The sequence below is a fragment of the Anolis carolinensis genome, unplaced genomic scaffold (assembly GCF_035594765.1).
Source record: "Anolis carolinensis isolate JA03-04 unplaced genomic scaffold, rAnoCar3.1.pri scaffold_10, whole genome shotgun sequence".
In the NCBI taxonomy this organism is placed as follows: domain Eukaryota; kingdom Metazoa; phylum Chordata; class Lepidosauria; order Squamata; family Dactyloidae; genus Anolis; species Anolis carolinensis.
Window position 1 is genome coordinate 12,340,212 of NW_026943821.1, and position 69,730 is coordinate 12,409,941.

The 69,730-nt window shown below is 39.8% G+C and overlaps 3 protein-coding genes across 4 annotated transcripts; all 3 read left to right on the forward strand.

Moving 5' to 3' along the window:
- Nucleotides 1-12,478: 12,478 nt before the first annotated feature.
- On the forward strand, nucleotides 12,479-33,373 carry LOC134293731 (protein RoBo-1-like). The gene is made up of 6 exons (XM_062962238.1): nucleotides 12,479-12,639; nucleotides 15,950-16,053; nucleotides 16,659-16,763; nucleotides 24,366-24,524; nucleotides 29,597-29,737; nucleotides 31,547-33,373. Exons 2-6 carry the CDS (start codon nucleotides 15,984-15,986, stop codon nucleotides 31,807-31,809), a joined length of 738 nt encoding a protein of 245 aa, XP_062818308.1. The 5' UTR covers nucleotides 12,479-12,639; nucleotides 15,950-15,983; the 3' UTR covers nucleotides 31,810-33,373.
- Nucleotides 33,374-39,495: 6,122 nt separating this feature from the next.
- Nucleotides 39,496-46,782, forward strand: LOC100561206 (phospholipase A2 inhibitor and Ly6/PLAUR domain-containing protein). Its single transcript, XM_003230101.3, has 5 exons — nucleotides 39,496-39,691; nucleotides 41,541-41,645; nucleotides 43,081-43,227; nucleotides 44,918-45,058; nucleotides 46,250-46,782. Exons 1-5 carry the CDS (start codon nucleotides 39,637-39,639, stop codon nucleotides 46,456-46,458), a joined length of 657 nt encoding a protein of 218 aa, XP_003230149.2. The 5' UTR covers nucleotides 39,496-39,636; the 3' UTR covers nucleotides 46,459-46,782.
- A 9,895-nt stretch (nucleotides 46,783-56,677) lies between these two features.
- LOC134293732 (phospholipase A2 inhibitor and Ly6/PLAUR domain-containing protein-like) lies at nucleotides 56,678-67,336 on the forward strand. Of its 2 annotated transcripts, XM_062962239.1 has the most exons (6): nucleotides 56,678-56,991; nucleotides 58,076-58,121; nucleotides 59,596-59,712; nucleotides 60,325-60,474; nucleotides 62,608-62,748; nucleotides 67,009-67,336. In XM_062962239.1, exons 2-6 carry the CDS (start codon nucleotides 58,079-58,081, stop codon nucleotides 67,152-67,154), a joined length of 597 nt encoding a protein of 198 aa, XP_062818309.1. In that variant the 5' UTR covers nucleotides 56,678-56,991; nucleotides 58,076-58,078; the 3' UTR covers nucleotides 67,155-67,336. The 2 variants fall into 2 exon arrangements, with proteins under 2 accessions (XP_062818309.1, XP_062818310.1); XM_062962240.1 differs by lacking the exon at nucleotides 56,678-56,991 and having other exon boundaries at nucleotides 58,050-58,121.
- The last annotated feature ends 2,394 nt before the right edge of the window (nucleotides 67,337-69,730 follow it).

Consider the following 69,730-nt stretch of genomic DNA (forward strand, 5'->3'; position numbering starts at 1 on the left):
GGAAGGTGGTCATTGACCTTGAGTTTTGGAGTTGTAGTTCACCTACAGCCAGAGAGCACTGTGGACTCAAACAATGAGGGATTTGGATCAAACTTGGCACGAATACTCAATATGCCCAAATGTGAACACTGGTTGAATTTGGGGAAAATATACCTTGACATTTGGGAGTTGTAGTTGCTGGGATTTACAGTTCACCTGCAATCAAAGAACCCCTTGAACCCCTCCAACAATAGAATTGGGCCAAACTTCCCACACAGAACCTCCATGACCAACAGAAAATACTGGTCTTTGGTGACCCCTCTGACACCCACTTGCGTTCAGCAGCCCCCTGAACCTGGGGTTAAACAAAATATGTAAATATTTTGCTTAACCCCAGGTTCAGGGGGCTGCTGAACATGGTGGAAATACCCTCCATCCTGGGAGCATTTTGAAGACAGATTTGGAACATTTTTGCTCATTTTTTTATCTCTCTCCTCTCCGGAAGCTCAAATATGCCCCCAGAAACCACATATCTACTTTTTGTCCACTGTTATCCTGGTTTCTTGAAATCACTATGCAAAACTACAGTGTTGGGTTGTCAACAGAAATAGAAGATTCCTTCTTCAACTCAGTAGTAGAACTTATGCCTTGTATGGTGAAGCTTTCAAGGTCCAATGTTTGGCTAGTATCTTTAGTTAGAAGACCCAGAGGCTCATGCGTATTGAACCACAATGATTCAATCTTATTCATTCTATCGAATTCTGGGATCATCAGTTTCAGGAGGGACATTTAGGATTCTCAGCTCGAGTGCTCCACCAAATTACAAACCTAGGATTCCATAAAATGTAACTATGGCAGTTTAAGTACAACAATCACGATAAATATCTAGTGTGCATTGGTCATTAGTAACATGGAGGAGAGGGAAGATTTTTTTCTGGTTTAGAAAATATGGTGAAACGGGACAACTCTGACTATATCCCTAGCCAGATAAATAATGATATTGGATAGTTTCAGAAAACATTGGGATTTGATTATAGAGATGAAGGATATTACATTCCTCCAAAGTACCAAAGTACCAGAATGGAGACAGGAACCAGTGCCCCAGAAGTGTAGACAAGAGTGCCCCACATATCACAGAACATGCATATCCCGTCTTTATTATGACCGATAGTTACCTGGCAACTTCCTTGTTCTCTTAATTTTTTTATTGCTTCTCCTTTCTTTGGGGTGGTACTCTTATGAACCAGAAAACGTCATGTTTGCCATGAACCAATATTTGCAGAAAATACCAAACGAGTCCAAAGTCTTCTGTCTTCACTAGATGCTAGCTAATCCATTTCATTTTTTTCCTGCCCTTATTTCTGGATTCTCCCCTTTCTTTCAGAAATAGGATTTGAAAAGTAGAAGAAGGGAAAATACAGCATGGTTTTGGAAGTAGGATCAACAGAAGAGGGATAAGAAGGGATGGGAAGCACATCACCCACCAAGGGTGCCATTCTCATGGTCCTAATAGACCACAGGCCCATCGTGCTGTTGATGGAAGTTGCAACCCAGAAATATCTGCATGGTCACAGTTGCCTGTCCAGAATCCAATAGATCGGATGCCTCTTTCCACAGGAACAAGTCCATAATCCAAAGATGTGAAACCTATTATGTGTCCCTTACCCTATGGGGCTAGGCTGATGAGTGCTCATGGCAGAGCTTACTTTGTAGCAGCACCTCAACTGTAAAAAGAAGGTCTGGCTGGCTTCATCCTTATTTTCCACTAAGCAATGAAGGTTGTGATGTTTCACATACACTTCATCTGCACCTTCATCTGCACTTCATGGCAGCTAGGAAACGAATGATCACAAAAGCACACAAAAGAAAGCCCTGGACATCAGTACTCCATGGTCTTTAAAAAAAAAAAAACAACTTTTGAATTGAAATTACTGATATCTCTGATCAGTCTGATATCTTGCAATTCTGGATAAACGTATCTTCAAAACAGGAAAATATAGCTAAAGCAAATTAGAAGTACAGTAGAGTCTCGTTTATTCAATGTTCTATATTATCCAACGCAGTCTGCCTTTTAGTCAATGTTTCTGTAGTCACTATTTTCAATACACTGGGATTTACCAAAAACAAATAATGCCAGACTAATCTGATCTCTTTTTTCGATAGAGTTACAAGCTGGATAGATGCGGGGAATGCCAAGGATGTAGCCTATCTGGATTTCAGTAAGGCCTTCGACAAGGTCCCCCATGACCTTTTGGCAAACAAGTTAGTCAAATGTGGGCTAGGCAAAATTACGGTTAGGTGGATCTGTAATTGGCTAAGTGAATGAAGGGTGCTCCCAATGCGTCTTCTTCAATGCGTTTTCTTCATCTTGGAAAGAAGTCACGAGTGGAGTGCCGCAGGGCTCCGTCCTGGGCCCAGTTCTGTTCAACATCTTTTTAAAGACTTAGACGAAGGGTTAGAAGGCACGATCATCAGGTTTGCAGACGACACCAAACTGGGAGGGATAGCCAACACTCCAGAAGACAGGAGCAGAATTCAAAATGATCTTGAAAGATTAGAGAGATGGGCCAAAACTAACAAAATGAAGTTCAACAGGGACAAATGCAAGATACCCCACTTCGGCAGAAAAAATAGAATACAAAGATACAGAATGGGGGACACCTGGCTCGACAGCAGTATGTGTCAAAAAGACCTTGGAGTCCTCATGGATAACAAATTAAACATGAGCCTACAATGTGATGCGACTACGAAAAAAGACAATGGGATTTTGGCTTGCATAAATAGGGGTATATCCAGGGAAGTCATGCTACCCCTCTATTCTGCCTTGGTCAGACCACACCTGGAATACTGTGTCCAATTCTGGGCACCTCAATTGAAGGGAGATATTGACAAGCTGGAAAGTGTCCAGAGGAGGGCAACTAAAATGATCAAAGGTCTGGAGAACAAGCCCTATCAGGAGAGGCTTAAAGAGCTGGGCATGTTTAGCCTGCAGAAGAGAAGGCTGAGAGGAGACATGATAGCCATGTACAAATATGTGAGGGGAAGTCATAGGGAGGAGGGAGCAAGCTAGTTTTCTGATGCCCTGCAGACTAGGACGCGGAACAATGGCTTCAAACTACAGGAAAGGAGATTCCACCTGAACATCAGGAAGAACTTCCTCACTGTGAGAGCCGTTCGGCAGTGGAACTCTCTCCCCAGAACAGTGGTGGAGGCTCCTTCTTTGAAGGCTTTTAAACAGAGGCTGGATGGCCATCTGTTGGGGGTGCTTTGAATGCGATTTTCCTGCTTCTTGCATGGGGGTTGGACAGGATGGCCCGTGAGGTCTCTTTCAACTCTACGATTCTATGATTCTATGATTCTATGTTTTGGTGCTAAATTTGTAAATACAGCAATTAATACATAACGTTACCATGTATTGAACTGCTTTTTCTGTCAGTTTGTTGTAAAACATGATGTTTTGGTGCTTAATTTGTAAAATCATAATGTAATTTGATGTTTAATAGGCTTTTCCTTAATCCCTCCTTATTATCCAACATTTTTGCTTATCCTACATTCCGCCGGCCCGTTTATGCTGGACGAGTGAGACTCTACTGTACATCAAAACTGTGTGTTCTCTATGTAAAAAACTATTAAAAACATAATCACTATTACATTTGCATGCCAGGGGAAGTATGTCGCCCAAAGGAGCATCGAAACACATTTTAAGATTGTCCACCCGTATGCCCACACTTTAACATCACTGAAATGATAAAGGACAATCCGACGGTTGCTATCACACCCGAAAACACTTGCTTTTGACTGTTTCCATGTGAATTGAGAGCTCAGGAGTTTATTGTTCCTAGACTTCAAAAAATCCAGTTTCAACACACTTTAGAAGCAGAGTCCTATGGTCAACCCACAGAAGTAGTCCTGCATCGTTTGATGGGCTCAGTGGTACTTTAAAGACAAAGTGTTTAGAAAGTGGGAAAGCCAGCCTATGATGAGGCCCTAAGTAATGCTTCCTAGTCTGATACCCACAATCCACCTTTCAAGTCAGCAGCTGCATTGGCTGAAAGGGATCTGTTTTTTCCCTGACCAAGTGTAAAGATGATGATGTTTCCAGCCCTTTCCCACCATAGATCTGTAGTAGGATGGAGAGTTGCTAATTGGGTCCTTTTCCTGTTTGTCACGATTTCTCTCATTGGTTGTAGATGGCTGAAGACATTGTCTTCCTTATGCCCCAGTTGGCAGCTGAACAGATCTTTGTGCAATGAGGCTTTCATAGAATCATAGAATCATAGAATAGTAGAGTTGGAAGAGACCCCATCACCCCATCTTCTCCTTGCAGAGACCCTATTGCCTCCTTGTTCTTCCTTTTTCTACCAATGTAAGCAAAAAAGCCTTTTTTGTTGTTTTTTATGTCCCTGGCAAGCCTGAGCTCATTTTGCGCTTTAGCCTTGCGAACCTTATCCCTACAGGTGTTGGCTATACGTTTGAATTCTTCTTTGGTGATTTCTCCCCTTTTCCACTTCTTGTACATGTCTCTTTTGAGTCTTAGCCCGGTTAGAAGTTCTTTGGACATCCTTTTTACAATACGACTACATACTTATTTATTTTATTTATTTATTTACAGTATTTATATTCCGCCCTTCTCACCCCGAAGGGGACTCAGGGCAGATCACATTATACACACATAGGGCAAACATTCAATGCCCATAAACACATCAAACAGAGACAGAGAGACACACGCAGAGGCAAGTTAACCTTCTTCTGAGGGGATGTTCGATTCTGGCCACAGGGGGGAGCAGCTGCTTCATCATCCACACTGACGGCACTTCCTCACTGAACATAAAGCAGTTATGGATCCATAATTCTAGATCATGAGTCCATAACTACACCACATAATATTTTAATGTCTTAAGGGTATTTTTATCAGCTCTGTATTGCCCTAGGGGTTCTGGTGACTTGAGGAGTGATAAATGAATGTTTTAAATAAAATAGAGACAGCACTACCCAGCATTGTTGTCATTGGTGGTGGTGTGTTGGGGGTGTGGGGTGCGGTTCTGATTCTGAATCACCTCTGGGTTAGAATGTGAGCATGTGCTATCCACATTGCTCCTTTGTGAGAAAAAAAAACTTCCTGCCCTTCCTTGTTGGCAACAGGTGTGTTGTTTTTGGATTTTAATACTAGTATATGCAACAATGATTATTGTCTCCTTGTAAAAAGCAAGGACATATGTGAATCATTAACTAGTTGGGAGAGACAGGCCTTTCTTAAAAATGGCACGCAAAGGCCTACAAATGTGAGTCAGTGTAGCGTGGTCTTAGGGGCAGCATCCACCTAGCTGGTCCAGATTCCTCAGTCTCATAGGATTTCCCTCTCTGGCACTGCTGTTGGCTTCTATTGTAACTCATCATCATTCTACCTATTGGGAGTCACTTATTCAATGTATAAAGAAAAGGTGATTCATAGCAGGCAACAGGAATGCTAAAATATAGAATCATAGAGTTGAAATAAACTACAAGGGCCATTGAGTCCAATCCTTTCAACCAGGAAAATAATAATAATAATAATAATAATAATAATAATAATAATAATAATTGGCATAAATATGCCCAATGGCCAAACAATAAAGTGTCACCAGCCAGAGGCCTATAAATATCTGAGCATATTACAGCTGAACAACATCAAGCATGAACATGTGAAAACTGTGGTCAGCAAAGAATACACACAAAGGGTCAGAAAAATTCTCAAAAGCAAGCTCAATGGAGGCAACACCATCAAGGCCATAAACACCTGGGCCATACCTGTCATAAGATATACTGCTGGCATCATAAACTGGACACAGATGGAACTGGACAATTTGGACAGAAAAACAAGAAAACTCATGACCATTCATCATTCACTGCACCCTCGCAGTGATGTTGACCGGCTCTATCTGCCTAGAAGATCAGGGGGCAGAGGACTCTTACAAGTAAAACAAGCAGTCAAAGAAGAAGAACATGCCCTGGCAGAATATGTAAAGCAAAGTGAAGAACATGCTTTGATTGAAGTCAAAAATCAGAAACTCCTCAAAACACAACAGACAAAAAACCAGTACAAGAAAACTGCACTACAAACTAGAGCTGACAGCTGGCACAACAAAACATTGCATGGAAAGTTCCTTGACAAAATTGAAGGAAAAGCTGATAGGGAGAAGACCTGGCTCTGGCTCACAAATGGGACCCTGAAGAAGGAGACAGAAGGCCTGATCCTTGCAGCCCAGGAGCAAGCCATCAGAACAAATGCAATTAAAGCCAAGATCGAAAAATCAGCTGATGACCCAAAATGCAGACTGTGCAAGGAAACTGACGAAACCATTGATCAGCTGCTGTAAGAAAATTGCACAGACAGACTACAAACAGAGGCACAACTGTGTGGCCCAAATGATCCATTGGAACTTATGCCTCAAGTACCACCTGCCAGCAGCAAAGAACTGGTGGGATCACAAACCAGCAAAGGTCATGGAAAATGAACACGCAAAGATACTGTGGGACTTCCGAATCCAGACTGACAAAGTTCTGGAACACAACACACCAGACATCACAGTTGTGGAAAAGAACAAGGTTTGGATAATTGATGTTGCCATCCCAGGCATTGATGAAAAACAACAGGAAAAACTCAGCCGCTATCAGGACCTCAAGATTGAACTTCAAAGACTCTGGCAGAAACCAGTGCAGGTGGTCCCGGTGGTGATGGGCACATTGGGTGCCGTGCCAAAAGATCTCAGCCAGCATTTGGAAACAATAGACATTGACAAAATTACGATCTGCCAACTGCAAAAGGCCACCCTGCTGGGATCTGCACGCATCATCTGAAAATACATCACACAGTCCTAGACACTTGGGAAGTGTTTGACTTGTAGTTTTGTGAAATGAAATCCAGCATGTCTATCTTGTTTGCTGTGTCATACAACGTAGTTGTGTCAATGATAATAATAATAATAATAATAATAATAATAATAATAATAATAATAAGAAGAAGAAGAAGAAGAAGAAGAAGAAAAAGAAATATTTTGATTCTGTAGAACACTTGTTGATGGATGCCCAGAATCAGCAGCATCTACCACAGTCCTTTTTATCCTGGGCGACGACCGAGCCAGTATAGACTTTGTTTTGGTTTGTTTCTCCATAATACATCACATAGTCCTAAACACTTGGGAAGTGTTCAACTTGTGATTTTGTAATACGAAATCCAGCATATATATCTCATTTGCTGTGTCATACTATGTCTTTGTGTCAATCTATATATATAAAAGAGTGATGGCATCAGGGCAGTGGACAAAACAACAAAACTACAGGCCCCCCAACCTCGAAATTTGACAACACAACCCATCATCCACGCCTCTAGGTTGATACAACAAAAAGAAAAGAAAAATAAAGTCCTAATTAGAGGGAGAGCAATAATTGTTTTTATCCAATTGCTGCCAGTTTAGAGGGCTAATCTCTGCCCACTTCGTTGCCTAGCAACCAAGGGACAGCCAGGTTTCAGTTAGGGGACAGGCAAATTTAGGCCTCACTGAGGCTTCGTCCACAGATTATCTAATTTGCACTGGATTATATGGCAGTGTAGACTCAAGGCCCTTCCACACAGCTATATAACCCATTTATAATCTTATATTATCTGCTTTGCACTGGATTATCTTGACTCCACACTGCCATATAATCCACTTCAGTGTGCATTTTATACAACTGTGAAGAAGGGGCCTCATATAATCCAGTTCTAAACAGAGAATATAAGATTAGAAATATACAGTAGACTCTCACTTATCCAACATAAACAGGCCGGCAGGATAAGTAAATATATTGGATAATAAGAAGGGATTCAGGAAAAGCTGATTAAACATCAAATTAGGTAATCGTTATACAAATTAAGCACCAAAACATCATATTATACAACAAATTTGACAGAAAAGGTAGTTCCATGCGCAGTAATGCTATGTAGTAATTACAGTAGAGTCTCACTTATCCAACACTCGCTTATCCAACGTTCTGGATTATCCAACGCATTTTTGTAGTCAATGTTTTCAATATATCGTGATATTTTGGTGCTAAATTCATAAATACAGTAATTACTACATAGCATTACTGCGTATTGAACTACTTTTTCTGCCAAATTTGTTGTCTAACATGATGTTTTGGTGTTTCATTTGTAAAATCATAACCTAATTTGATATTTAATAGGCTTTTCCTTAACGCCTCCTTATTATCCAACATATTCAGTTATCCAACATTTTGCCAGCCCACTTATGTTGGATAAGTGAGACTCTACTGTACTGTATTTACAAATTTACCAGTAAAATATCACAATGAATTTGAAACACTGACTACAAAAACATTGATTATGAAAAGGCAGACTGTGTTGGATAATCCAGAACATTGTATAAGCGAATGTTGGATAAGTGAGATTCTACTTTGATATGAAATAATTTCTAGGATAGAATAATGCAGAACAATATAATCTCTAAAACCAGGACAGTAATAAAGAAATAAAGAAAGTAAATAAAGCAAGGAAATTGGAAATTCCACAAAGGAAACAATCAGGGCCAGCTAACACCTCCCAAGAAAGGATTCTTCCAGAAAGGAAGCTGAGAAGGCAGTGAAGCACTATGTATTACCAAAGTCATTATTATTACTATCATTACTATCCTTACTATTATTATTATTATTATTGTGTTGCGGTCAACCGTGAAAATGAATACAATCTGGCTCCAAGTATTCAAAAACATTAAAATCAGAATATAAAAAAATTAATGTGGTATAATAAAACAGAACAATACAATCTCTAAAATCAGAACACTAAATAAAGAACAACACTCTGAAAATAGGGGAATTCCACACAGAAAACAATCAGGGCCAGCTAACACCTCCCAACAAAGGATTCCCATAATCAAAGTCTGGCCAATCCTCTGTTTTCTCAGGGCCACAGACAGTAGAAGCATATAAAATATCGCAAACAACACCACTCTGAAAACAAGGTAATTCCAGACAGGAAACAATCAGGGCCAGCTAACACCTCCCAACAAACAAATCACTCAGGGAAGAAACAGCTAGGCTTTAAATCTGCAAGGCCATTACATCCTAATCATTTTTCCTAATTGCAGCATTCATACTTGCCTCCAACAGACAAAAAAAAAATCAGAAATATTGCATATTCACAACCTTTAGGAAATAATGTCCCCTGATGGCACAGCATGTTAAAGCGCTGAGCTGCTGAACTTCTGGACCGAAAGGCCGCAGGTTTGAATTGGGGGAACTGACAGAGCCCCCACTGTTAGCCCCAGCTTCTGCCAACCCAGAAGTTCAAAAACATGTAAATGTGAGTGCATCAATAGGTACTGCTCCGGTGGGAAGGTAACACCGCTCCATGCAGTCATCCCACATGACCTTGGAGGAGTCTACGGACAACGACGGCTCTTCGGCTTAGAAATGGAGATGAGCACCAACCCCCAGAATCATACATGACTGGGCTTAATGTCAGAGGAAAACGTTTACCCTTTACCTTAACTACCACCAATTCCTCAATACTTTATTTCCCATACCACCATTCTTCGCCACAGCAACGCGTGGCCGGGCACAGCTAGTCTATATATATAAAAGAGTGATGGCATCACGGCGACTCACAAAACAACAAAAGTACATGCCCCGCAACCTCGAAATTTGACAACACAACCCATCATCCATGCCTCCAGGTTGATACAACAAAAAGAAAAGAAAAACAAAGTCCTAATTAGAGGGAGAGCAATAATTGTTTTTATCCAATTGCTGCCAGTTTAGAGGGCTAATCTCTGCCCACTTCGTCTCCTAGCAACCAACTCCTAGCAAGCCAAGGGACAGCCAGGGTTCAGTTAGGGGACAGGCAGACTTAGGCTATCTAATTTGCACTGGATTATATGGCAGTGTAGACTCAAGGCCCTTCCACACAGCTATATAACCCATTTAGAATCTTATATTATCTGCTTTGCACTGGATTATCTTGACTCCACACTGCCATATAATCCACTTCAGTGTGCATTTTATACAGCTGTGAAGAAGGATCCAGTTCTAAGCAGATAATATAAGATTATCAATATACAGTAGAGTCTCACTTATCCAACATAAACAGGCCGGCAGGATAAGTGAATATGTTGGATAATAAGAAGGGATTCAGGAAAAGCCGATTAAACATCAAATTAGGTAATCGTTATACAAATTAAGCACCAAAAGATCATATTATACAACAAATTTGACAGAAAAAGTAGTTCCATGCGCAGTAATGCTATGTAGTAATTACAGTAGAGTCTCACTTATCCAACACTCGCTTATCCAATGTTCCGGATTATCCAATGCATTTTTGTAGTCAATGTTTTCAATATATCGTGATATTTTGGTGCTAAATTCATAAATACAGTAATTACTACATAGCATTACTGTGTATTGAACTACTTTTTCTGCCAAATTTGTTGTCTAACATGATATTTTGGTGCTTCATTTGTAAAATCATAACCTAATTTGATGTTTAATAGGCTTTTCCTTAATGCCTCCTTATTATCCAACATATTCGCTTATCCAATATTCTGCCAGCCCGTTTATGTTGGATAAGTGAGACTTTACTGTACTGTATTTACAAATTTACCACTAAAATATCACAATGAATTTAAAACACTGACTACAAAAACATTGATTATGAAAAGGCAGACTGCGTTGGATAATCCAGAACATTTTATAAGTGAATGTTGGATAAGTGAGATTCTACTTTAATATGAAATAATTACTGGGATAGAATAATGCAGAACAATATAATCTCTAAAACCAGGACAGTAAATAAACAGGGGAATTCCACACAGGAAACAATCAGGGCCAGCTAACACCTCCCAACAAAGTATTCCCATCATCAAAGTCTGGCAAATCTTCTGTTTTCTCAGGGCCACTGACAGTAGAAGCACATAAAATATCGCAAACAACACCACTCTGAAAACAAGGGAATTCCAAACAGGAAAGAATCAGGGCCAGCTAACACCTCCCAACAAAAAATTCACTCAGGGAGGAAACAGTCAGGCTTTAAAGCTGCAAGGCCATTACATCCTAATCATTTTTCCTAATTACAGCATTCATACTTGCCTCCAACAGACAAAAAAACCCCAATCAGAAATATTGTATATTCACAACCTTTAGGAAATAATATCCCCTGATGGCGCAGCGTGTTAAAGCGCTGAGCTGCTGAACTTCTGGACCGAAAGTCCACAGGTTTGAATTGGGGGAGCGGAGAGAGCCCCCACTGTTAGCCCCAACTTCTGCCAACCCAGAAGTTCAAAAACATGCAAATGTGAGTGCATCAATAGGTACTGCTCCAGCGGGAAGGTAACGCTGCTCCATGCAGTCATCCCACATGACCTTGGTGGAGTCTACGGACAATGCCGGCTCTTTGGCTTAGAAATGGAGATGAGCACTAACCCCCTGAGTCAGACACTACTGGACTTAATGTCAGGGGAAAACGTTTACCCTTTACCTTAACTACCACCAATTCCTCAATACTTTATTTCCGATACCACCATACTTCGCCACAGCAAGGCGTGGCTGGGCACAGCTAGTAATAATATATAGTATAATATAACTTTATTCCTATATCCCACCCCATCTCCCTGAAGAGGCTCGGGGTTTCTTACATGGGGATTAAGCCCAGTAATGCAACAAAAAAATACAATAACATAAGATACGTTCAATTACAATGAATTAATACATTAAAAACATATAAAAATCATAAAAGCATAAACTCAACAACAACCGATAAGCAATAACCAATAGCCGGGTGAAATGGGCGTGGTCAAAAATTGAAGGCAAGGCAATAAATTATATATGTGCAATATATTGCAAAGTCACTGTTAAGAAGGGTCAGTAATAAAGGCTGGGTATAAGTGGAGATAAAAGGACTCTGTCAAATTGTGCCGAATTAGTCAAAATCACATTGAAATAGCCAGGTTTTTGGGTCTTTCCGGAATGTGGCCAAGGTAGGGGCTAATCTAATTTCTCTCAAGAGGGAGTACCAGAGCCGGGGGGCCACCACCGAGAAGGCCCTCTCCCTCGTCCCCACAAACCATGGTTGACATGGTGGCGGGAGCGAGAGAAGGGCCTTCCCAGCAGATCGTAAAGTTTGTGTAGGTTCATAGCAGAAGATCTGATTGCAAAGATAGGCTCGAACAGGAGTCCCCCAGCACCACATTCTGGGTACAGCCCTGCAGGAAGGACCAGAGCCACTGCAAGACAGTGCTGCCCAGTCCCATCCCAGCGAGACGACCCAGAAGGATACTATGGTCAATGGTATTGAAAGCCGCTGAGAGGTCCAGAATTAACAGGCACACACGTCCCCTGTCAAGCTCTTTGCGTAGGTCATCCACCAAGGTGACCAAAGGTGTCCCTCTTCCATAGCCAGGCCTGAAACCAGGTTGAGATGGATCTAGGCAATCATTACCAAATCGTAAAGATTGGTTAATGAGAAACTCATATGGCACCTGTGATGGGGTTAACATTGTATTCATAAATTGAAAAATTCTACAGAGTTATAGTACCATCGATCCCCTCCCTGTATATAAAGAACAAAAAGCGCTGTGTTTCATCCCTTCTGCGCCAACAGACACCCTTCAATCTAGCAGGAGAGTTTCAGAGGTAAGCTATACTGTCTTGTTGACATACCTTTATCTTGACTTCTTGGTAATTCCAAGGAGAATCCTTGATTTAGTTCAACAAAATCTGATTTGCAACTTGATATATGCAGAAATGTCTAGAAAAAGGAGCTGATACACAAAAGCCAGGAAGCATTCAATAAATTAACCAGTGGATAGAAGCAAATCACTTTTTGAAAAACGAATGAAATTTGAATTCACAATTAGCTATCCTTCAAATTCTGATTCTCCATTTGCATGGCAAAAGCAGCATTTCAATTTGAACTTCAAAACCCTTTTCATGTGATCATATTAGCAGATGAATGGAGGTAGTGACAAAAGAATCAAAAGTAGTATTCAGGGTCCTAAAGAGGTATCAAAGGGGGTGTAGCAACAGCTATTAATTTAGGTAAATACACTGTGTATTATAATTCTCTAACTACTGAATATTTGGAGTAGTAATAGATAAAAGAATAATCTTCTTAGTGACTGCTTGCTCTGTGGATAGTCAATCCACTTTGAATGTTACTTCCAGAGTTGCATTCTGCATTGGATCGGATACTAGAATGTGTGGTCTCCAAGACCTTTTCAATGTATAATTATACAAATGTCAGATAATTATTGGTCATCCAAACTGCTAAACATTAAAAGAGGAAAAGGAATTTGGTACTTTAAGGATGAGAAAGTTTTATTTGGTACTAGCTTATGTACCCGCTGTTGGCCAGGTTAAATGTTTTGAGTTGGCCATGATGGGCATTTGTGCCAGGTTTTGTCCAAATCCATTGTCAGTGGGATTCACAAGGTTCTCCGGGTATGGCTGGACTACAACCCCCACCATCTTTCATTGTTCCTCTACAACTCCCATCATCCTTGGTCATGATGAGTATGTGTGCCAAGTTTGGTCCAGATCCATCACTGGTGGCATTCACATGGTCCTTTTGGATACAGGTGACTACAACTTCCAACATTTCCTGTCAGCCTCTCCTAAAACCCTCAATTGTTTAAAATTGGATCATGATGGGTATGTGTACCAGATCCGTCAAGCCATGTTTGATCCAGATCCATCAAGCCATGTAGGAGCCTTGGTGGATCAAACTTACATATATTTTGACCAACACACACATATATATTATACATACTTTAAACAACTAATAGTCAGGAACAGCAATCAGTCTTGAGCAGCTTAAATAATAACGCATTTTTGCCCAAGCTTTCAGCTTACTTTAGATCTAGCTCATGCCGTGCAAGAGTTTGTGCCAAGAACATGGTTTTCCCAAAAACTCTTTGCTGTTTTGTGGCAACATACTAACAAGACCATGGCTGCCCTCACAGCTACTTTTCCAAACAATTAAACATTCAGAATGGACATGTTCCATTTTATTTGGAAGTGGAAGAAAAATAGCATTTCATTATGTAAAGTTGTTTTCACTAGCCCCTTAATCTTACCATAATTTGCATTGTCTGAATAGTGGGACTGGGATAATGCCCACAAGTTGAATGGATAAGACAGAATGGCAACGGATATTTAATGGAATAATTCCAAGTGCATGAAGTTGCTGCTCTCTTCTGTCATTCATATTCTTTACTGAATCGTCACTGATCTATGTAGTGAGAAGGATGTAGCAGGATTGATGTTTGCTTCTGATTCATGCAAACTACATTTGAATATGTATGATAAAAAGATTGAACATGTAACAAAATGTTTCAGTATGGAATGGTCTTCTTTATGGGGATGTAAAAGGCTGGAATCAAATCACATTATTGGAAGTCCATTTACAATCCAATTGTTGCCGGCTCCTCAAATAGTCAGCCAGCACCCCACAGCTATAGTACTTTTCCTTTGCTCGTTGTGTATTTTTAAGAATTCTGTGCTTTTGTGAATGTTAGAACTTTCCAAAACTATATTAACTCATTAGATCAGCACCCTCCCTCCTGGCCTTCAGAAAGAAAACAAAGACATGTTTGTGAGACCAAGACCTTGGCCAGTGAAGCAATGAAGTACAAGAAATAAATAGGATTATGTGCAATTGACAATTTGGAATAGCTTCGGTTTACAATTTTGGATCATGTAATTTTAATGTTTATATTATGATGTTTTTAATAGTATGTTTGATTGTTGCTTATGTTTTATGCTTAATGGGTTTAGTGATTTTAACTTATAGTAATATGTTATTATTTGATTCTATGATTTGATATTATGATGTTGTTATTTGATACTATGATACTATGTTATTATTTGATACTATGATTTGGTTTTCACACGTATGTTTGGCATTGAATTTTGCCATTCATACGTTGTAAACTGCTTTGAGTCCCGCCAGGGTGAGAAAAACGGTATAAATACAGTAAATAAATACATTTTAAAAAGTGGTAGCAATTGGTTCTCATTCCAGTGGTGCAGCAAATAGTCTCTGAATTGTAGCCTCGACATTAAAGGAGCTATTCTCAAAGGGCTGAATGCTCTCCCCAAAACATGTTCAGTGATTTGGACAGTGCTTTAAAAATTTGGGACCAAAACCCAAAGCAAATTTATTGTTACAGGCAGTCCCCAAATTATAACATAATAGGTTGTATAAATTTGTTCTTAAGTTGGATTTGGAGTTACACCTCAAAATGTACCTGTTCTGACTTACATGCAAGATTATATATAGGTTTAAGGTAAAGGTTTTCCCCTGACATTAAGTCTAGTCATGTCCGACTCTGGGGTTAGTGCTGATCTTCATTTCTAAGCCGAAGAGTTGGCGTTGTCCATAGACACCTCCAAGATCATGTGGCTGGTTTGACTGCATGGAGCGTTGTTACCTTCTCACCGGAGTGGTACCTATGGATCTACACACATTTGCATGTTTTTGAATTGCTAGGTTGGCAGAAGCTGGGGCTAACTGCGGGTGCTCACTCCACTGCTGGATTCGAACCTGTGACCTTTCAGTCCACAAGTTCAGCAGCTCAGCACTTTAACACACTGCACCACCAGGGGCTCCAAGATATTTATCTATCTATCTATCTATCTATCTATCTATCTATCTATCTATCTATCTAGATATCGCATGTAAGTCGGAACAGGTACATGTGATATATATAGTCAAAGGCTTTTACGGCTGGAATCACTGGGGTATTGTGTGGTTTCCGGACTGTATGACTGTATCAGATGTTTGAATCTCGGTGACAGCCTATATTCTGTTGCCATGCGGGTCGCCAGCTATCCTTGCTCCTGGAGAAACTGGAAACAGCCCTAGACATCCTTCTCCCTGTCCTCATCCTATCCAAGCAGATGATCCTGTCTTGGCTTATATGTTTTGTTCCCCCCATTACAGATTTCTTCATCTTCTGTGGAAAAACCCTTGCATCATGTTTGCTTCTTGCGTCTTCTACCTTCTCTTCGCCATTTTCGCTCTGGATAATGCTCAAGATTCTCCTGGTGAGAAAAACTTATTCAAGGCCAAATGACTGTCATAGGTTTTAGGGGTGGATACAATAAAAATCAGATTTTCAGAAAGTTTGAATTAAATATGGCATGCCAACACTAAGAATTTTTCAAATGGTGCTGGTGGTGCTTCTCTATTTATATGGTGAGGAACTATAGTGCCAAATAACGTGATGCCAGTTATGAAAAATGAGATGACAGAGGTTTCTATTTCTCAAAAAAAGTTGCCTTTATTATATCTGCACTAGCCAAAGACAATATTATTTTCCGGAGCTTTTTCAGGTTAATGTGTTGTCTTTCAGGTTATATATTTTCATGGTGTCTTCACTAATGTTGTCTTTATATGGTTGTTTTATATTTTTATTTAAAAGTTGTTGTCGCTGCTGATTGTAGTTCTTAAATTGTATTCTACATAATGTGTCTTGAGCATCCATAGGGGTACTAAATGTATTTGTATGTTTATATATATTAATATGTATGTATGTATAAAAGGCACGTGCATCCACTGACAGGCAAAGAAATTAATCCCGTAATAGCCATTTTACAGATTTAAGGAAATTTTCTGATTGTCATGTTTTTTTCCTTTTTATTTCTTCTAGGGTTAATGACATGCCAAAATTGTACTACTACCTCTTCCTGTGACAAAACTTGTACATTTAAGGAGAATGAAGGCTGTTTCATTCATATAGAAGAAAACTCATTGGGTAAGTTATCTTTAGTGGAACATACGATTTGTAGCCAGGTTGCATGGCCTTGTGGGCAAGTTAACTGGCTGAGTTAAGAAGGAACTAATATGTTTAAAAAAACCTAAAGTCTCTACCTTGGCCAGTATAATGAGCAGTTTTAGTAGTTATCTTCCCATTGCAACAAAGTACCTTTATCAAAGCCTATTTGCAATTTGGAGTTTATTCTCTGCAAAATTTTCATGTGGATGTTTTATGCTGAAAACCTCCATTTCTGTACAACAAATATTTTGTTCTGTGTGGAATTTCCCCCCTCTACACAAAACATTTATAAATGATTTTGGAATAGATCTCAAATGGGAACATTTCTTGTCAAGCTAAGAGGTGCATCTACACTGCAAAACTTAATGCAGTTTGATCCCACTTCAACTAGCATGGCTGGGAGTTGTAGTTTGGTATGGCCTCAGTACACTTTGGCAGAAAAGACTAAGAACAACTTGAAACTTCAAGTCCCACATTTTGTATTAACTTCCTCATTCACCGTTTATTAAAATTGTGTCAGAAGTGACTTGAGAACATACTGCAAGTTGGGGGCGTGGTCTACCATGGCCGGGTAAGCTGCAATTCCGACCCGCCGAGTGCATTTAGCAAGATTTATGGATAAATAATGAGTTTGGAGGTCCATGCACTCCCCCTAAAGAATATCAATCAATCCAAGAAAAGATAAGGAAAATTCCTCCCGGAGATGTGAAGGATTTAAAGCTCCAGTAAAGCCACAAACCGCAAGCTAAGTCAGCGTGAATGCTTCTGGAGAAGGAGAAGAGGCAGCCATTAAACGCTGTACATATCAGTGAGACAACTCTCACCGGCTAATGAATCAAGTAAGTTGGAGCGGGACTAGGATAGAGAAGAAAAAAAAATTGGAGCCGGATTGTAAGTGAATACTTGTTTTGATTTTGATTTGAAACCGAAGGGACGGAGAGCTGGGAGAGAGCTATTGAGATCCTTAAAACAAGCCTCCAAGTTGAGCTCCCTGGTTAAATGAATGAAAAAGTTTGGGTGAGGAGGAAAGAAAAACCTTCAGATAAAACATACCGGCTTCAAAGATTTTCTAAACAAATAGAAGAAGAGGAGGAGGAGGAGATAAAAATGATGAGAAGTCCCCCCAAGAAAGCCCTCTCTGTACAGTATAAAGAACCCCTCACCCCACCAAAGAAAGGAGGGAAAAACATGGAGGACAAAGCAGCTTCAATAGAAGCAGAATCGAGTGGCCATGTAAAGCCTCCTGTGGGGGAGGGAAAGGCAACACATCTAGATATGGAAGAAATGCTGACGAGATGGACACAAATAATGAGGGACGAATTGGGAAAACATTCCCAAAGTCTTAACAAGGTTATGGAAGATAAATTGGAGGAGGCAATTCAGAAAATGGAAGGAAAAATTCAAAAAATCACTGAGAAGATGGAAGAGAAGATAGAGGCAAAATATAAAGCCAATAGCGAAAAAATTGAGGAGGTGAATGGGAAGATCTTGGAAATACAGAAGGAGGTGCAAGCTATACATCTAGAACATGGGACTTATAAAGAGGAACAGGAAGAAAAACAGAAAAATCAAAAAGCTAAATTTACAGAGATTGAAAAAAAATGATATATTTAGAGGACTCACAAAGACGCAATAATATAGTAGTGAAGTATTTTCCAGAGAAAGAAAGAAAAGAACAAAGAGTTAATTTAAAGGAAGAAATACTGAAATGGCTACAGGACATTGCTCCAGCACAACAATGGATAAAAGAAGACCTAGAAAGAGTTCACAGATTAGCAGATGGAGGAGGGAAAATCATACCCAGGGATACAATAATAAAGATAACACAATATGACAAGAAAGAGCAACTGATGTACTTACTGAGGAAAAATCCAAACAAATTGGAATATAGAGGCGTCAAGCTGCAAGTATTTAATGACTTATGCACACAAACAAAGGTATGGAGACAAACAATGAAAGTATGCACTATTCTTCTTCTGAAGAAAGGAATTAGGTATTCCTGGGGATACCCAGTCTGCCTGAGATTTCAGTGGGCTGGAAGAAGATACAAGATCAACTCGGTTGAACAAGGCCTTCAACTACTAAGGGAACTAGGGATCCATGAGGATAGAGAAGAAGGGACCGGACTGAACAATGAAACATCTTAAGGAGGAAAAGAAATATTGGAGGTGGTACAGGGAGAGTAAAAGAAAGAACTATTTGAAGAGGATGAGGCAAAGGATGGGAAAGAAGAAGTAAAGTAGAAGACAGATAGAAGAATCCATAGATCAAGTTAAAGAAGAATTTGACATTTTGTTATATGAGCACTCGGGGGGAGGGAGAACAGCGGGCCTGGGATTACCACTCCACCGCTCTCCACAAGTTGGCCTATGGGGCCAGGGCTGGGACGTAGTGTCTCAGAAGTGGAGAGGAAGAAAGAAGAAAGGGGGAGGGTAAGGGGACAAGGGGGGAAATGGGATGGGGACTTTGGGGGTGGAATGCACATAAGAGAGCCAATAACAGAAATTAATATTGAATATAATGTCTAGTAAACTGAAAATACTGACACTGAATGTTAGAGGTCTGGGAACAATATGTAAAACTAAAAGAATTGGAAATCTATTGAAAAAGGAACAAGCACATATTATTTATTTACAAGAAACTCACCAGAAAAGGGGGGGTTTGAATGAAATAAAGGCAAATTGGATTAAAGATTATGAAAAAGCATATGGGAGTTCCAAGTCAAGGGGGGTAGCAGTAATTATAACAAACAAATGTAATTTTGAAATTAAGAGTGTAAAAAAGGATGATGAGGGGAGATATATTATTATAGAAGGGGAAATTGGGGGAGATAAGTATGTATTGGTCAATGTGTATGCCCCAAATGAAAATCAAGGAGAATTTTATGAAAAAATATTAGGAGAAATAAAGAATTGGCAGCAACATTTTGTGATTGTGGGAGGGGACTTTAATATGCCTATGGATAGGATGAAGGATAAGTCAAACCCAACAGTAAAGGATAAAAATAACAATATAACTGAATTAAATAGAATTATGAATAAATGGGGACTAAAGGATTCATGGAGACTATTAAAGGGAGATGAAAGAAAATATACATACTATTCAGCAGTACATAAAACATATACTAGAATAGATTACCTTTTTATCTCGAAAAATATGGTAGATAAATTATTCAGTTCTGAGATAGGAATAATAAGAATATCAGACCATGCAATAGTAAATTTAGAAATTATAAATAAACAAGATTATGAACAAACAAGAAGATGGAGATTAAATTCCAATATATTAAATTATGAGGAAATTATTAGAAGAATAGGAGCAAATTTGCAAGAAATATGGGATATAAATGACAATAATGTATCAAGAAATATATTATGGGACACTATGAAGGCAGTGGCAAGAGGATTATGCATAAAAGAAACCTATAATCTCAAAAAGAGACAAGAAGAAAGGAAAAACAAATTGGAAAAAGACATAGAAAAATTAGAAAAACAATATATAATAAAAAGAACAACACAAATATATAACGAATTGAGAGCAAAGAAAGAAGAACTAGATAAGATAGAAATAGATGAGGTTCAAAAGAACTTGATATATTTGAAAAGGGAATTCTTCGAATATAGCAATAAAAACTCAAAAATGTTAGCCAGAGCCGCACAAAAGAAAAAAATGAAAAATGAGATAAACGCAGTGAGAGATAAATCTGGAAACATTTGTAGGTTAATGAAAGACAAATTAAAGATATGTGAAGAATTTTATAAAGAACTCTATCAGGCTGGGAAATGCTCAAAGGATAAAATTCACAAATATGTGGAAACAAATTGGACAGTAAAAATAGAAGAAACAGATAGAGAGTTATTAGAAGCACCCATTAAGAAAGAAGAAATAGAACAAGTAATTAGGAAATTAAAAATTGGGAAAGCGCCTGGACCTGATGGGCTGGGCCCAGAATATTATAAAACATTTGAGGCAATGATAACTCCAAAATTATTAGAATTATTCAATGCAATAATGGATGGAGAACGAATACCAGGATCATGGAAACAATCATTAACAATACTATTACCCAAACCAAAAAAAGACTTGACAGACCCTGGTTCTTACAGACCAATATCATTAATTAATCAAGATGCAAAAATTTTAACAGCGATTATTACCAACAGAATGAGCAACTTTATGTATAAATATATAAAACAAGATCAATGTGGGTTTGTTAAAGGGAGACAAATGTCCAACCTGATAGGAAGAGTAATAAATAAAATACAAACAATAGAAGGGGAAAAAAACAAAGCGGGGATACTAGCACTGGATATATTTAAAGCCTTTGATAGTGTGGAATGGCCAACTATTCAAACAATAATGAACAAATTTGGATTAGGAAAAAGGTTCAAAAATATAATGAGCCAATTGTATTCAGATAATTATACAAAGATAATATTAAATGATGGAATCACAGGAGAGATAAAAGTAACACGAGGTACAAGGCAAGGATGTCCTATGTCGCCTATACTATTTGCAATGGTAATGGAATTACTAGCTAATGTAATAAGAAAAGACAAGGAATTAGAAGGCATAGGAACAAAGTTAGGAAAAATTAGCTTATTTGCGGACGACACATTGATAACAATTAAGGAGATAATGAAGAAAATGGAAATAATTAAGAAACATTTAACAGAATTTGAATGGGCAACTGGATTGAAGATAAATTGGAATAAATCAGAAGCAATGTTATTTAATTATACCAAGCAGGAGGAAGAGGAGTTTAAAAAGCAGATGGATATAAAAGACATGAGAATAAGCGTTAAAGAAAATATAAAATACCTTGGAATAATCATAACCAAAGATCTAAAATCCATAGAAAGGAAAAATCTAGAAGAATTAAGAAAACACATGGAGGTGAAGTTAAAGGATTATAATAATCTGCGATTATCATGGTTCGGCAGAATAGCCCTAGTAAAAATGAAAGTCTTACCCAAAATAAATTTCTTGTTCAGAATGATACCATTAATGATTTCAGAAAAGGAAATAAATAACTGGCAACAAATGATAAACAAATATTGCAATAATGGTAAAAAGAACAGATTAAACAAACAAATTTGGTACAAGCCCCAAAAAGAAGGAGGATTGGGCCTTCCGAATATAAAAAAATATTATGAGGCAAACCAATTAAGATATGTAGTAGAGAAGATGATGGATGGAGAAGGTTTGGAATGGATGGAATCAGGGAATAAGGCAATTGAGTGGAGGAAGGATAACATATTCTTTAAGGAAATCTCAAAGAAAGAGATAAAACAAATTGGAAATATATCATTAAGAAATATAATGGAAATATGGAATAAATATAAAGGACAATTAATTAATAAGAATTCAGTTTTAATGCCAATAATAATGGAAAAAGATTTCCCAAAGGAACTAAAAGGAACGCTAGATAAAGAATTAGAAAAAAGGGAACTAAAAAGAGTAGGAAATTGGATAGAACAAAAAATGGAAAAGGTAAAAATGAGAGAAGAATTGAGAGGAATAAATATTTCTTGGATTCATTGGATTCAATTAGAAAAATGGAATGAAAACTGGTGGGCCCGAAATAAAACTGGAAAACAAATAACGGAATTTGAGGAATTAATAATAAAAGCATTAAAAAGAGGAAATAGTGAGCCATTAAAAGGAACAACAAGTAAAATATATAAAATACTAATTAAAGACATAGAAAAAAAGAAAAGACTAACATTAAGAGAATCATGGGAGGAGGAATTAGGAACAAAGATAACGGAAAAAGAATGGGAGGAGATATGGAAAACAAGACAATTAAAAAACATGTCAATTAGAATAAAAGAAAATTATTACAAACTAATTTGGAAGTGGTATTTAACACCAAGAAGGTTAAATATTATGAATAAGAATAATAATGAAAAATGCTGGCGAGGGTGCCAGGAAATTGGAACCTACATGCATATGTGGTGGGATTGTAAACATGTAAAAGGTTTTTGGGAATTGGTCATAAGGGAAATAGAAAATATTATAAATATAAAAATTAGAAGGAATCCAGTGGAAATATTACTTTTAATTAAAAAAGAGGATGAGAAAGATAAGAAGGAAAAAAATTTAATAGACATGCTATTGACAGCAGCTAGATTATTAATTGCAAAATATTGGAAAGGAGAAATGAAAATACAAATTAATGAATGGTATAAAGAAGTTTGGCGAATGGCACTGAATGACAAGCTAACATCAAATTTAAAAGTAAAGAAGGGATTATGGAAAAAAAATGATTTTGAAAGTATTTGGAGAAAATTTCTAGAAAAATTATTGGAAAAAGAAGATGGGAATTTACCTCCAAATGAAGAATTGAACTTTTGGTGGGACTACAGAAGAAGAGATGGCTCTGGGGAAGGGGAGCACAGGGGTGAATGTAAATAAAAGAGGGGGAAATGTATAGAATATGTTTATATAATTGTAACTTTTTCTCAATAATAACAATAAAAAATATTAAAAAAAAAAAAAAGAGAACATACTGCAAGTTGCTTCTGGTGTGAAAGAATTAGCTGTCTACAGAGACGTTGCCCAAGGGACACCCGGATCTTGCTGGGAGGCTTCTCTTATGTCCCCGCAAGCTAGAGCTGACAGACGGGAGCTCACTCTATCTCGCAGATTCCAACCGGCAACTTTTAGTTCAGCAACCCAACCTTCAGGACAGCAGTCCAGCTGGCACAAGGGTTTAACCCATTGTGTCACCACAGCTCCTACAAGTCACTATGAGACCTTTTGATAGAAGGTGGGATAGAAAAACTTGAAGGAAGATGATGTCAATAACAAACAGAACAATAGGAGAAAGACCATAGAATGACTCCGCAGTGATAATCACCTTGGCAGTGATAATGACTAAGTGATAATCACTTAGGAATATATATGGTTGCACACCCCCCCCCCCCCCAACTTCAATAATTTCACACAAAACATGTCTGATAAATATCTAGTTTATCAAGTCAAAGATGTGGGCCTCTTTGTGAGAAAGAGGTTTGACATGTGAAAAAAAATGACAAAAACTATAGAGTTATGTGTGTTTCCAGGCTGTGTGGCCATGTTCCAGAGGTATTCTCTCCTGACGTTTTGCCCACATCTATGGCAGGCATCCTCAGAGGTTGTGAGGTACATGGAGAAACTAAGCAAGGAAGGTTATATATCTGTGGAAGGTCCAGGGTGGGGGAAAGAACTCTTGTCTGTTGAAGGCCAGTGTGAATGTTGTGAATTAATCAGCTCGATTAGCATTAAATGGCCTTGCAAGCTTCATGTCCTGGCCTGGGGGAATCCTTTGTTCAGAGTCATTAGCTGCCCCTGATTGATTCATGTTTGGAATTCCTCTGTTTTCAGAGTGTTGTTCCTTATTTATTGTTCTGATTTTGGAGTTTTTTTAATACTGGTAGCCAGATTTTGTTCATTTAAATTGTTTCCTTCTTTCTGTTGAAATTGTCCATATGCTTGTGGATTACAATGGCTTCTCTGTGTAATCTGACATTATAGTTGTTGAAGTTTAACAATGACAAAAACTATGTTTGCTTAATGCCATTTCTATTTCTTTAACAGGCAGTAATAATGGGACATATTTTTCCAAAGGATGTTCAGCCACCGTAATCACCTCAAACGTGACCACATTCTACTCTGTCACTGTGGGGAAAGGACACTTTCTCAGGTCCAACTTAACATTCTGCAAAGAAAACAATTGCAACTACGGCAATGCTGCAAGTATGCAAACATAAGAAAAATTTAGAGTGTTCTCTTTTCATTTGCTGGCATAGTCAAATTTTGGAGCTCTAGTCTTTTTTAGTGGGAAAATAGGGTCTCCCCCTCTCCCTCCCTCTCCTACTAGCTTTTGTAAAGCCAAAAAGGGTTGCAGTGCAAGTTATCAGCTTATTTAAAGGACTGACAGGGAAGTGAAAAGACATGGCATTGAGGGTTTTTAACACTGTGCTATTGGGCTGTCTTTTCAATGAATTTATCTGGAAAGTTTTAAGTCCATGAAGAGTTTAATTGAATTTCAATGGCAGTCTTTTACCTCCTTATATCTTTGTATAGTAGAGTCTCACTTATCCAAGCCTCTGGATAATCCAAGCCATTTTTGTAGTCAATGTTTTCAATATATTGTGATATTTTGGTAAATACAGAAATTACAACATAACATTACTGTGTATTGAACTACTTTTTCTGTCAAACTTGTTGTATAACATGAAGTTTTGGTGCTTAATTTGTAAAATCATAACCTAATTTGATGTTTAATAGGCTTTTCCTTAATCCCTCCTTATTATCCAAGATATTTGCTTATCCAAGCTTCTGCCGGCCCGTTTAGCTTGGATAAGTGAGACTCTACTGTATATATTAGTATGCGCTTATCTCAATTTGTTTCTTTGTTTGTTTAAATTCTGTAACCTGTCTTGAGTCTTAGTTTTGGAGGATAGCCATGGCCACAACTACAGCAACAATGCATTTGTCAGTTCCAATATTTGCACACTTTTCCAGCCTTCCTCAAAATTCAGTACAATACAGTACAACTGCTCCAGGAGAATGAGAACCGAAAAGAAGGTGATGTGTATTACCCTCCTCCGCCCTCTTTATTACTGTGTGCTTTCAAGTAGTTTCTGATCTATGGTGACCCTATGGTGAAGCTATCGTGAGATTTTTTTGGGAAGATTTATTGAGGAGAGGTGCATCTTTGCCTTCTTCTTAGGCCCTATCTACACTGTCATATAATGTAGTTTTATAATACAGTTAAATTGCATTGAACTACATTATATGAGTCTACATGGCCATATAATGCAGTTAAACTGCATTATAGAACTGCATTATATGGCAGTGTTGATGGGCCCTGAGGTTGAAGTCATGAGTGAGGTTCAAGGACAATTGGAGAGGAAGCAAAGGCTGCCTAGCAAAGCAGGTAGAGCACACTGCATTTCGGCCTCTCTCTCGGTATTTTTTTTTTTCAAATGATAATTTGGCCCCACAACAGTCTGAAGGATTGTGGACTGGCCCTCTGCTTCAAAAGTTTGAGGACCCCTGAGTTAGACCATAAAAAAGGAATCAATGAAAAACTATGGATTCCTTAGCCTATTTTGGCAAATCTACTATACCAGGCAAGGGCAAACTTTTTTGCCTTGCGGCTGCATTATGGGACCAACAAGAAGGCTGGGCAGTAGAGAGGGTGGCCAGACAAGCACTGGGTGGGAAAGGCCTGGGAGGGAGAGGGCCTGTGAGAGGATGGGGCTGGGAAGGGCGGAGCAAAAGTCATCCCAGACATGTGGCGACTGCCCCGATCCTCCTCCCCAATCCGTCACCTCTAATTTTTGTGCTGTCCTCTCAGCATTATGCTGGGAAGAGGGTGAGACAGGCAATGGCCGAGAGCACTCCAAAGGGCTCTCAACCACTGCGTGCCTTCCTCGGGCCATCCTCTCAGCATAAGGATAGGGCCGCTCCACTGTCCTTATGCAGGGAAGAGGATGAGACCTGTGAGAGTGCTCCAGAGAGGACTGGGAAAATGAAAAGGGCCTGAGGTGAGCACCCAGAAGACTGCATCCAGCCCCCAGGCATTAGTTTGCCCATTCCTGTACTAGACACTAGGGAGGATTGATGTTATTAATCCCATAGTTTATGGACACTTGGGGAATTCTGTCTCCCGCAATGAGTGAAAACTGGCAAGTCTCCCAGAAGATGATGTTGATTTCTTTCCAAGTACATTTCTTGAGGGTTTTTTAAATACTCTGGTTGAGATCCTGCAGGCGATTTATCTCAAAGGGTTCTGGCTCAGGAGGTAATCAGGCAGAAAAATCTAGTCTTATGAGAGAATATCAAAAGCAAAATTTATTTTCATCATAGCTATGATAAGGCAAAACAGCCGTACACACACAAACGTCTGTACATGCAAATGGCCGCTGCAAAGCATGGCGCAGTAGACAAGGAATATATAGGGTTGTTGTATATTTTCCGGGCTGTATGGCCATGTTCTAGAAGTATTCTCTCCTGACGTTTCGCCCACATATATGGCAGGCATCCTCAGAGGTTGTGAGGTACATAGATGTGGGTGAAACGTCGGGAGAGAATACTTCTAGAACATGGCCATACAGCCCGGAAAACATACAACGTTCATGTGATCCTGGCCATGAAAGCCTTCGACAACACAAATAATATATATCTTGGCTTATCTAAACTTGACAAATTACTGAGGGTCTTCTTCACCTTCTACACCTATTTTGGCACAAGTGCTTTGTCTGTAGCCTAGTTGTTTACTCCAAGCTACTTTCTCTCCTTGGAATTTCTCCTCCGCTTGGAATTTCTCTTTCTCTGTGTTATCTCCCTCGTACCTTCTAGAGAAGGACACTGGAAGGGAGGGGCACAGGTCCTTTGTTACACACATTACCTGGGCTCATACAAAGAGCTTACATTGTCTATATAAAAAGGCTGATATGAAATATGCAGAAGCAAAGCTATATATGCAAAAGTTCACTATTTTCTGGCTTATGGTCCCTTCAATCCTACATCAGGAAGTATATATCTCTCACACAGCTACATTTCCACAGTTATGACTCTTACTTCTAATTCCCCAAAAACTCATAGCACAGATCCCCTTAAATGATATTTCTGGGTTATCACAGAGTGGAGGGGGTGAATCCAGTTGTTTTCTGAGCTGGACATATTGTGATAGGCACTAGCAGGGATCTTTAAAGTTTTCCTGAAATGTCCCCATAGCATGTCCATGTAAAAGAAAATATTTGGATTCCTCAGTGCTGGTCCCCTCACTCTTTGGCAAACTGGAAATGGTTGTGGTGGGCAAGTTATGTGGCTCATAATGTGGGGTTTTAGGGAGATTTGCATGAACAGAACAGAATCCCAGCTCACCCAGTGTCTGAAAAGTGAGTTGCGCTCTCATAAGGCCTCTTGGTCTTAGCTCAGAGCAAACAACAGTTCTATATTTGGACTGCAGTTCCCAGAATGGTCATGACCAAAATGGAATCTCCTGAGATAAACTTTTCCACATTTTCTAGGCAAGCTGTGAAACATGAGTTCAAAGCAGTACACAAACACTGCATTTGTGCCTTAGAACAGTGGTGCACAACTTGTGGTCCTCCAGTTGTTTGGGACTACGAGTCCCAGAAACCCTAGCTGGCTTGTCAAATGGTTAGGAATTCTGGGAGCTGAGGTCCAAAACACCTAGAGGACCTTCGGTTGTTCACCACTGTTTTAGCACAAGGTTTGTGGGATGAGTGACTTCACTTCACTTCACTTCACTTTATTTCTTAATTAGTCGCTCTCCACCAGAGTGCTCTGAGCGACTTACAATTTAAAATATCATTCCACAATATAAAAAACATTCATCATAAAAACATTCAACATAAAAACATTCAACATAAAAACATTCAACCTAAAAACATTCAACAGTGACTATTTGGCAAATTAGATCTGATTTACTTAAATGCCCAACCAAACAGCCAAGTCTTGAGCACTTTTCCAAAAGGTTGCAACTCCGACATTGCTCTAAGATATGGAGGCAATGAGTTCCACAGAATTGGAGCATAGATCAAAAAGGCTCTACGCCTTGCAGCTTCCAGGCGTACCTCCCTAGGGCCCAGTAAGTATAGGAGATTTTCCTGGGAGGATCGAGGTGACCACTGATGGAAAAAAGGAATGAGGCGGTCCCTAAGATATAATGGTCCTTGGCCATTTCGAGCTTTAAATGTCAGGATCAGTATCTTGTAAGAGATCCGATGTTCTATTGGTAGCCAATGCAGTTGTTTCAGAATCGATGTAATATGGGATTTTATAGATGATCCCGCTAGCAGCCTGGCCGCTGCATTTTGGACCATTCGGATCTTCTGGGTTTTTGTCTTCGGAAGGCCGGCATATAAGGCATTACAATAATCCAACCTAGTGGTGACTGTTGCATGGATTACTATTGCCAATGCTTCTGTCGAGAGGTAGGATGCCAATTTCCTTGCCTGGCGAAGATGAAAAAAGGCCTGCTTACTTATGGCAGTGATCTGGGCCTCCATCGTCAGCGATGAGTCCAACACAACCACAAGGCTTTTAACAGTAGCAGACAGAACCAGAACTTCCCCATCAAAATCAGGCAGTGACTGGGTTAACTCTGGTGGCTGGCCAGGACGGAGTATCTCAGTTTTCGCGGGATTCACGGCTAACAGAAACTGGTGCCTTCTGTGTCTTTGGGGCAGTAGATGAAGCCCAAGTGTTGGTCCAAGTCCAATGTGCTTAATCTTATTATGAGTAGAGTTTTAGCCCCTTGGATAGCTCAGTTAAACCAAGGATAAGTCAACTGTCCCATGGGTTGCATGAGATCCCTAGTACTATTTTTGTGGCTCTAGGGAATCAAAAAACTAACCCACAATTTCCCCAAATTCATTCTGGGAGTGTGGTAGACATTTTTACCATATTTCTCCTTGTCTCACAACAAACCATTTTCTTCAGCTCGGAACAGGTATTTTTTTGAAAACAAAACAAATAAATAATCAGAAAGTGACTCTCCTGGTCCATGAGAGAGAAAAACATGGTGAAGTTCTCTCTACACTCCGTAAAAGGCATTGAGAATCCTTCCTCATTTTTCTTTTTGTGGAGAGAATAGTGTAAGATGGTCTAGTCTTCCAAAATATATTTCTGGTCGTCCTCTGCTTGCCTTGCTTGCAACTATCCCAACCGAGATGCATGTCCCATGATAAAACTGCCCCTCCTGCTATTGCCATTTTCAAAAACATTGCCATGTTTTGTATGAACCTCATCTCTCTTTCTAACACTCTCTGATGTCTCTTGCTTTCTAGTTCCAAAAAACTCTACCCTGAATGGACTAGAGTGCCCATCATGTTTCAATGATACGGTTCCTTTCTGCACTGTTGAGACAATTCCATGCACAGGACTAGAAACTTATTGTACCAGTGCATATGGAACCCTACAGAAAAAAGGTAAGTCAAGGATAGTTCACAAGATATACAAGATATAATGCAAATTGTGCAAATATTGGGTGTCTATAATTTTCCAATCTTGGAGCACAATATGGCCCTTTGTGTAGAATTAGGTGTTCTGGCTTTTAAATCATAGGTGGCTGTAATTTTGTAATGTAAGCCCAAAAATTCTTTCTCTGATGAAGTGGACTGGAATTCATATAAACGTGTATGGGCCTTCAAGTTGCCTGCTGATTTAGGATAACAGAGCTGGTTTTGCCAGCTCCTTCTTTTGAAATATAGCCCATTGGTAGCTCATTGGTAGTCTCCCATCCAATTAATAACAAGAACTGACCCTGCTTAGCTTCCAAGAGTAGACATGACCTTGAGCGTTTAGAGTAGAATAATCCTGCTAGTTCCAAAAATGCTACTGGATTTCATTATGCCTGTTTATGTAGACAACTCCCTACTTGAAACAGCTATACTGCCTGCCTGCCTATTTCTGAGCACAATTCAAAGTCCTGACTGTGGTCTATAAATTCTGCGGGGGGGGGGGGGGGGTGTCTGTGTACATCATTTCCTTCAAGAACTAATTTAGCATAGAGAAAGGGCATAGTTTGTAGTTAATAATAGCTCTAGATTGCTCTGGGGAAACCCAGCAGAGATACTGTAAAAGTGAGTGATTTCAACACCCTGTTAATGGTGGAGATTCCAGCCATCTTTATTAAAAATGCCAGGCAACATGGACATCAGTCAATAATGCTGGAAGCTGAAATCTAAACATCTGGAGAAACAACAATGGAAAACCACTGACAGAAATGTGAGCAAATATTTTAGCTGTTTGGATCCAGATAGAACCTATATAAAAGTTTTTTAAGAATGGCATACAACAGCTATCTTACTGGGATTAGAAAAGTGGTCATGGAAAATCCTAATGGCCATGCTAGCTGCGGAGTTATAATTCCTTTAAAAGGAACCTTTCTAAGTCCCAACTATATGGCAGATCAGTGGTTCTCAAACTGTGCTCTGCAGAGCCCTTAGGACTCCTCGAGAGGTGCTTAGGGGCTATGCGGGCACCCCATAACCTCTAGAATTTCTGCTATTATTATTATTATTATTATTATTATTATTATTATTATTACTATTAGTACAAAGGCTAGATGGCCATCTGTTGGAAGTGCATTGATTGTGTTTTTCCTGCATGGCAGAAGGGAGCTGGACTGGATGGCCCTGCGGGTCTTCCACTGAAATACTGTTAAGTTTATGTTGATTAAAATTGTTCTTAATTTTTAATATTGTAATTTTTTTTGCACTGTGTGATTAGTACACACAAACATTCTACCACTGACCTGGCCCACGTGCCCGTGCACGCACACACACATTATATATAATATAATATAATATAATATAATATAATATAATATAATATAATTCAAAAACATTTATTGGGGCTCCACAAGAAACCTTGCTTCAAAAAGGGCTCCATGGCTGAAAAAGTGTGAGAACCCCTGTGCTAAATAAAAAGTGAATGAATGAATGCCATTTGATGCCACTTTAACCATCATGACTCAATGCTACGGAATCTTGGGGGTTGTAGTTTTATAAGGTCTTTCCCTGTAACGTACTAAATTACAACTCCCAGGATTCAATAGCATTGCGCCATGGCAGTTTGCATGGTGCCAAAGGTGCATAAATTTTGCAACGTAGATGCACCTTAGGTCTTGTGATGCGTACATGTGAGTAAGAGCAGCCATCAGGGAGAGGAAAGTTTCAAAGAACAAAGACCCTTGGCAAACTAAAAATGTATCTCCCCCTTGTCTGTTCTAATAGATTCCAAAAATTTGACTATGTTTGTTGCGCAAGGCTGTGCCACAGAATCTGTGAAAGATGCTCATGTACCTCTAACTATCAGCCTAGTGAATGAGACCTACACTGTTGATTATATGAAGACCTCGAAGGCACCGTCTATTTCTGTTACCACAACTGCCCCACCTACCACAAGTCCCAGTGGGACCCCGACCCTAAAAAGCATCTCATTTGTCCTTTTGCTGGCTGGTCTATCTTGGATGCTGCTGGTGAATGTGGTCTCTTAAACAGGCACATGCTTCCCGATGCGTTCCCTGAGATCTGAACAGACCTCTCTGCTCTGGATTTCTTCAACTGTATGAGGTATCGTTGTATGTGGACACTTCACACTCCTCCCCAGCCTTCATTTAAAATCTATCTTATTCTGCATCATTCCTATGGGTAAAAGAATTTGCTCCAAATCATCCACTGAACCTCTTGCAAGTCCAGGTTGTTTTCATGCAGCATAGCTTTATTTGAAATTTCACGGCTGCATCCAACAAGTAATGGCAGTCCAAAGATCAGCTCTGGTATCTGTCATGTTTCCAGGAGAGTAAACAACAACAGTAGCCAGTGGAGACATACAGTAGCATCTTGCTTATCCAACCTTTGCTTATCCAATGTTCTGTATTATCCAATGCAGTCTGCCTCCTATCCGGATCCACAGCTGTTTCTCTAAGCAGCAACACGCAGTGGGCCAATGCGCCCAACAACAACACAAGTGCAGCCACATTCCCAAACAAATGGCAGACTTGTAAAATATTATGTTTTGGTGCTTGATTTGTGAAATCATAGCATAATTTGACGTTTAATAGGATTTTTCTTCATCCCTCCTTTTCCAATATTTTCGCTTATTATGTCAGATAAGATAGATTCTACTGTATATGATACCTGGCACAGTGCAGGAGGAAAAACTGCTGCAACTGTCAAGCAGACATGTTAAAGTACAGACACCTGAGATTTGTAGTTTGGTGAGGCACTTGAGCTTTCTGGAAGAATTTTAAATACTTCACAAAACTACAAACCACACATTCCCATAGAAGTGAATAGTGGCTCCTAAAAGGATTCCAAAGTGCTCCATTTGGAGAGTATGAAAAAGACCTATGTCAGCCTATGTCAAAGTGAACCTATTGCTTCCACATCAGTGGAAGAGTGAATCTGGTCCAAGTTTGAATCAGAACTTTAGAAGAACTCCCCAAAGTTCTTACTCTGTCTCCAAAATAGATTCAATTCCTTAAAATGTTTGCATTGCATACAGTTTTAGTTATTTTGCTTTAATACACAGTGTAAATCACTTTGGGATTAATATGAAAGGAAAGTGGGATTTAAATAAAACAATAGGCTCAACATCTTTATAGTTCTTTAAAGTTCAGACTCAACTTTTTACAGGTGAATCGCTCCTCTGACACTGAAGTCACTGGTTGCTACAGTGTAAGAATTCTGTCCTGTCTATCCAAGGAAAATGTTCCAAATATTTTTGATCATAATCATTTAATAACAACAAACACCATACTGGTGCTTGAGAAAATAATAATAACAATAAAAGCTGAAATCTGGCACCAGACATTTAGCCACAGTGTCTTGGTTATGCTTTGTCTTCCAACCTGATCCTTGAAAACCACCTTAAACCCCAGCTAGCCATACAGTCAAGGAAAGAGCATTTTACTAGCCCGAATAAGTTGTTCTATTCTAGAGACCAGCACTGACTGTGAGAAATTCTGGCTTCCATTGTCCAAAATAAACTGTTCCTTGATGCAAAATACTATGTGCATCCAATAATCATCAATAAACCTTATTTTGCACTTGTGGCCTTACTTTGTTGTCTGGTTACTCTTTAACCTGTTTTGCAGTATGTGCGTCTGATTTTGTATCCATTTCCAGGTGATCTGGAGTTGGATGATAAGTGTGTGTCCTGTTTTAAGAGAGTTCTAGGACTGGCATTTCTCCTTTTATGTCCAATGTTTTCAGGAGGGGAGGTAACATTACATCAGCAAGGAATATCATTTGTATGCTGACTTTAAAAAAAAACTTTAGCCAAACATAATCTTTTCAATTGTGTGCTTAGGAACTTGAGGGTCAGGTTGTACAGGTAAAAGTTTCCTTAGCTTGCTCATAGTCCTCAATGTCAGAAACACTATAAATACTTCAGTTATAAACCACATTGACATTTACTGTTCCCAAAGGTTTGCATGTCATGAGGTGTTCGAAGTGTCTGCGACTTAGTCAAGTTCTCTTTTTAATCAGGAACTAGAGGAGATTTCCAGAGATCATTAAAAAAAAGGTTTTCTATATGAGTAGTTCCTCAACTTGGAGGAGGATAGAATGTCAGGGATGATATCTAGGGAGCAACATGGAAGAAGAGCTACAGAAACATCTCCTAATCCACCTTTCTGTAGCACAGAGATGGAATAAACGTGGTCCCTGGTACAACAATCTCTGCCAACCCCAAAAATCTTCAGCCTCCGAAATAGGGGGAATATCTACATGTATTTTTTAAAAATATACAAAAGATTATGTTTAAAAGGTCAGAATTTACATAATTGCTCAGGCTACGTGGTTGGATCAACACAATATAGGGCTATCTCAACATGACTGAGCGATAGAAGCACCCAACGGAGTGGCTCATGTTGGAAGGCACACCACAGTTCTTCTTGCCATGCATTTTTAACACTCTGGGAATATAATGTGGTTCACAGTCTTGAAGAAATCTTTGGAAACTCTTATCACCATAGAGGCGGGAAATTACCAGTAACCTTGTGCTTGAGGGGATTAACTACCATTGGATTCTACCTCCAACCATGGAGAGCTCTTTGGACTAACTGCACTACATCAGTCTACCTTCAAACACAAGATGACTAAAAACTATGGGCACATTTGTACTTCCAGCCCTTGGTGCCACAGTCACAAAGCTATGGCACTGCTTTCTTTCTTAGTCTGAGCTACCCCAAAGATATATTGAGCAAATACTGCAGTAACAAAAGAAGATCCATTCACTCAAGGTTCTTTGGAAAGGAAGGGACATATAAATATAACTTACCCATAAGTTAACCACTACTCTGGGCCTACAGCTAAGCCATTAAAGAACCTGCTATTTTGTAAAACTGGATCCAAAGAAGTCCCACTTTTCCATCAGAAGACAATAATCTTGTGGTATTGTATCATTTGCTGCCTTGTCAGAAAGCATTTCCCCAAAGGCGTTAACAATAGGAGAGCAATATACCTCTTTGTATCAGCTTTGTCATTCAGGAAGTAAGCTGCCACAAATGATTAACTAATCTATAATTTTCTAATGCAAATCCATCATCGTCTATAAAAAGGCAGGTGAGGGGTGTTTTGGAAGACTGCACCTACCACCATTTTGTTTCAAAGGTAAGATGATAAACGGATCTGGGCAGATGGTAAGGAACAAGCTTTCCTGTCGGCTTTGGAGTCTATCTTCTCCTGCGTTTCCAGAGGAGACCCATTTTTTTCTAGGTAGAACACATAAAATTGCAGGCTTTCTGCCAAATTTTCTTATAGCAAAATGTGGATTTTTCCACAGTCGAGACCTCATCTTTAAACTGATTTTTTAAAAGGGTGTGTGAACTGTTTTTTTACCTTGACTACTAGTTCTAAAAATAAATTGGGAGAGGTGGGTGGAAGAGAGAGTGTGTAACCAAACATGAATATTGTATAGATGTTAAGAAGTTCATGTAAATATGTGTGTGTGTGTGTGTGTGTATACTTGTTTCCCTGATTTTATGAATATATAAATTGAAAATAAAAACATGACTCCCCTACAGACACACACACACACACACACACAGGTAACTTGTTTAATTGTATTTCACTTTGTTATTATCAGATTAAAAATAATTTAATGTTTTTCCAAAATGTTTTTATGTTTTAATATGCTTGTTTGTTCTTTCAATGGGTTTTAATTTTGGTTGGAAGCCACTTGAGACTTGGAAACATTCACAAGTGGATTGATATTCATCTAGGGATACTGTTTCTCAAACTGTGCTCCTCCAGATGTTTTAGATGTCAGTTCTTACAATTCCTAACAGCTGGTAAGCTGGCTGAGATTTCTGGGAGATGAAGTCCAAAACGCCGGGAGGAGCACAGTTTGAGAAACACTGTTCTCGTGGCTTGTGTGAGGTTACTACACAGGGGAACCAGCAAAGTGACTGATGTGCTTTGGGTCCTATACAAAACTAGACCAATGCACAATGGAATAGACATGCATTGGGACTGTTGCACATCAGACCTGTTGTGTATTGGTGTAATTGTGCATATTGAGACAGGCTAGGGAGTGCCAATGTGTATCAGGACTCTTTTACTGGTAGCCCAGTGTGTGTTTTCACAATTCACTAACAGGGATTCTTTGTACTTTGGCAATGTAGATAAGTACAGGCAGTATCCAAGTTATGAACAAGATAGGTTCTGCAGGTCTGTTGTTAAATTTAATTTGCCTGTAAGTCGGAATAGGTACATTTTAAAGTGTAACTCTTAAAACAACCGGGCCAATATAGGGGGAAGCTTCCCCATGTGTGATGGGGAAGTGTTGCCACCGGTGAGGCAGGACATGGGTGCCGGGATTTTCCCACTGCCCTGCCAATTTGCCATGGAGGCTGGCAAATTGCTCCGTGGGACCTCATCAATTTGATAAGGTGATATGACAGAGGAGTCCAGGTTTTGCCTTTGTCAGGTTTTTTTCCCTTTATCTTATCTAATGACCTCATCAGACGGGGGAAGAATCAACGGCATGCTCCACTTTACCATCCCTTTAAGCACGGAGCCCACCGGCTCCACTTACACAATGTAGCACAACTACTTTTGGTGAGGCTCTGTGAAGTGCAGCATGTTGCCATGATGCCAACATGTAACAACCATTAGTAACAATGGTGGGAAGATGGATGGTTGGCACTTTCCCCCATGGGATGCTCAGCTGGGTGTGTCTGGTGATGTGGGGCAAGGGGCGACGGAGTCCCCACAGCCCCCGATGTGCACCTCCAGAGTTGCCATGATGTGTGGCGATTCCGGCAGCCTTTATATGAGGGTCTTATTTCTGAGTCTCCTTGGATCTCATGCCATGGAAAAGGCAAGAGATAAATAAAATATACAAATATTTAAATACAGAAATTAATACATATACATGTGCCACCTGGGTTAAATTAATGGACAATCTTTTCTATTTCTACTCTATGCCACCTTTGCAACACCTTACAATGATGATAGCTTCCACAAAAGCCTATTGAGGCTAAATGCCAAAGAAGGGCAAATATTGGCTGGACATTTTTTGCTGTGGAACGTCACAAAGCAGAGCTTGGAAAAGAGTTTGAACTGATATTTTTTTCTTTCATATGGAGACCTGAGGTTTTATGAAGCTGCTTAAAGAGATCTCATTATTCTCCTTGGAATTTTTTTGACTCCCCTTGCAATGGGAAAATTTCCCCTCACCTTGTCCTTTGTAGAAAAGCATTTCGACATTTCAGACAGGTGGAACAGAGGAACAGAGCAGGCTGTTCTATCCTATTCAAATCATCTTACCATTGTGGATTGAATACATCCTGTTGCTCATTTAGCCAAATGGCTAATCGGGTGAAACAATAGCTATTCCATAATTTTTTTGAGCAGTGTGACAAAATGGAGGAAGTTTTTTTGGGGGGTGGGGAGGATGTAAACTTCTGCAATAACTTTGTTTGAAATGCTAAAATAGTACACAAAATACAAAGGTAGTGATTTTCAGATGATATATACTTCTACCATTTCTCAGTGGGACATGTAGATTATTGACCATGATTACTATTATCCTTTCCTCCCTTCTACATTTTGTAGCATTTGTTTGGAAGGCCTCTGGGCACTTCCAGACAGTGCCAAAATCTGCATTTTAAAAGAGGGTTTAAAAATCCCAAGACCTGACAGCAGGTCTACACACAGACCTGTCAGTCCTGAGATATGGTCCCTTTTGGGCACCGTAGTTGAAGGGAGATGTTGACAAGCTGGAAAGCGTCCAGAGGAGGGCAACTAAAATGATTAAGGGTCTGGAGAACAAGCCCTATGAGGAGCGACTTAAAGAGCTGGGCATGTTTAGCCTGCAGAAGAGAAGGCTGAGAGGAGACATGATAGCCATGTACAAATACGTGAAGGGAAATCATAGGGAGGAGGGAGCAAGCTTGTTTTCTGCTGCCCTGCAGACTAGGACACGGAACAATGGCTTCAAACTACAGGAAAGGAGATTCCACCTGAACATCAGGAAGAACTTCCTCACTGTGAGGCCTGTTCGGCAGTGGAACTCTCTTCCCCGGGCCGTGGTGGAGGCTCCTTCTTTGGAGGCTTTTAAGCAGAGACTGGATGGCCATCTGTCGGGGGTGCTTTGAATGCGATTTCCTGCTTCTTAGCAGGGGGTTGGACTGGATGGCCCGTGAGGTCTCTTCCAACTCTACTATTCTATGATTCTATGATTCTATGATTCTCGCTGTCCCCACAGTCGTTTTTTGAGGCAGATCAAGTTGAAGGGCAAATGGAGAAAAAAATCCTTTTAAAAATTCACTCTGTAATGTGCTGGACCTCATATGCACATATGCAAATATCATAGTATAAATACAGGAAAATTTGCATGTGCGCATATGAGGTCTAGTGCATAATAGAGGATATCTAAAAAAAACTTCTGTCAGATCTCTCTCCTCCCCTATTGTTAATTCAACCCCTAAGATTATTAAAAATAGTTTCAGAGATTTCTTATTGCTTTCCATTTGTGCTTCCCTAGAACTACCTGTGTGTCTGTTTGACAGCCCGATCACCTATTTGGGCATTTTAAAAGTGCACATGCTCTGGAGCAGACTACACAGGGGGAGTGAAAGAAAGCATGTGTTTTGCATGACTGCAAGGATATACAGTCATGCAAAGGTGCACTTTTTCCAGCTGGAATAGGGTTATTAGCACATCTTTTTAACACAAGCTTTTTACCTCTCAACACAATCCCTCCTGCACTTTGACTAAACTTTTTAACCTGGTTATTTCTGCGTTTTATAGCATGTGTAGAAGGTCCCAAAATCACAAAGGACACCATGGATTAAGGAAAACGTGTTTATTTATTTATTTTATTTACAGTATTTATATTCCGCCCTTCTCACCCCGAAGGGGACTCAGGGCGGATCACATTACACATATAAGGCAAACATTCAATGCCTTTAAGACAAACATAGGCTCCGAGCTGGCCTCGAACTCATGACCTCTTGGTCAGAGTCATTTATTGCAGCTGGCTGGCTGCTCACCAGCCTGCGCCACAGCCCGGGCCCGGTAGAATATTCTACTGTTAGCAGTAGAATATTCAAAAGAATTACATGACTTTTCCAAAGGCAATAGCAGATAAAGTAAAAGAAATTGGTCCTAAATATAAAATATTTTGATGATGGCAGCTTTTTCTATTTCTCTATTGAGCTTGAAAAAGATACTTTGGAACTAGAAATCCCAGAATTTTCCCAATGATGAAATAGATTGTCACCTCCCAAAAGCAGTGTTTCACATTAGTTCTAGCTCCCCCCCCCCCCCCCCACACACACACACATTTTAATACGCCGCTGGATTCAAATTATTTTTCAACAGGCTAATTGTATTGATTAATATATGTGCAAATTTCATTGCATTGCATTGCCAAATATAAGCCTAAATCATGCCATTAGTAGACCCACTCAATGAATAGGAATTATTGTGTTTTTCCAACTGTTTGAAAGGATCTACTCCAACTGAGGCAAATTTTTTAGCCATGGTTATAAAAGAGTGTATCCTTGGTCAACCAAAAGGTTTTGGGAGACCCAGTTTGACAAAGGGCTATGGGCTGGGCATATTGGCCAGTTTACCAACTGGACATCTCATATGCCAGCTGGGCTTCTGCCTACTCCCAGTGTTGGTCTATTCAAGTTTAGCTTATTTTAACAAGCTGGGATATTCTGGGAGTTGTAAGATAAAAAGTAAGCTTTTTAGACTTATCTTTGCAAGCTAGATGGATCTGATTAGCTGAAACTTCCCTTCACAGCACAAGATCCACAAACATTTCCCTTATCCAGGCCTGACCAGTCATTATCTAAGGCATCATGAAGACAATCCTGATCTTCTTCTCAATTTGTGTTTCCATCTCCATCATTCATGGTGAGTGCTGTTCAGTCTTATTTAAAGGACAAGGTTTGTTGGTTTTTTTGTTTTTGTTTTGGAAGGGCAGAAGGCAACAGAGAATGAGTTGATAGCCTTCCTAGTCAAAAGGCAAATAAATGACACCTCTTTGTGCAATGCCTTCCTCTAAAAATCCCAGCCTTTAACACCCTCCCAGTTGGTCATTAAATCTTTGAAAAGCCATTTTTAATATTTTGGAATGGGATTTGGGGGGGGGGGGGAGCAAGGAACAACAAAATGATAGCCTAGACCAGGGGTCCCCAAACTAAGGCCCGGGGGCCGGATGCGGCCCTCCAAGGTCATTTACCTTGCCCCCGCCCTCAGTTTTATAATATATTTTTATATCAGTTTTAATAATATAATGTATTGTATATACATATAATATTGATAATAATCTTATGTTATACAATATAATACTAATAGTAATACCATATAATAATATTAATTGTATGTTATATATTACATATTACAGTAGAGTCCACTTATCCAAGCTAAACAGGCCGGCAGAAGCTTGGATAAGCGAATATCTTGGATAATAAGGAGGGATTAAGGAAAAGCCTATTAAACATCAAATTAGGTTATGATTTTACAAATTAAGCACCAAAACATATGTTATACAACAAATTTGACAGAAAAAGTAGTTCAATACGCAGTAATGTTACGTTGTAATTACTGTATTTATGAATTTAGCACCAAAATATTACGATATATTAAAAACATTGACTGCAAAAATGGCTTGGATTATCCAGAGGCTTGGATAAGCGAGGCTTGGATAAGTGAGACTCTACTGTATATAATAGTATAGTGGTATAGTTCAATACAGTAATATATAATGCTAATATTGTGTTATGCTAATAATATAATATATTGTATGTACATACAGCTGCTCTGAGCCCCTTTTGGGGTGAGAAGGGTGGGATATAAATGTAGTAAATAAATGCAGTAAATAAATAAATAATTTTAGACTTAGGCTCAGCCAAAGTCTGACATGACTTGAAGGCACACAACAACAACAACAACAACAACAACAACAACAACAACCATCCTAATTAACTTGACTATCTCATTGGCCAGTAGCAGGCCCACACTTTCCACTGAAATCCTAATAGGTTTATGTTGGTTAAAATTGTTTTCATTTTTAAATATTGTATTGTTCTTTCATTGTTATTGTTGTTGCACTACAAATAAGACATGTGCAGTATGCATAGGAATTTGTATTTTTCCCCTCAAATGATAATTCGGCCCCTCAACAGTCTGAAAGATTGTGGACCGGCCCCCGGCTTAAAAAGTTTGGGGACCCCTGGCCTAGACCAACAAAACATGTTTTCTTGGTGCCGATTCAGAAAATTGCATTGGATAGACTACATCAACTCTAATTTTCTAGATAGGGTTATTATAGTTTTTATGGGTGAGCAAATGGCGACTGTTAGATGGCATATGTTCTGTATCTCAAAAACTAGAGTCAGTAGGGGAAATCTGGTGCCATTTTTGGAATCAGCAGGTCAAATATACCCTGAAACAGGGCTTATATTTAAGGCATTTAAGACAATGTAGTATTATGAGGAGCAGTATGTGGCTCTATGGAGAAAAATACATCAGCATATCATTCAGAATAATCCACAGTTCTCTTTATAGCAAAGGCCCCTATTTATTTATTTATTTATTTATTATTTATTTATTTAATGTAATGTATTTGAGTCCCCTGGGGGGGGGGGGGACTCAAAGCAGTTTCCAATCTCTCCAAAACTTTGTAGTAGTGTCTCATCAGTTTCTTGGAACTTCAAAAGTCAATATTTCCTTCACTTCCTCCCATTTTTTCTATCTCCAGGAGCAAATGAAAGTACATGTGCTTTGTGTGATCTGGGAGAGACCAAATGCAGCACGACTTGTACAGGAAAGACCTGTGTCACTATCACGCAGTTCAACACATTACGTGAGTATGGTGAAGTTCCATAGATATAGATTCCAGGACTGAGATTCTTCATCAAATGAGCACAATGCAATGTTTAGTTTATGCACAGTTCTATGTCTTTCCCCTCTCCCTGTTAGATCTCCACCTTCAGGGTAAATGCTGTGATTGTTTTGTACTGAAGGAAAAGAAGGAAGAGGCAATTCAGAGGTGGAAAATTCAACTGGTCTAAGCTCATGAGGGGAAGAAATACTGTGTGTTTTGGTGGCTGTGGAAGGGGATCACACAAGACAGAAAAATAACCTCCAATGCTCAGTCTAAAAGGAGACATGCACATGTGTTAACCAGGTTTACTTCCATGAACCCAAAGTCACCTAAATGAGGCTCAATTTGGCATCTCAATGTGTCTTTGGACTTGTCCATGGGTGTACCCAGATAGCCCCTTAAAAGCGGGAGCTCCCGCATTTTCATGTGGGGCGTCCAAATGATGTAAATAAAAGCAAGTGCATTTGGCACATAGAAGGAAAACCTTACTTTGTGCTGAATTAATTTGCCAGCTGCAGGCGCTGTGTAGATGGGGATCAGGGATCATATCATGCGACTTCCAATGTCCATCTACACAGCTGTCTTAGGTTTCTTCGCCCCCTGGAGCCAAAGAAACCCAAGTCAGCTCCCACCCCTTCCAACCCCCCAGAAAAGCATTTAAAAAGAAAATAATTTGCCTGGTCAGCATTTACCTGCTGCCAGAGCTCTCTTGGTGCATAATTTCTATGCGCCATGAGAGTTTCGGCAACAAGGAAATGCTGGTGGATAAATTATTTTTTTTATGCTTTTCCGGGGGGGGGGGGGGGGTTGTCTGCATCCTGTAATGGCATCTGGACACCCCCCCCCCCCCGAAAAGCACACACTTTCTGGGCGGGATGTATGTGGACTTTAACCCAGGTGCAATCGTGTTTTTAAAACCCAATTACTCTTGGGTTAATTGTCTGTATGGAACTGCCCAATGATTTATGACATAAAACTTAATAAATACCTGCAGGTTTATATATAAAAAGATTAAATCAACATGATAGGAAACGGAATTGAGGGGGAAAGGAATGGGAAATACATAGTGATTTTAAAAGTTCCAGTGATCTCATGCCCAGATTGAAGCAATTAAGGCCCTTTCCACACTGCTGTATAAAATCCACATTGAATTGGAACATATGGCAGTGTGGACTCAGATAATCCAGTTCAAAACAGACATTGTGGTTTATCTGCCTTGATATTCTGGGTTATACGGCTGTGTGGAAGGGCCAGCAAAACCTTGCTCTCCATTCGCTTTCTGCTGGAATCAAGTGTAACAATTGCTGACAGATAAAGGTTAAGGGAGGATCTCCCTGCAGAACACATAAGGCAGCTCCTCTCCCATTGTCTGCCTCCAGTGTGTTCTGATGAGATCATGTTCTCTTTTCTCCAGTGGGAAACTTCAGTGGAACATACAGAGGCTGCAGTGAGTCGTGTACACCAGTTGCCTTCACTTTGACTGCATCTGATAACAGACAAATCCGGAGCAGCTCAGCCTGTTGCACAACTGAGAAATGCAATCAAGATCTGAACCTCAATTGTGAGTATAGGAAAAGATTCCAGGAATAGACTTCCTTCCTGAGAACAATGGAAGGAGGGAGCAGTAGTGTAGAAACGTTGGCTGAGATTCTAGACCACCTGCTTAGTTAAGAACATTAAGCAATTAAGTACAGGCAGTCCCCAAGTTATGAACAAGATAGTTTCTGTAGGTTTGTTCTTAAGTTGGAATAGGTACATTTTTAAAAAATGTAACTCCTGCCAAATATATATACATTTACTTTGGATAGCATAGAGAAGGGTTAATACCCCTGTGGTGTTTATTTTGCTATCTGCACCCCTGTTCAGAAAATTTCACCTCACTTTCTGTCCCTGTGATAATTGGATTTTGAAAAAGTTGACTTGTGGAAACAAGAACTGGTGATAAAACTTCAGTGGGGAAAACTTTTTCCCCGTGACAATCATTCTATTTCTCTCACTTCCAGTTGTCTCACCCCCATTTTAAACTATGAGTCATATGTAAGTCAGGTGTTTGGAACTCAGGGACTGCCTGTAGTTAAGTATACTTATTAAGTAGCATCTCTTGCCCTGACATCCCCAATCCTGCTTTGCCAAGCATCACCCTATTGATTGGAGCACATTATGCCGATTACTGATTGGAGCACATCATTGCTTTCAACCAGTGATCTCTTGTGTGACAATCAGAAGCAGGATCTTCTTGGCACCAGAGATCACTAGTGGGAGGGATGGTGGAATCAAGTAAATGGACATGTGGTGGTTGAGTATGTTTGCAGGAACTGGGGGAAGAAGGAAGACACGTCACAGGTCTATTAGTAGAGAAATTTATTCTAAGTGTCTCAGCCAGAGTGAAATATGATGGGCCATTAACGAAAATGTTTTACCCAAGGGGTGCATCCTAGACTTAGACTATTAGTTAGGGAGGTTAGGCAGCATCAGGACCTATGAGATAAAGCATATGTGTCAAACTTAAGGCCCAAGGGCAGATTCTGGCCCACCATGTCATTTTGTGTGGTTCTCCAGATGCTGGACTACAACACCTGAATTCCTCATCGTTATCATGAATAGAGCTGATAGGAGTTGTGGTACAGTCACATCTGGAAGGCTGCAATTTTAATTGTTTAGTCAGGATGATAGGGTTTGTATATGACTTGTCGGCATAATGTGCTCCAATCAATAGGCTTGTGAATATGATGTCTCAATTTAAAATGTCCTTTAACCTTTTCCCAATCTCAGAGCCACAAGTGCTGTTGGGTTGCAATTCCTATTATCCCCAATCTGCATGGCAGATAATCAAGAGTGATGCGAGTTGTTCAGAAAGATCTGGGGACCCAAACAGGGTAAAAAAAACTAAAGAGTGTTAAATGACAGTTAACCCTCTGTATCCACGGATTCTCCCTTTGAAGGCAACCATAAGGTTGATAAGACCCCCAGTGAAAATGAGTTTGACACCATTGAAATAAAGGATGAATGTTTGTTGCCACTACCTGGCCCTATTCTCACTTCAACTGCCGTGGAATCCTAGGGTTTGTCATTTGGTGAGGCACAGGAGCACTTTTTGTAAGAGTTCTAAAAATGCTCTGTAAACTTCAGATTCCAGGATTCTGTAGTGTGCATCATGGAAGCTAAAGTACCATCATAGTGCTGTAACTGTATATTGTGAATAGTATTCTGCTGTTCTCCACTCATCAAATATCTATTTGTGTTTTTTACAGTGCCTCCCGTTAGTACTTTTGAAAATGGAGCACATTGCCCAATTTGTGAGAAGAACAACCAAAGCGAGTGCAAAGCCAATGCACACCTTGCCTGCCGAGGAGCTGAACAGAAGTGCATTTCTCTTGAAGGGACAGCAATAGGTATTCACTTCAGGCATATTATTTTGGCAACAAATGGGGGGAAAGACACTAGGACTTTCTTGTGTCAAATGCAGGCATATTATGGCCTGTGATCATAGAATCATTGAATCTTAGAGATGAAAGTGATCATAAGGACCATCTAGTCCACCCTTTAGCATGCAGTAATATACAACTAAAGCACACCTGTAAGGTGCCCATCCAAGCTGTGAATCACAATCCTTTGAGCCAGCCCATTCCATGGTTAAACAGCATTCATAGTTGAGATGATGATGATGATGATGATGATAATAATAATAATTTTATTTCTTACCCACCTGTACTCATGGCTTGAGGTGGGTTGCAACATTGCTAAAACACATAATCACTTAAATGCACAATCGGTAAAGGTAGAATGCACATAGGTAAAGGTTAAGGATTTCCCTTGACATTAAGTCTAGTCGTGTCCGAATCTGGGGGTTGATGCTTATCTCCATTTCTAGTTGCCGTTGTCCGTAGACACCTCCAAGGTCATGTGGCCAATGACTGCATGGAGCGCCATTACCTTCCCGTTGGAGTGGTACCTATTGATCTACTCACATTTGCATGTTTTTGAATTGCTAGGTTGGCAGAAGCTGGGGCTAACAATAGGAGCTCACCCAGCTTCTCGAATTCGAACCACCACCCTTTCAGTTAGCAAATTCAGCAGCTCAGCAGTTTAACCCGTTGTGTGTTTTATATTTAAAATATTTCCATAAAATACATATTAAAATACACAAAACAAAAATTAGACATAGAATGGAAGTTTAAAATTTGTCATTAAAACTGTCTGAGATGGAATATCTTTCTTGTAATTTGTATCTAGGGATTCATTTTCTATTATTTGCAGAAGCAGAAAAGAAGCTTGCTCTACCTCTTACAGACATCCCTACAAATATTTAAAAATAGCTATCATCTCTCTTTCCCCTCTTGATCCAGAATCTCAGCATCTATTTTTCATTTCAGGCCGTTAGTGGCTTGATCAGCATATAAGTCATCATGCAAGCAATAAACACACATGCACAAACCAACCATAATTCCTAAACACACATGTACAGAATGGCTTCAACCTCTGCATAATTTTTTTCACAAAACAGAACATGGTGGGATGTAGTCTTGAAATAGAGCTTTGATTTTTTTTCCCCATTCTTGAGTCTGGTTTTTTTCTTTACACAGATGGAAAGAGCAACTTCACCTTCAAAGGCTGTGCAACGGAAAGTGCCTGCACACTGGTGAAGGATGACCTCATGCCCTTTAAAAATATGATCTATAAGTTGTCCAAGAATGCAACATGCACCGACAGAGGAACCTTGGCAGCAATCTCTTCTCCAATGGTCCTAATTCCAGTGTTTGCTGGATTCCTCTTAGGAAATGTCCTCTCTTAACTTAGGCAAAAACTGGCTTGCTCCTGAGTGCTGGATGAAAAACTCCACCATTTGTTTGATCATGAGAATTGCAGAGAAAATATTTGTCATGAGGACTGATACACACACACACCTATTTTAAAAGGAGAATGTCCCAATTTTCTACTATCTACTCCTTTCTCCAGTTTCTCAAACTGTTGGACTCTTTCTCATTGAGAACAAATCTATCAAATATGGATGTTGCTTCAATCGATTTAATCTCACAGGGTCAATGCTGCACTTTTCTGTAACAGGGTAATTGGACTGAGAGAAGCTCATCAAATAAAATATATTCTAAATATCGCATGTGAATGTGGATTTTTCAAGGGCGCAACTCTGAGAATTTGGGAATTTTATGTATCATGCTGAGCATTGAAATGTGGTTGACAGTGAAACACATTCCCTTCTTTTGGCAGCAGGGACCAGGGTGACAGAATCTCAGTTCACACAACTTCTTTCCTCCTTTCCAATAAGTGGGTCATTCTTCATTTGAGAAGATGTATTAAAATTAAACTTGATCTCTGTGGATTTGGTCTGTCAAAATGTGATGCCTTAACAAGCAGAGAAAGTGAGAAGGCAAGTGGTGAGAGCATTTTCTTGCTGTTGTATGCCTTGGGTTTTCTTCTAATGTATGGCAAGCCTAGGGTGAGCCCGTCCCAAGGTTTTTATGGAGCTGAGAGTGTGAGACTTGCTCAGAATCACCCATTAACTTGTCTTGTCTGAGCATGGATCCAAACCCTGTTCTCCAGAGTCATAGTCCACCATGAAAACCACTAGGCCATGCTGGCTCTTGAATGTATTTTGAGGAAAGCATTAAAATCCCAATTTGCCAAAGGTTTTGCTTCAAACAAGGGTGAGCACCTATGTGGTTTGTAGGGCTCAATTCCAACATTCCCTTATGCTCTTTTGTTACTTCACCTCAGAAAGTGACATCACAACATTTCCTGTCAGCATTTTGCGAGAGACTAAGGGTGGTCTTGGTTTCTGAGATGCTTGTAAGAATGAGGATACATACCTTTTATGTGTTTTCATATGTTGCATGCTGTGGGGACAAAACCTGGCTGAAAATGGAAGGTTGGGGTCTTTGTTTGGCAGAGCTTCAGGATTTCAAGTGCTGTGTGTGGTCCATGTGCCACACTATAAACCCATCCCAGTGTTTTCAGGTGAGCAAAAAGATGCACTCAGTGACCCTTCCATTTTGAATACGACAACCTCCTTGCCCCTGTTATCAATTGAAATTGTCTTGCTGTCTTCTGTTCAGCTCAGTCTCTCTAGATCTAAACTGGGGAAAAAAACAAGTGTTGAGACCTCTTTTGTTAGTTTTAATATCAGCAGAAAGAAAAGGAAGCAAAGCCAAGGAGACCTGGGCACCTGAGCAGGGTGTGGCTCTCCAATTATGCCAACCCTGTGCCTGGCATTGCCAGTGACAACAGCCCTACCTTTGTTTGCGACTGATCCAGGTAGCTCTGTTAGAAAAAAACAGCGGCAGTTTTATTGCTAGGCAGTAAAACCATGCATTTCTTTTATTGCTGTGAGAGACTAAATGTCATTGTGCCAATGGGGATGGGCAGAAAGCAAGGAGATTTTGGCCCCTTCCACACTACCCCTATATCCCAGGATTTGATCCCAAATTATCTGGCAGTCGAGACTCATATAATCCAGTTTAGGGCAGATAATCTAGGTCAAGATCCTAGGATATAGGACAGTGTAGAAGGGGTCCAAATGATGCCTCTAGTTCAAGTTATGGAGAAAATATTTGATACAAGTCTTTGGAGAAATTTCATGTGACTTAAATATAAATTATATTCTCTAGGCAGGAGGATCAATGTTACCATGGGAAAAACTGGAGAGTCTTCAGAAACCACAAAATTTAACATATTTATTTGAGTTCATGACATCAATGAGTTTGTACTCCCTGTGATTAAATATGGTGCCTTCTGTAATAAGAAAACATGTCCCCATTTGGCTATAGAGTGAAAAAGGTGTTTCCCAAACTCTAGTCTTCTAGGTGTTTTAGGCTGGATCTACACTGCCTTATATCCCAAGATCTGATCCCAGATTATCTGGCAGTGTACACTCATATACTCCAGTTCAAAGGAGATAATCTGGGATCAGATCTTGGGATATAAGGCAGTGTAGATCCAGCCTAAGTGACTGCACATAGGACAGAAGTGGCTTAAAAACATGTGTCACCAACAACACACTTGGACACAGATGCCAATGCGGAGAATTCAGTGTTGTCCTATTGTGCTTCAGACTGTTTTAGCTACATTATTTTATTGTATGTGCAAGTCACTTTGGGTTCTATATGGAAGCAAAGCAGGATATTTATTGAATTAATCAATGCAATCAATAAAAATGTGCTCTCTGTTCCTAAAGGTATGAGATGCAAACCTTCCCTCATCAAAGCTGCAGGGAGCACCACAACTTGGAAAAATTATTTCCTGTACTATTCAGAAAACGTGAAGGCAGTGACAGACTTTATATTTCTAGATGCAAAGATCGCTGCAGATGCAGACTGCAGCCAGGAAATCAGAAGACGTTTCCTTCTTGGGAGGAGAGCAATGGCCAACCTTGACAAAATAGTGAAGAGCAGAGACATCACACTGGCAACGAAGGTCTGCATAGTCAAAGCAATGGTATTCCCCATAGTAACCTATGGATGCGAGAGCTGGACCATAAGGAAGGCTGAGCGAAGGAAGATAGATGCTTTTGAACTCTGGTGCTGGAGGAAAATCCTGAGAGTGCCTTGGACCGCAAGAGGATCCAACCAGTCCATCCTCCAGGAAATAATGCCCAGCTGCTCATTGGAGGGAAGGATAGTAGAGGCAAAGCTGAATATTTTGGCCACATCATGAGAAGACAGGAAAGCTTGGAAAAGATCATGATGCTGGGGAAAATGGAAGGAAAAAGGAAGAGAGGCCGACCAAGGGCAAGATGGATAGACGGTATCCTTGACGTGACTGGCTTGACCTTGAAGGAACTGGGGCGGTGATGGCTGCCAGGGAGCTCTGGCGTGGACTGGTCCATGAGGTCACGAAGAGTCATAGAATCATAGAATCATAGAATAGTAGAGTTGGAAGAGACCTCATGGGCCATCTAGTCCAACCTCCTGCCAAGAAGCAGGAAATCGCATTCAAAGCACCCCCGACAGATGAAAACGACTATGCGACTGAGCAGCAGCAGCAGTACTATTCAGGGAATATGATTCAGGAAAGCAACTGATTGTATTGACTGGTAGATTTGGTGAGCTGTGGTTTGAATAAGTACATTTTCTAAGCTCTGGGGAGCAACATTATTACATTTACACCAAGTGTAAGTGCCAATTCCTCCATAAAGTAGAACTGCCATCTCGGCTATAGTAACACCCTTCCTGGAATCCTTTGCACTTTAGGTGTACTGTATCAACGAATTATCTCCACCCATTTGTTTTATAGGTTTACATTTACTGGTGTTTGCCAAAGTTACTTCCTCAAGAGCGCCCCTCTCTATTAAATGACCTCTACACATACATTTGGGCACAAGAGTTGCTCAAGTTCAGGACATCTTTACTCCATGGCACATTTACAGGGGCCTGACTCAGATTGAAAACAACATTTTGAGGATATTTTAGCCTCTCCCCCTAAGTCATTTCCCTTCCTACATTCATAATGTAAGGATTAAAAATGGCATGGTGCTCTATTGTCACCAATGGAGTCCCACCCTTTAGCCTTTATATGGGGAGTAACATGACAAAGGAATCTCCCATTTTCAGTCCTTCTGTTAAGAGTGAAACATTTAAGGAAGACACAGCCAAAATGGAATGGTTAGGTATACCTTAGGTATAGGAAACATGTGCATTGAAGTATTACTATCTCTGTATTACACACTAATGGATGCAGCCATGGTGGTGCAATGGGTTAAACCTTTGTGCCGGCTGAACTGTTGACCTGAAGGTTGAAGGTCAGCCCCAGCTTCTCATGCGGGGACATAAGAAAAACCTCCCAGCAGGATGGTAACACATAGTAATACTTCAATGCACATGTGAGACAAAACATGACAAAGGAATCTCCCATTGTCTCACACGTGTGAGACAATTGGTAGGAAATGTCTCACACTATAAGCAACGTGCAGTATGTTCTCAATTCGATTCTGACACGATAAAAAAGCAGTTTAATTGAGATGTTTTCCCCCAAGAGAACCAGGGAATTGCAACTTGATGGGATCTCTCATAAAATAACAGTTATTTAGGAGGAAGGAATAAATTAAAATGTAGACTAGATATCATCTCAGATTGCAGATGCCACACCACACAATAAACAAAAGAGACACAAAAGCTCTTTCCAGGCAATGCACTTTAAAAAATTTGGACAAAACATGCTGGTAAAATTCAAACTTTTTCCAGCAAAAGAACCACTTTACAGGAAGACCTGTGCATATTTGTCTGTGCATGAAAAAGAGAATTAAACCTCCATTAGCCTCTAATAAGGTAATTCTCTATCCAAGGCTCCTTCTACACTGCCATATAATCCAGATTATCAAATTGGATAAAATCTGCTTTGAACTGGATTATATGAGTTGACTGCTATATAATCCAGTGCAAAGCAGATAATATAGGATCAAATTGTGACTTTTATGGCCCTTTCTACACTGCCATATAAAATCCAGATTATCTGTTTTGAACTGGATTATATGGCAGTGTAGATTTATATAAACCAGCTCAAAGCAAATAATGTGAATTATCTGCTTTGATAATCTGGATTATATGACAGTGTAAAAGGGGCCTATCTATATATATAAAAGAGTGATGGCATCACGGCGACTCACAAAACAACAAAAGTACAGGCCCCGCAACCTCGAAATTTGACAACACAACCCATCATCCATGCCTCCAGGTTGATACAACAAAAAGAAAAGAAAAACAAAGTCCTAATTAGAGGGAGAGCAATAATTTTTTTTTTATCCAATTGCTGCCAGTTTAGAGGACTAATCTCTGCCCACTTCGTCTCCTAGCAACCAACTCGTAGCAAGCCAAGGGACAGCCAGGGTTCAGTTAGGGGACAGGCAGACTTAGGCTATCTAATTTGCACTGGATTATATAGCAGTGTAGACTCAAGGCCCTTCCACCCAGCTATATAACCCATTTATAATCTTAGATTATCTGCTTTGCACTGGATTATCTTGAGTCCACACTACCATATAATCCACTTCAGTGTGCATTTTATACAGCTGTGAAGAAGGGGCCTCATATAATCCAGTTCTAAGCAGATAATATAAGATTATCAATAAACAGTAGACTCTCACTTATCCAACATAAACAGGCCGGCAGGATAAGTGAATATGTTGGATAATAAAAAGGGATTAAGGAAAAGCCTATTAAACATCAAATTAGGTAATCGTTATACAAATTAAGCACCAAAACATCATATTATACAACAAATTTGACAGAAAAAGTAATTCCATGCACAGTAATGCTATGTAATAATTACAGTAGAGTCTCTCTTATCCAACACTCTCTTATCCAATGTTCTGGATTATCCAATGAATTTTTGTAGTCAATGTTTTCAATATATCGTGATATTTTGGTGCTAAATTCATAAATACAGTAATTACTACATAGCATTACTGTGTATTGAACTACTTTTTCTGCCAAATTTGTTGTCTAACATGATATTTTGGTGCTTCATTTGTAAAATCATAACCTAATTTGATGTTTAATAGGCTTTTCCTTAATGCCTCCTTATTATCCAAGATAATTGCTTATCCAATATTCTGCCAGCCCGTTTATGTTGGATAAGTGAGACTCTACTGTACTGTATTTACACATTTACCACTAAAAGATCACAATGAATTTAAAACACTGACTACAAAAACATTGATTATGAAAAGGCAGACTACGTTGGATAATCCAGAACATTGTATAAGTGAATGTTGGATAAGTGAGATTCTACTTTAATATGAAATAATTACTGGGATAGAATAATGCAGAACAATATAATCTCTAAAACCAGGACAGTAAATAAACAGGGGAATTCCACACAGGAAACAATCAGGGCCAGCTAACACCTCCTAACAAAGTATTCCCATCATCAAAGTCTGGCAAATCCTCTGTTTTCTCAGGGCCACAGACAGTAGAAGCACATAAAATATCGCAAACAACACCACTCTGAAAACAAGGGAATTCCAGACAGGAAACAATCAGGGCCAGCTAACACCTCCCAACAAAAAATTCACTCAGGAGGAAACAGCCAGGCTTTAAAGCTGCAAGGCTTAATCATTTTCCCTAATTGCAGCATTCATACTTGCCTCCAACAGAAAAAAAACCAATCAGAAATATTGTATATTCACAACCTTTAGGAAATAATATCCCCTGATGGTGCAGCGTGTTAAAGCGCTGAGCTGCTGAACTTCTGGACCGAAAGGCCGCAGGTTTGAATTGGGGGAGTGGAGAGAGCCCCCACTGTTAGCCCCAGCTTCTGCCAACCCAGAAGTTCAAAAACATGCAAATGTGAGTGCATCAATAGGTACTGCTCCGGCAGGAAGGTAGCGCCGCTCCATGCAGTCATCCCACATGACCTTGGAGGAGTCTACGGACAACGCCGGCTCTTCGGCTTAGAAATGGAGATGAGCACCAACCCCCAGAGTGGGTCACGACTGGACTTAACGTCAGGGGAAAACCTTTACCCCTGACCTTAACTACCACCAATTCCTCAATACTTTATTTACCATACCACCAGACTTCGCCACAGCAACGCGTGGCTGGGCACAGCTAGTCTATATATATAAAATGATAAAGTTGTTTGCGCAGTGACTATAACAACAAAACTAAACATCCCAGAAATACGAAATTTGGCAACACAATACAAAAGGCTTGCCTCCAGGTTACAACAACACAACCACACCACAAAACCACAATCCAGACCCACAAAACTCACAACAACGCATCATGCGATAACAACACAACTAAACGCCCCAGAAATACAAAACTTGGCAACACAATGCAAAAGCCTTGCCTCCCAGTTGTAACAACACAACCACACCACAAAACCACACAGGACCCACAAAACTCACAACAACGCATCGTGACTATAACAACACAACTAAACGCCCCAGAAATACGAAACTTGGCAACACAATGCAAAAGCCTTCCCTCCAGGTTGTAACAACACAACCACACCACAAAACCACAATCCGGACCCATAAAACTCACAACAACACATCGTGACTATAACAACACAACTAAATGCCCCAGAAATACGAAACTTGGCACACAACTAAACGCCCCAGAAATATAAAACTTAACAACACAACGCAAAAGCCTTCCCTCCAGGTTGTAACAACACAACCACACCACAAAACCTCAATCTGGACCCATAAAACTCACAGCAACACATCGTGACTATAACAACACAACTAAACGCCCCAGAAATACGAAACTTGGCACACAACTAAACACCCCAGAAATATAAAACTTGACAACACAATGCAAAAGCCTTGCCTCCCGGTTGTAATAACACAACCACACCACAAAACCACAATCTGGACCCATAAAACTCACAACAACGCATCATGACTATAACAACACAACTAAACGCCCCAGAAATACAAAACTTGGCAACACAACACAAAAGCATTCCCTCCCGATTGTAACAACACAACCACACCACAAAACCACAATCCGGACCCACAAAACTCACAACAGTGCATCGTGACTATAACAACACAACTAAATGCCCCAGAAATACAAAACTTGGCAACACAACACAAAAGCCTTGCCTCTCAGTTGTAACAACACAACCACACCACAAAACCACAATCCGGACCCACAAAACTCACAACAACCCCAACACTTCCCCAATCCCTACATTCACACTTGGCCTCCAAAAAAAAAACAATTACAATAATAACAATGACAACAACAACAAGAATCAACACCATCACAGGCAAGAAGCAGCCAGGCACTGAGGCTGAGAGGCCAGTCAGTGCTACACTGGGCCTCCATAAAACAATACAGTAGCATCCAACTTATCCAACCTTCATGACCACTAGAACAACAATAATAATAAACACCTACACAGGCAAAACAAAAGAAAGATTATTGTACCACAATAAAAATATAAACCGCACTCAGCAGAATCAGACATTACAACTAACAACAAACCAAAGACAACAGGGATCTCAAGCAATTATCAATCAACACAAAAATTGAACAAGGTAACAGACTTCAAATACTACTACTAATGTGAGTATAAAGAAGGTGGAGGTCACAGCATAAATACAACCTAATGTAGACTGACCAACACCACCAGACTAAGTCACAGCAACGCGTGGCCGGGCACAGCTAGTAACTTTATAAAAACCCAAATGTCTCAAAGAGCAATTCTGGCAAACCAAAATTCAGCAATATGCAACTTCCTCTTTAGCTAGCAATGTGGTGTAAACCAGGGGTCCCCAAACTAAGGCCCGAGGTCATTTACCTGGCCCCCACCCTCACTTTTAGACTTAGGCTCCCCCAAAGTCTGAAATGACTTGAAGGCACACAACAACAACAATCCTACTTAACTTGACTATCTCATTGGCCAGAAGCAAGCCCACACTTCCCATTGAAATCCTGATAGGTTTACAGTATGTTGGTTAAAATTGTTTTTATTTTTAAATATTGTATTGTTCTTCATTTACCAATATTGTGCTATGGTAATAATATAATATATTGTGTATACATATTGATAATAATATTATAATGTAATACAACATAATATTTATTTATTTATTTATTACAGTATTTCTACCCCACCCTTCTCACCCAATAGGGGACTCAGGGTGGCTAATAATAATACAATATAATAATATTGTATAATATAATAATATTAATTATATGTTATATTTAAATGTAATATTACTAATAATATTATGAAATAGTGGTATAGTACACTATAGTAATATATAATGCTAATATTGTGCTATGCTAATAATATAATATATTGTATGTACATACAGCTTGTAAGCTTCTCTAAGTCTCCTTCGGCATGAGAGAGGGTGGGGTATAAATGTAGCAAATAAATAAATAAATAAATAAATAATTGTTGTTGGGTTTTTTTTCTGCACTACAAATAAGACATGTGCAGTGTGCATAGGAATTTGTTCATGTATTTTTTTCAAATGATAATTCGGCCCCTCAACAATCTGAGGGACCATGAACCGGCCCTCCACTTAAAAAGTTTGAGGACCCCTGGTGTAAACTTTAGTGATGGCAGATATGGAGGGAATTGGGATAGACTGGAAGGAGAAAGGCAGGAAATAAATTGAATAAATTAATATATATTCCAGAATCCATTTGCACATTTCTGCACATCCTTCTTGTTCCTTCCTCATGTCTGTTTTTTCCCCCCTGAGAAAATGCAGAACATAACAAGGATGGGGCTTTGTCTTTGCCTGTATTACTGCATAAAGCTCCTGGCATGCTCATAACTATAATATCAATAAATATATTTCAAGTTTCCAATATGTCATCTTGACAGTTTCACATTAGGTTTGCTCATGACGCATCGAAAGCAAATAAAATGTGACAGAGTTGGGAGGGATTCTCCATAATGTTTGCCTTCATAGCTGTGGATGTGGCACTATATTTTCTAATGTTTATTTCATCACTATTGGAAACTATTTGTGAAAGTTGCCTGCACTGTACCTTGTGATAAAGGGTTCCTTTAGCAAAGGGATAGATCAACTTTACGATGCTGTTCTCATGTGATAGTTTGAGCATTGTACTATGACTCTGGAGACCAGGGTTTGATTCGCTGTTTGGCCATAGAAATCCACTGGATGATTTTGGGTGAATCACAAAATCTCGGACCCAGAAACCCCCTTAAAGTTGCCGTGAGTTGGAAACGATATGAAAGCACATAATAAAGCACATTCCTTTCACTTTTATTACTCAACTCACCCAAAGATGCATTGATGATTTCCTCCTCTTTCCCCTTTTATAACAATGGTCTGAATTCCATCATCAGTTCCATCTAGTGCAGTCTTGTGTATTCAGTACATGTTACTCATGTCTTGACTCACCATGGATTGGATCAGTAAATTTACTCTACTTGGGATTAACTGATATGAATCAGAACTATTTGAGAGGAGGGAACAACATGCATGATAATTATGCTTATAAACAGAAGCTGGAGAAAAATACCACAGTGATGTCATAATAACAGAAAGCGGAAGAGTATTTTCAGAGCTGTTACCTGGGTAACTCTAGCAGACATGTTCTGGAAAGCTATCTCAGCTCCAGTAATGATCCTTGTTTCTCAAAGTGAATATGTCATTAAGATAATTATGGAACCAATTCTGAAATAGCAGTCTTCTTTGGAACACAAATGGTATCCAGTTTCTTGACAGTGTCTGATCAATGGCACATAACAGTGACTGCTAAAGACCTCATGTTGGATCCAAAAACCACACAAAAGAGGCCAGCACATGTAATTGCCAACTTTGTGTATTTACTCCAATGTAAGCTCCACTGAGTTATATTGGACTTACTCCCAGGTAAGTGTGCATAATGCCAAAACACATTCAAAATGATGCAAATCACAATGTACTCAGCATAGTTAATTTTGCAAGGCATTTTCTTTGCACTACCCTTTAAAGCCCCAACAGTGTAAGGAGACAACATTAATGCCAATCCAAAGAGAAATTCTTTAGAATTCCATATCCATCCATCTATCTATCTATTATAAGAAAAAAATCATTAAAATGGTGTTGATCCTTCCAGTTCAATCAGAAACCATCCATATTACCCCCTTTCTCTGCTCTCCCTTCACCCTTTTATCCTGTCTAGACATGGGAATAAGATTAGTACTTTTGAAGGAGCTATCCAAGGTACCGGACCTATTTTAAGGGATACCATTCAGCACCTTGCACAATTCTTTTGAAAATATTGCTATTCTAGGATAGACACTACTGGCTTAGACCAGTGGTTCCCAACCTTTTTTTGACCAGGAACCTCTTTGACTAGGGGCCACTCTCCAACATTAGTACCAAAAGAGTTACAAATGAGTTTTTGGTCAACTTTAGATTCGGTTTGGTTATTTGGGGTGCTGATTCAGAAAACTGCATTGGATAGACCACTCTAGTTTCTGATGCAGAACATATGCCAGTGGTCACAGCTCGCTCACAGAAAACCATATTTAATAATCTAGAACTAATGTGGTCTATCCAATGCAATTTTATTAATCAGCATCCCAAATAACCCCAGGAACAAGCCTAAAAATGAAGACACCAAGCATCACATGTGATGCCACTTCCAGGCATCACATGGAACTGCTTCGCTCAGGGGAGGGAGGAGGAGAAGCAACAGTCAGGAGGCTAGTTGTTGCACCTTTCATGGATAGTCAGCCTCTCCCCTTTTGACATCCCCATTGCCTTGGTACTATAAGAGGGTTTTGTGAGACCAGTCTCATTGCAATGGTGTAGTAATGGTGAGGCCGTGGACCATATTTTAGTTCTTGGGGACCATTGGTGGTTCACAAACCACAGGTTGGGAATTACTGGCTTAGACCAAATTAGATACGTCTCCTTCAGATGCTACTTAAGTTCCAATTTTCCTTTCTTTTTCTAATATGTTCTCAAGGCCATGCTGACATCGCTGATCTGTTTCCTTTTCCTGCTTGCTACAGGTAAGTTCATAGAGTGTGATCCTATAGGCACGGGATAGGCCTCTCTGAGTCCCACAATGAGGGAGAGAGGGTGGAAATACAAAACATAATACAGTAGAGTCTCACTTATCCAAGCCTCACTTATCCAAGCCTCTGAATAATCCAAGCCATTTTTGTAGTCAATGTTTTCAATATATCGTGATATTTTGGTGCTAAATTCGTAATTACAGTAATTACAACATAACATTACTGCATATTGAACTACTTTTTATGTCAAATTTGTTGTATAACATGATGTTTTGGTGCTTAATTTGTAAAATCATAACCTAATTTGATGTTTAATAGGCTTTTCCTAAATCCCTCCTTATTATCCAAGATATTCGCTTATCCAAGCTTCTGCTGGCCTGTTTAGCTTGGATAAGTGAGACTCTACTGTAATAATAATAATAATAATAATCATCATCATCATCATCATCATCGTCATCATCATCATCTTTATTTGTATACTGCCCTATTTCCCGGAAGGGACTATGGCAAACATGTAAGGCAAACATTCAATTGCTGGACAGAAAAAAAACCAAAGTAAGTAAATAAATAAATAAATAAATAGGCAGCATACATAAATTATTCCTCTGATTACTTTGGAATTCCTGCTGCTCCCATTTGCAGCAGCTGGTAAAGGCAATAGTGGTGGTGGTGGGGATAATATTGACAGAACCAAAACCACGCCAACCAAAATACAATAGTGGTGAAAAAGAAGATGGAAAGGAAAGGGAGGAGAGGGGGGGGATTCATTTATTGATCTTGGAGGAAAAAATACACTGCCCCGCCAGAGTATAAAACTCTTATTGTACATGGGGGTATACTGGTATTTTCTTGTACTATAAAAGTGGTTTTGATTGATATTAAATGTTGAAGTCAACTGCAATAGCCCTCAACAGAGAAACCACCCAGAGGGCTAGAGAGAGCCTATGCAGGCATGTATCACTAGGCCCACCATGTCTTAGGACTAGGACAATGCTGTCCGGTTTAGCCTTTCACTATTAGTCCCATCCAGAACTTTGAAAAATGAATGTTGGGGAGTCCAGCTCCTAGAATTCCCCAACCAGAGCCCCCAATATAAGGAGTTCTGAGTCCTGCTTTAGCCCTGCTATTTCCAAAGTACAGGCTTTCAAAGAAGCCTGTACTTTGTGTTGTCGAAGGCTTTCATGGCTGGGATCACAGGGTTGTTGTATGTCTTTCGGGCTGTGTGGCCATGTTCCAGAAGCATTCTCTCCTGACGTTTCGCCCACATCTATGGCAGGCATCCTCAGAGGTTGTGAGGTATGGAACATGGCCACACAGTCCGAAAGACATACAACAAGCCTGTACTTTGCAACAGATTGAGAGGTTGGCAACAATATGAAGTGACAGAGGAGAAATATTACTGAAGAATGAAGAAGATGGAACTGATCTTAGTTCTTCATATTATTATTTGGCTGTTTCTCCAATCTAGGTTTTTGCTTGCTGTGTGAACGCTGCAGCAGCACCAATGCCACATGTACGGGGCCACCATATTCTTGCCCAAAGAAACAAAAGCATTGTCTCACTGTCACTACGGAATATTTATTAGGTAGGTATGGCCCAGGTCTCCAAATGGCGAGAGGCCATTAATTTAAAGAGGAAAGGCAGCCTTTTTGGCTTTGCTTTGCTTCCTTGCACTGAAAATAAAACTGACTTTGGGAGGCTTTCGAGATTTACAAGATTGAAATGAAAAAGTACTGATACGTTTTGATTCTTAAGTTTTTGGTGAGGCCACGCCACATTCAGATATCGCCTTGTAGGTACGAATTTAACAAATTTGATATGTGTTGTTGAAGGCTTTCATGGCCTTTTAATTTGATATGACTTAACGAGGACCAACGAAAAATGCAGACTTCTAGTAAACATCCTAGTGTTTCTGAGAAGGTACATAATAATAATAATAATAATAATAATAATAATAATAATAATAATAATAATAGCCAGAATTTACTTAGGAACATATGTCTTTATATGAGGACATAGATTTGTAGGAAATGGAACCAAGCATTTCTACATATTTTCTTTTAGTGTCATGTAGGGCATCAAGAGAGGAAGTGACAAATACAATGAACTACAAATAACCAAATGCTTAACCTGCAAATGTGGAGGGAATGACTACATGTATGCTGATGCTGTTTTTCTTCTTCTATGGAAATCCCAGGAAATGAAAGATGGATCTCCACATACAAAGGTTGCACCAGGAAAAGCTACTGTTTCCCATCTTCCACAACCTTCACTTTTCCTTCCCAGCGCAAACGGAGAGGTGCCATGTGTTGCAACAAGCCTCTTTGCAACAGGGGAACTGTCAAATGTGAGCGTCTGGGCTTCTAAAATCCCTCATCCCCTTCTTCTTCTTTTAATGCTGATGTTGATAAAAATGGTTCCTAAGAAGAGACTGCTTCCTATAGAATGATTCTTGCAGTTAGGTTGACTAAGATGCATTAATTACTGCATTCAGTACTGCAACTAGGCAATTTCGAACTTTCTAGATCAGGCATGTCCAAAGTTCAGCCCGGGGGCCAATTGCATCCCCTGTTCAAATTTCTACTGGCCCTCTCTCTCCAGGTTTTCCTCCTTCCCTTGCTTCTTTCCTTCCTCTTTTCCTCCCTTCCTCGACTTCCTTCCTCCCTTTGTTCCTTCTTTCCTTCCTTCTTGGGCCCCAGAAAATATGGGCTCCTCAAGAGTAGAGAAAGAGAGATGTCAGCCTCTTGTGTCCCTTCACCCTGATTAAGCGTTGCCTTCTCCTCAGGTGGTTCCAGCCTCGGGCATCTCGTCCCAGTGGCCACTTATCTCTCTTCCTCTGCAACTTTTTCTTTATTTCTTTGCAAAGGAAGGTTCCCCAGTTGCCTTGCTTGCCCCAGGCACTTGCTGTCATTGCTGTTGCTGCATGACAACAGCATGCTGCGCGCCTGCTTGGCTTCCTTCCTTCCCTCCCTCCCTTCTCCGCCCCACCTTCATCCCATGTTGCTGACCCACAATTTCCAAAAAGGCTACCCCTTGCTGCAAGTATAAGCACCTCTTCCACAATCAAAGCCCTTCCAACAGATGGCCACGCCGCCTCTCTTGAAAAACCTCCAGAGAAGAAGACTCCACCAGACTCTCAGGCCCCTTCCACACAGCTGAATAAAATCACACATTATCTGCTTTGAACTGGAATATATGGCAGTGTGGTCTCAGATATTCCAGTTAGGGCACATAACAACAGTCCTAGTTAATTTGATTCTTTCATCAGCCAAAAGCAGGCCCACACTTTCCATTGAAAGACTGATACATCTATGCTGGCTAAAATGGTTCTTCATTTTATATATTATATTGTTATTTCATGGGTTTTTTTGCACTACAAATAAGACATATGCAGTGTGCATAGGAATGCATTCATGTTTTTTCCAAACTATAGTCTGACCCCCCAAACAGGCTGAGGGACCGTGAACTGGGCCTTGGCTTAATAAATTTGGACATCCCTGCTCTAGATGGTTGTGTTTATATAAGTATTATTTGGTTAATTTAACAGTAAAATATGTAATAGTACCTAATAATCATCTGGTTAATGGGATAATGAATCCACTCTAGGGTCCCTTCCACACAGCTATATTAAACTGATTTGAACTGGATAAATTGTTTAGTGTTTGCATTAAAGCATAGAACAGTCGCACTGTCGCAATGATTTAGAAATACCTACCTCCACTGGAAACATGCAACTTAAACTTCTCTTCTCCCTCTCCTTTACACTATTGTTTCATGCTTTTCAATGGCATTTGCTTTCCACATTAAAAAGTGTATTTGTTGATTGATCAGATTGGGTTTTCCAATGCTCAGGAAGGGGAATCTCTAGTCTGAAACTAACTACCCCAGTGAAAGATTGGAAGCACATTGCAACGAGCCAACAAAGAAACAACTGGAGAATGCATATTCTCCAATAATTAATATATTAAAATTTGAATGCATGTAGCCAAGTAATGTCAGAGCCTCGTCTGAAGAACACACAAGTTAGGAGAGGTTGCAGCAGTTTGCTATTCCCTGCGTGTAAGATTTTTGTCCCTTCTCTCCTCCCACTGGGTTAACTACATGCAAATTCCTTCTACACTTTGACTCAGGGCCCTTCCACACAGTTATGTCACCCAGAATATCAAGGCAGATAATCAACAATATTTGCTTTGAACTGGATTATCTGAGTCCACACTGCCATGTAATCCAGTTCAATGTGAATGTATACAGCTGTGTGGAAGGGGCCTCAGTTTGTAGCAATGGAGATAAACTGAGGGCAAAGAAAGAAAGTGGAAAGAAGAGCAACAGGAAAAGTGGGATGAAAAGATTAACAGGGGCTGTCCCTGGAAATCAAGACATCTGATGGTATTTACCACTTTCTGCTTGTATCACACATTTTGTTTTGCAAGGAGAAGATATGCCGGATATTGCTCCTAACAGTAAATGTGATTCTTCCCAGTGCCGCCAATGCATACCAAGCCAAATGGGCTACTCTGTTCAGGATGCTTCTCAAAACAATCTATATGCAAACCCACAGAAACATTAACATGTCATGGCAAAGAGAGAAAATGTGTCTACTACGATATGGCTGTGCAACAGGGTAAGAACTGAGTGGTGAAAACTGGAGAGAGAGAGAGGGGGGGGGGAAGGAGGGAGGGAGGGAAATGTTTTTTTTCCTATCCCACATACTGTAGAGTCTCACTTATCCAACATAAACGGGCCGGCAGAATGTTGGATAAGCGAATATGTTGGATAATAAGGAGGGATTAAGGAAAAGCCTATTAAACATCAAATAACGTTATGATTTTACAAATTAAGCACCAAAACATCATGCTATACAACAAATTTGACAGAAAAAGTAGTTCAATACGCAGTAATGCTATGTAGTAATTACTGTATTTACGAATTTAGCACCAAAATATCACGATGTATTGAAAACATTGACTACAAAAATGTGTTGGATAATCCAGAATGTTGGATACGCGAGTGTTGGATAAGTGAGACTCTACTGTACTAGAAACCTGGGAAATTCATCTAATAACAGATAGTGGAATTTTGTTTGTTGTATGGGAAGTCTTTTTTTTAGAAAAAAAAATCTCAAAAAGCTTTAAAGCTTTATTTTTTGGAATACTGTGGTTTCTCAATTTCTGTTCCATATGGAACTTTCAGGGAACCGTTTATGATAGCCTGGCTCAAACTCTTTATCTTTGCCAAGAATAAATTATTCTTTCCTTGAGATCAACAGGGGTAAAGCAGTTATTGCTTCACCAACAACCAAACGTCCTATAACTGTGTTACTGTTATATAATCCATCCCATACCCTTGGGCCTTTTGGAGATCTCAGTCTCAGCCAGTCAAAACTAGGTTGACTGTTACCCAGTGGACATTTTCTTTGGTTGCTTCCAGATGATGGAATAATGTGCCAGAAGAGTATGTCAGCTGGAGACATATCTCAAAAAGCCTAACTTGGCCACAGTGGTCCACGTCTTAGTTACATCTAGAATGGACTACTGCAATGCACTCTATGTGAGGCTGCCTTTGAAGACAGCTTGGAAACTGCAGTTAGTGCAAAGGTCGACAGCCAGATTACTAACTGGGGCTAGCACGCCCCTATTAAAGCAGCTCCACAGGTGGCCAACAAGTTCCCAAGCTCAATTCAAAGTGCAGCTTAGTACCTACAAAGCCCTATACAGTTCGGGTCCAACCTATCTTCATGACGGCATCTCCTTTGATGAATCGGCACAGACACTAAGATCTGTCGGGAAGCCCTCCTTTCGGTCCCACTCCTGTCTCATGAGCGATTGCTGAGGACGAGAAAGAGGGCCTTCTTGGTGATGGTCCCCCGTCTTTGTAAGGCCCTCCCTAAATAGATGAGGCTGACCCCCACTCTCCAAGTTTTCCACAAACATCTGAAAATATGGCTTTTTAAACAAGCTTTTGACCATGTCTAATACCGTAACCAATAAATTTAAGGAACTAGTTATTGTTTTCACTTTGCTCTTTACGGGACTCATATTGCAAACAGTTTGTTTATATCCACAGCTTGTTGCGTTTTTTACTGAAGGAGTTTTTATCAGTAGGGGTTTTATAGTTTGTTTTATCGTATATCAACTTTGGATGTACAGTTTTTATTATTCTGTTTTATATGCTCATGTACCTACTGCATTCTCTGTGTTATCACACTATTGAGTGCTTATGTGAGCCGGCCCAAGTTCCTTCGGGGAGGTGGCAACAGGATACAAAGAAAGTTTGAATTTATTTATTTATATAGTACTAGCTGTGCCCGGCCACGCGTTGCTGTGGCGTTGTCTGGTGGTGTTGGTGAGAAATTGTTGAGGTAGTGGTGGTATTGAATGTCTGTTGTATGGTTGTCTTTATGTTTAGTATGCACACTGAAGTGGATTATATGGCAGTGTGGCGTCAAAATAATCCAGTTCAAAGCAGATAATATAAGATTCTAAATGGGTTATATAGCTGTGTGGAAGGGCCTTGAGTCTACACTGCCATATAATCCAGTTAAAATCTGATAATCTGTGGAAGAGGCCTAAGTGAGGCCTAACTGTGCCTGTCTCCTGGACTGAGTAGGTTGCTAGGAGACCAAGTGGGTGGAGCTTAGCCTTCAAACTGGCAACAATTGGATAAAAACTATTATTCCTCTCCCTGTAATTAGGACTTTATTTTTCTTTTCTTTTTGTTGTATCAACCTAGAGCCGTGCATGATGGGTTGTGTTGTCAAATTTCGAGGTTGGGGGGCCTGTAGTTTTGTTGTTTTGTCTGCTGCTCTGATGCCATCACTCTTTTATATATATAGATCTGTATTTAAAACAGAAGCAAAGACCAGCCTCGTCTAGCAGGCCCTGCCAGATAATTTTTAAATTATGAATTTGAAATGATCTCTTGGTGGATTTTAAAGCATAGTAAATTTAATTGGATACTGTTTCATTATCTGGGCGGACACCAAAAGGGGACTTAAACAGAGAAGGATACAGTAGAGTTCCGGTTATCTGACTTCCGGTTTTCCAGCGTACCGTATTATCCGACATGCCAGGCTGCGTGGCCCAGGGTGCTTGCTGGAGGGGCAAGCACCCGGCACTTTGAAGGGCCTCCCTATTATCCGATACTTTTGGCTATCCGATATTCGACCCGTCCGTTTTTGTCGGATAACCAGAACTGTACGGTAGTTCATTTTATTGTGTGTGTGTGTGGAGGGGGGGGGGGAGGGGGTTGAAGGAGGAAAACCATTTTCCCAATTTTAACTGGTTATTCCCCATCCTCCCTTTCCATATCATAAACGATTGTTGTTTTGATAACAAGGACATGGGAGGGGAAAATAACAGGAAAACGGGGAACTTATTTAATTCCTTCAACCCTCTTCCTCCATTAAATGGACTATCCTTCTCTCTCCAGTGCCCCCTTGTGGCCTCTGCCCGGTTAATGGAGCAGTGTGGCGAAGTGTGCTAAAGCACTGAGCTGCTGAACTTGCAGACCAAAAGGTCCCAGGTTGTTAGCCCCAGCTCCTGCCAACCTAGCAGTTCGAAAACATGCCAATGTGAGTAGATCAATAGGTACTGCTCCGGCGAGAAGGTAACGGCGCTCCATGCAGTCATGCCGGCCACATGACCTTGGAGGTGTCTACAGACAATGCCGGCTCTTTGGCTTAGAAATGGAGATGGGCACCAACCCCCAGAGTCAGACATGACTGGACTTAACGTCAGGGGAAACCTTTACCTTTTACCTTTAGTTAATGTTATGTGTTGTGTTATATGTTGCTATACCCCACCTCAATCCATAGAGAGATGATAATGAGAACCCTTCACCACCGGGGCTCCTAATGAGAACCCTTACATGATAGCTATTGGTGTAGTGGTTAGTTTGCAGTGCTTTGAGTATTACATGGCATGTGATAGATCTGGGCTCTAGAAATTCAGTTGATAACTTTGGCCCAGTCACTCTAGCTTTTGCAGGCCTACCTACCACACAAGGATCAAGTAGGGAGGAGAAAATCCATCCCTGTGGTTTTTAGTTAATTGTAGGAGGAATGAGTTCCAAAGATAGATAACTAATACTTTTTTTCATGTCAGGAGCAACCTGAGTTGCTTCTGGACTGAGAGAATTGGTCGTCTGCAAGGACGTTGCCCAGGGGATGCCCGGATTTTTTTGTTGATGTTTTACCATCCTTGTGGGAGGCTTCTCTCACGTCCCCGCATGGAGCTGGAGCTGATAGAGGGAGCTCATCTGCGCTCTCCCCGGGTGGGATTCGAACCTGGCAGCCTTCAGGTCAGCAACCCAACTTCAAGTCACAAGGCTTTTATCCCCTAGGCCAACGGAGGCTCCAACTAATAAAAGTAACTAATAAATAAAAGTAAAATGCACAAATATAGGATGAGGAACCTAGCTTGAAAGTGATACCTGTGAAAAGGATCTGGGGTCTTAGTGAATCACAAGCTAAACAAGAGTCAACAGGTTAATATGGCAGCCAAAAAAAGCCAATGCAGTTCTTGGCTACATCAATGCTGGACTGTATGATGTCCAGATTTGGAGAAGTATGAGTAGTCCCACTTACTTTGATCAGGTGTCACCCATAATACTACGTCCAACTGAAGAAGGATATTGACAAGTTGGAACATGTTCAGAGAAAGATGACCAAGATAATAAAAGGTATAGAAATAACTTAGATAATATGTTTAGCTTGGAGAAAAGAAGACTGGGAGGTGTCATGATAGCCATCTTTAAATATCTGAATAGACTGAATGATTCTATGAAGTTAGTAACAGAGATGATGATGATGATGATGATGATGATGATGATGATGATGATGATATGCTCACAAAGGCTGACTTCTCCATCTTATTTGTCATAGGTGACCAGGTGTATAATTTTGCTAAACGTGGCTGTGGGACCAAGTATGCCTGTATGAACAAACCCTATATTGGGGGGATCCCTGGACTGTTTGTAGAGACTTTGAAAACTGCCGAGTGTACCGTACCTGTAAGAGGAGTCATATGATTTGCTTTTCAACAATAGAAACTGGCTGAATTGAACATTCGTCAAGAGTTTAAAAATATGTATATGCATTATATCATATCATTCTTATTAAGTGTTTTTCATTTTCACTGATTTATGAGAGAATTTAGTTTGAGCACTTTTATTTGTGAATGACTGAATCATGTCATATAAAGAGACTTTCTTTTAATATATTTGAGGTCTTTCTAAGTCATTGAATGTTCCCTTTTTTGGTTAACTCTCAATCTTCAGAATTCTAGCAACATGTGCTGTTCAGAATATTGGAAAGTTACTTTTTGGACTGTATCTTCCAAAATTCCCTTCTGATAATATGTTCTAAGCTATGTGCTACTGTGGGGAAGAAAAACACCCATCATTTTGATATTGCACTGTCCCAAATTTGTGCATATTGCACATCACTTTTTCAGCACCAAATCTGGCATTGCAAAGAGGTAAGAGGGACTCCAAGATAGCCAGCATGGTACAGTTGTTTAAGAATTGGAGTACAACTCTGGAGATCAAGGTCTGAATCCATACTTGGTTATGTTAATCTATTGAGTGAGTCACACTCTCTCAGCCTCCAGGACTCAGAGGAAGGCATAGGCAAACCTCCTGTGAACAAATCTTTCTGAGAAAACCCTATCATAGGTTTGCCTTTGGATCACCTGAAGTTGGAAACAATTTGAAGACACACAACAATAGCATCAACTAGAGTGACTCCAAGAAACTAGCTTGATTCTCACAAGAAAAAAATGGCAATGTTCTAGGCTTTTAACAGAAGGGATTAGTAACAGGCACAGGCTGTCAGAAAATATTTCCAAGTCTACATTTCTCACAGAGTCACTTGATTTGTAACTGGTCATCTGATCTCAAGCATACAGCATCTTCCCATCCAGATGATATTGCACGGATACTCCAATAACAAGGACAACAACAACAATATATCCTGCCCCCTCTCCAAATAGGACTCGGGGTGGCTTACAGAAATTAAAACACAATACAAAAACCAAGGCAAAAATAAAAACACAATACTGCTGTATTTACCTACAGCAATAATTGTATTTTATTGTTTTAACCAGGGGATACTGTGAATTTGTGATGTTATATTGACTGTTTATTATTTATGCTTTCTTTTGCACTTGTTGTACTTTGCATGTTACACCTTGAGTGTTTTGTGAGCCCCCCTGACTCCCCTTGGGAGATGGTAGCAGGATATAAATAAAAGATGATGATGATGATGATAATGATTATTATTATTATTAATAATAATAATAGATATCAATCTCAAACCTAACAGACTAACATAACAAGAACACAGCAGAAAATAACATTAACTATTTTTTTTTGCTGCATTTAAAACATATTGTCCACCAGAGGTAAAACCAGTTCAAACCAGTTAGTATTGGTACAGCTATAAAACCACCATCACAATAGATTATAAATTAACCATTTTCAAATGCCTGCTTCCACGTCCATGTTTTTAATTCTTTCCTAAAGAAAGCTAGGGAGGGAGCCTGTCTACTGTCTTTAGGAAAGGCATTCCAGAGCCAGGAAGCCACCACCAAGAAAGCCCTTTATCCCTTCCAGCGGGCTATGCTCAATGGGAGTTGCAATCTAAGAACAACATAGAAGGCTAGATTTTGCCCACTTTTTGGGACAGTCCATTATTGTCAGCTTCACCGGCTGTTAGGAATTGTGGGAATTGAAGTCCAAAACACCCAGAGGGCCAAAGTTTGCCCGTGCCTGATTTAGAGGCTATCATGCAAGAGAGAGAAAGTGTGTTTGGGTAGGAATGTTTTACTTACCTGAAAATATGACAAGCCAACGCAAATGCAATTGGAGCCTCTCCTGCCCATTCCCATGTGTGATGTTTTGGCTGTTTGCCCCAAAGTCCTGCCCTAATCACACACTACAAAGCAGTCCTTGGGAGCAATTGTCCCTCTTGGCAAGCTAACAATATTCACATAACACTCAGGTAAGAATCTTGTTGGTGTCAGATACATGCATAAGTTTCCTTATGCACCTGGCTGTGCTATTCATCAGCGCCTTCGCCATTGCACAATGGGACAATAAGAAGGCATGTTTGCTGATATACAATTGGTTATACAATCTCTGTATTCAGTAGAAGGGTGGTGCAGTGCAACCCATCATGCTAAGTGTATATTTACCCAGTACAAGCACAATGTAGGATTTCTGTCAATATTTTCCAAATTAATGGGGAAGATTTTGTCCTCTCCTTATTGACTTGTGGTAGCTGATCATTTTTGAAATGGAGTTTTGATATGTTAATATCGTCTTCCTTGTTAAGGATGGAATAACTTATGCATTTTATTTATTTAGTTAGTTATCACACTTGTACCCTGCCCTTCTCACCCCAAAGGGGACTCAGAATGACCTTACAAAGACAGCAATTTGATCTCTCTCTCTCTCTCTCTCTCTCTCTCTCTCTCTCTCTCTCTCACGCACACACACACATATCAATAAATAAGTAATGCATTAAAATCCAAAACAATGAAAAACATGAATATTAAAATGTCAATTAAAATCACGCAATACAAATCATACTCCAGGGCCGTTCC

What these genes read in the sequence shown, in the direction of transcription:
- LOC134293731 (XM_062962238.1), top strand. Translation starts at nt 15,984, where the DNA reads ATGTTTGCTTCTTGCGTCTTCTACCTTCTCTTCGCCATTTTCGCTCTG. An exon ending in TAATGCTCAAGATTCTCCTG is followed by an intron (nt 16,054 to 16,658) that starts GTGAGAAAAACT and finishes TATTTCTTCTAG; the next exon opens with GGTTAATGACATGCCAAAAT. An exon ending in TGGAACCCTACAGAAAAAAG is followed by an intron (nt 29,738 to 31,546) that starts GTAAGTCAAGGA and finishes CTGTTCTAATAG; the next exon opens with ATTCCAAAAATTTGACTATG.
- LOC134293732 (XM_062962239.1), top strand. Translation starts at nt 58,079, where the DNA reads ATGCTGACATCGCTGATCTGTTTCCTTTTCCTGCTTGCTACAG. An exon ending in CACTACGGAATATTTATTAG is followed by an intron (nt 59,713 to 60,324) that starts GTAGGTATGGCC and finishes TGGAAATCCCAG; the next exon opens with GAAATGAAAGATGGATCTCC. An exon ending in CAACAGGGGAACTGTCAAAT is followed by an intron (nt 60,475 to 62,607) that starts GTGAGCGTCTGG and finishes GATTCTTCCCAG; the next exon opens with TGCCGCCAATGCATACCAAG.
- LOC100561206 (XM_003230101.3), top strand. Translation starts at nt 39,637, where the DNA reads ATGAAGACAATCCTGATCTTCTTCTCAATTTGTGTTTCCATCTCCATC. An exon ending in TTCCATCTCCATCATTCATG is followed by an intron (nt 39,692 to 41,540) that starts GTGAGTGCTGTT and finishes TTCTATCTCCAG; the next exon opens with GAGCAAATGAAAGTACATGT. An exon ending in CACGCAGTTCAACACATTAC is followed by an intron (nt 41,646 to 43,080) that starts GTGAGTATGGTG and finishes TCTTTTCTCCAG; the next exon opens with TGGGAAACTTCAGTGGAACA.